Below are 53141 nucleotides of genomic sequence, written 5' to 3'. Positions count from 1 at the left end.
TAATATAATATAATATAATATAATATAATATAATATAATATTGATTCAACCACGGAAATAATGATTTTTCTCCCTGAAAATTGGCGGTCCCTGGTGCAGAATTCTCTTTAAGTGGAACGTTAAGAATAACGACTGGGTGAGGGCACTCGTTAATCTGCGAGCGAGTTTACGTAGTACTTTAGTTACGCACGGGTTTGGGAAACACTCTTTAATTAACGATCAATCTTAAGTACGAGTTACCGAAGTTCTTAGCGTTACGAAGCTTTCGGGAAATCCACCCCTGTTAAGAATGTCTATGTTTTAATAAAAATATACATATTTGACACCATGTATTGATAATATATTGGTATTGGCTGACTATTGGTAATGCAGCATTTTCTTGGCAATGCACTGGTGCATGAAACAAAATTAACTTTTCATACTTTTGTTACCTTTTATGAATTAGTTTTAATTTAGAATGAACTCAAAATAATGTTGTTGCTTTTCTATTAGCTGTTTGTATTGTTTGTCTTAGTATATGTTCTACAATAAAAGTTTGGAAAATCTGTTTTAATTAAAAGATAGTTCATAACTATTATCTGGGAGGTCTGAGTTTGAACCAGTAGAAGCAAAAGCCAAACTTACAGTTTAATGCCAGTGGACCAATATATGCTTGCTTTTTGGATAATACATCACTTTTTCTTTATATTCTGGTTTTAACTTAAAAAATATGCATTAACAAAACCAAGCTACCACTACAAAACATTGTACCAAGATCCTGAGATGAAAACAGAAAGTGTGTTTTGGGAAGGGAAAGTAAAAGTGCATACAGTCAAATTAATAGGTATTTGGGTTCAGGAATATTTGTTTATGCAACAGTGGGCGAGTTACATAACCAGAGAACATTCTCTACATGACTTTACTTGTTCCCAAAGGAAACGCATATAGAAGAAACATGCAAGAAACTTTTTTTTAACAATTTAAAATATATAGATTTTAAGTTAAAAATAACAAAATCTGAATAATTCTGTGTTAAATTAGTTTTACAGAGAGAATTCTGAGAATTTTAGCATTTAAACTAAGCTAATACTACTAAATATTGCAGTGAGCTCTGAAACAAAAACAGAAAGTGATATAAACAAGTTATAACTTGATTTATTTAATTATTACTACAAACATAGCTCTGAAAAAAATAAGAGAACACTTAAAAATAATGAGTTTCTTTGATTTTAGCAAATTGAAAACCTGTGGAATATAATCAAGAGGAAGATGGATGAACTACTTACATTTTTGCACCAGGAGTAAAGCAGCATAAAGTTATCCAAAAGCAGTGTGTAAGACTGGTGGAGGAGAACATGATGCTAAGGTGCATAAAAACTGTGATTAAAAACTAGGGCTAAACTCTTAAAATTTTATGAATATGAACTTGTTTTCTTTGTTCTATTTGAGGTCTGAAAGTTCTGCATCTTGGGTGGGTTTCCCGAAAACGATCAATCTTAGCGAATAACAAACGAACTAAGGAATGACGTGAGTAAAGAACGAGCCAGTTCTGCGAGTGTTTCCCAAAGAGCTTCGCAACGCGAAAATTAACGAATGAGGTTAAAGAACGTCTTTGTTGACTCCTCCCCCGAAACAGCGCGCTCAATCCATCCACAAATATCGATTCAACACTGCCAATATGCAGTGTTTATTCACTATTACACCCTAAAAACATAGAACTGTGTTGTAATCATCAATATACATATTCTGAAATTTAAATTACAAAAGGATGTACTTTGGCATTAATAAAATACTCCTAAAGATACATATGACTAAATAAATATTCGAAAATCTAATCTATTTAAAAAAATTAAACTTTTTTACTTTTTTAAAACTATTATTGTTAGTGTATATATATATATATATATATATATATATATATATATATATATATATATATATATATATAGGTAGATAGATAGATAGATAGATATTATACTAATATTATTAATAGTAATTTGGCGAATAATATTAATTTATTATTATAATTATTAATAATAATATAAAAATATAATATATAGAAAATATAAAAATAATATAATAATACATATATGTATGTTATATATATTATACCAACATGAGTATGCTCATCCAAATCACCGTCTCAGTTGGGTTTAAGTCAGGGGATTGTGAAGGCCATGCACCTTTTTGTTTACTAGATAATTCCATATGCGTCAATTAATAGTTTTCATGGTTTTAATATTAATCCACAATGTAAAAAAAAAAAAAAAACATTGAATGAGACGTGTCCAACTTTTGACTGGTGTTTATATATTTGTGAGCTGAAACACCCCAGAGTTTGCCCAGATGAACGGACACAGTGTTGGTTAGAAGCACCTGAATAAGGAATAATTAAATTAAATATTACCTGCACGTTCACTGATACCCTTTACAATACGTGTAGGTGTGATTAAAGACACCGCAGGCGTCCCCTGCACCGGACCTACAGTACCAGGGATTTTCCCAATAGCATGGAAATATATTGTGTTGTGCTGTAATTCCCGGTCTGGTGGGAATTGTGTATATTTGCGTGTATTCCACAGTAACAGCCTGATTACAGAATCCACGGACTTGGTGACTTTGCAGCTTTGCTTAGACCGTGAGCATCATCTGCAGGAATCTGGATTTTAATAATGGGTTTGCCCAGTTAGACTACAAGCCACAGACAAATTGGCACTATATATGGCATTATATGGGAATGTAATATAATATAATATAATATAATATAATATAATATAATATAACTCAGTCACTCACTCACTCACTCACTCATCGTCAACCGCTTTATCCGTTAAGGGTCGCGGGGTGGCTGGAGTCTATACCAGCCGGCTATACACCCTGGAAAGGCCGCCAATCCGTCGCAGGGCAGACAGACACACAGACACATCCACTCACACACTCACACCTAAGGGGCAGTAGACATCCATAGGTCTTTGGACTGTGGGAGGAAACCGGAGCACCCGCAGACACGGGGAATAATATAATATAATATAATATAATATAGTATAATAGTAACAATAACAACAACAATAATAATAATAATAATAATAATAATATATTTGATTATAATTAATAGTAATATAATATAATTGCTTCAACCACGGAAATGAACATTTTTCTCCCTCAAAATTGGCGGTCCCTGGTGTTTAAGGTGCTGAACTGCAAGTCGAGATCCCCTAAAGAAGTTCTTGGAGAATAACGACTGGGTCAGGGCACTCGTTAATCTGCGAGCGAGTTTACGCAGTACTTTAGTTACGCACGGGTTTGGGAAACACTCTTTAATTAACCATCAATCTTAAGTACGAGTTAACAAAGTTCTTAGCGTTACGAAGCTTTCGGGAAACCCACCCCTTTTTTGTTATATCAGCCATTTCTCATTTTCTGCAAATAAATGCTCTAAATGAAAATATTTTTACTTGGAATTTGGGAGAAATGTTGTCCGTAGTTTATAGAATAAAACAACAATGTTCATTTTACTCAAACATAAACCTATAAATAGGAAAATCAGAGAAACTGATTCAGAAACTGAAGTGGAGAATTTTTTCAGAGTTGTATTTACAGCACCTACTCATGCAGAGGTTTTTGCACAACAAAGAAAAGTTTTTATGTTTAGGATTGTTGCTGTTTTTCAACTAAAATAGCTGCATAAATAATATCAATGTTATTACTTATGTGTTACAGATTATATCAAGACAGAAAATATGAAATTAAAACCTACCTGTATGTTCAGGCTCTGTTTGTGATGCCGTCTTTCTCTTTCTCTGATAACAAGGAAGTGAGATAGACACTCCCTCACTGACATCTGGGTTCAGTATAAACAAAGCCTGGAGTCTGTATCTTTATTAATATTCTTATTTTTAGTGTTTACACATAATCTAAAAGTTTTACAAAGTCTGAAATTATAACTAGTGTTATTTTTAACTGCATTAAGTTAATAAACTTCAGTCTTAACAGGTTTAAACATCCTTCAGTTGATAGAGGAGGGCAGGGGACTTTTTTGTTTTTGAAGGGTCTAAAATACTTAAGAATCTATTAAATCAAAATTAAACTAAGAAACGTTTTAATAAGTACTTTAGTACTCATTACTATGGTATTTTATGTGGAGGCTAAAAACTAAATGGGTTCTGTGTGTTCTAAATGGGTACAGTAGGGGGCGCTCTCTGCCAACATCATTCCCTCAAAGAGATTTTGGTCAGCACAGGTATAATAATAAATACATTTTTATTTAAATGCATTTATTTTCAATTCATGAGAAATATCAAGCACACTTTAAACACTTGACCCAATCAGATACCAGATACACATAATTTAGAGTTCTACTCATGATAAAGATATGAAAACATTCAGCTTCACTATGTGATAAAAAGGAAAATATTTACTGATATATTTAACTATTCTACGTTGTAAAAAAAACCCAAAAAAAGTACAGTAAAAGTCAGTAGTATAGGACTCTCTGGATCAGAAAACCTTGAATTTATTGGCACCATGCATAACACCTGGTGTGGGATAGAGGGGTATTAAGCCTCCAGTATTGATCCGTGGATCAGTGTAACTGTGTTCTCTGGTATGATTTATCTAATACTTTTGAATAGTTGTGGATGAGGTGGGGTGAAGATTATCGTCTTCAATATCCTAACCACACTAATGCTGGCCTTACAACTAACGATTTTCAAGCGATTTCTCTGTCGCAGACAAATTTCCAAAGTCGGAATTAAATCACAAGAGTCTGGCCAGAGTCGAGCTGCAGTCGAGTCGTGGTCTAGACGTCTCGATGGTTCAGTGTGAGGTGGTGGTTAGGACTGAAAGTTTTAGTCAGTCGGGTTCGCGTCCTGGCGCTCCGATAAATTCAACCGTGTTTAATATTATCATAAGTCTCGAAACTCGGCTCACGCAAATAGTGACGTGAACAATGTCAACAACCAATAGGAGAAGAGTTACAGGAAGAGGCAAGAATACTTTAAAGTCATTATATTTTAAGTTATTTTATTTTGCACTACTTTTTTATTGTGCAGTGTTATTTTTAATACAAACACATTTCATAAATACACATTTTGCAAGAATGATCTTTATTAATTCTCATTTTCTTATAATTGATTGTATCTAAAACAAAGACAGATGTACAGCAGTAAAACTGTGATTATTTGCTATAAAAGGTTGTAACAAAAAAAGGAAAGCTTATAGGCAGAGTTGAACACAAAATGTATCCAATTAAAAAATATCAAGAACTAACAATGTGGCAGAAAAGTAACTGTTGATGGGGAGAAAAGTTGAGTCTCTGATAAATCACAGTATTGATAAACACATAATTTGTAATTTGATATGTAATATATATTTTATGTAAACTCCACCAGAAGCATGGGAAATAATCTCAGAAAGAATCAAGTTGCAGTCTTGCAGTTAGTGACCCTGTAAGATCCCCAGTCCTTACAAAATCTTAGCCTGTGAGTAAAAAGTCTGTGGCAAGTCTTTAGATGTGAGAGGGAGTCAGAATTCAGTCTGTTTAAAGTCTTTACAGAGTCATTTCCTTTCATAGTGTATGAACAGCTTAATGCTGCTCTCAACAATGTTCCAGAATCTAGTAGAAAGTCTTCTCTGGAAGGTAAATGTAAAAACATACTCTCGTTCATAGGCTGGGTTTCAGAAGAAACAATGAATGAGCAATACTTTTCTCCGTATTGTGTGGCGTTTTTTTATTTTTATCAGCATATCTGTGCTGGTTGAAGTTGGATTCAGAAGTCATGTGCTGAATAGGCACATTTGGGAAATAATGGCTGTTTATATTATTTGCATATGCTGTTAAGGGTCCACCTAAATCAAATTTAAAATATTTTTTATAAATTTGGCTTTTCCCAAATAGATCAGATCAAGTAAATTATAGCATTTATAACACAGAACAGCTGGAACTTTCTTCTTGCATTCTCTGTCTATGGGCCTGGTACATCTCATTAGCGTAGGGTTTTCCTTCATTCTTTTCTATCAGGGTTTCTATCTTCTCCAGCAGTTCTGTAACCTGAGTACGATCTTCTTGTTCCTCATTGTTGAATATTTGATACCCTCCTCCACAGCGGTCCACAAGATGCTGCAAGCCCCAACTGAAGTCCTCCTTTTTAACTTTTCCATGTTTGTCTCCATGAGTGATCAGGACTATGCTGCGCTTCAGAAACTCCTCCCCGAACTTATACTCTAAATCCAATGTTCTAAGTACCCTCCAAAGATCCCGTCCCACAAGGAGGAACACGTGAGGTCCAGGGGAACAGAGTTGCAAGCACTGGACAAATTCAGAATCTGAAAGCATCAAATCAAGATTATAACCTTTGAAAAGGAGAGTTAAATTGTGTCTCTTTAGCTTGGTATCAACCACAGAAACAGATTTGTTTCCCACTGTGCCATCCTGTCTTTTACACACTTTGACAGTGTTGGGAACATTAATCAAGTCCTTCCCAAAAGCTTCTCTTCCCAGGATGGTGTTTCCAGTTGCGCTCTTTCCTGATCGAGGTCTTCCAATCAAAACAATCCTCACATCAGACACTGAAACACAGGGCAAATTAACAAATCACTGCAGTACAAAAATAGACCTGATTACCCAGGGCCCAAGTAGGAAGAGGGGCCCATGAAAATCCACGTTCCTTGTGTGCTGGCATGGATAGGGGCCCACTGACATTGAGAATGTACAGGGCCCAGAATTTGCTGCTACGCACCTGATTTGTGTGTGTCTGTAGGAATTAAATTCAACACCTGAGGATTTGTTTTACTTTATTTGATCACAAATAAGATTGTGGTTCTGTTAGCTTTTTCTATTCCAAAATTGCAAAATGAATTTTATTTTGGCATATGTTTGTCCTTGAAGACACATTTCCCACAAGCATTGTTTGCTTCGTAAAACCTTGAGTAAACCTAACCTGGTCTAACCAGCTTTTATTTAGCCCAGTGTTTACCTGACACACCCAAGACAAGACAATGATATACATTTGTACCAATGGCCAACAAAGCACAGGGGAGTTAATAATGTGGACTTTTCACAAACACACTGGCAGAATAAAAAATCTTTTGGTCTAAATCTACCTCCAATGGAGTTAGGACCATATGAAGACCGTAGTATTCATACTTGTGAAACTGAATCCACAGCCCTGTCATTAACAATATATAATATATCATTATCACAATAATATAAAACCTTTTAACAGTGGTGTACATCAACATAACATCAGCAGACTCACCAGGCTCAGGATGTCCTTCAGTTGATGCCCTCTCTTTCTCCCATTTCTCTTTTTCAGTCAATCTCCGACTCTCCTGTTGTCTCTTGAGATCTTGTTTGAGTCTCTCTTTTTCGCTGTTTGCTTTAGATGGTGATCTAAATGACTCTTCTTTCCTGACATGTTTTCCCTTCATTTCATCTTCAGCTGCCTTCTCTTCCTTCATCTCTGCTTCACTGCCCTTGACAGTGTTGAAAGTAGCCATTGTTTGTTGTGTTCCTTCTCCTGTTGTTGTGTTGATGTTATCTTGGGTACGTTCTTCATCATGTCTGTCTGCTTCTTCTGCATTACGTTTTTGAATAGCTTTATATATTTTATCTGTGAAATGCTGTCCTTTGTTCTGTTTAATCACTTCTTCTATCTTCTCCAGAAGTTTGGTTTTCTGGATGGAATTAATCTCTTTCTTGCTGTTTATCACAGCATATCCCCCTCCAAATTCTTTCGTAAATTCTTGGACATTTGTTTCCTCAGAAAATGTTTTCCACTGTGAGCCGGTCATTTCCTCTCGTCCAGTGAAGAGCAGCATGGTGAATTTCAGAGCTTCTTCTCCAAAGTTCTCCTGAATCCACTCCACAGTGCTCCTCTGATCTTCTGTAAAGTTCCCGACTCTGATCAGCAGCAGGAACACATGAGGACCAGGATCAGACAGAGAGAATAATCTCCTCATTTCAGTCTTCAGCTGTTCTGAACTGAGGGTGGCGCTGTTGATTCCTGGAGTGTCGATGATGGAGACGTTCCTGTCGTCCACTCTTCCTCTCTGGAGCTCACACTCTGTAGTTTCAGTCTCTCTGAATGTCTCTCGTCCTAATATAACATTAGCTGTAGCACTCTTTCCTACTTTTGCATTACCCAGAAGGACTATCCTCAGATCATCTGATCCTGTGTGGAAAGCAGGATGGGCCTGGTCAGAAAGGTGTCTTTAAACATTCTAAAAAACTCTAAGAATACCACTATAAATGCACTGTGACTGAAGCTGCCCATGTATCACTCTGCCAAATACACAAGCAACCTAGCAACAGAAGCAGTGCCGAAAATTCCACAGCCATACATACAAATCAGCACTGTTAATGACAGCCATAAGAAATCAAGACAAAGTTAAATCTGTCAACCATTGAAGATCTCTGTCAAACACCAAACGGACAACATCTAAGAGTGGTTTGGGAAAGAAGTAAAAGACCACTCTTAGCTATGCAATTCAAGTTAACCCTTGCTATCCATGGCCTCATCTATCTGACTTGTGCCCATTTGCAGGTGTCTTTCCCTTAAATGTCAGCTTGTTTAATCACCAATCCACAGAGATTTTGGAGAGAAAACGATGCTACACAACTTGGAGTGAATTTCTTCTTATGAATGATAACTGTTCATCTTGCTCTGAGTCCAGCAAACTATTGTGCTACTGTATAATAGCCTGAGATTTATTTTTTTAGCCCCATGTTTTTACCAAATTATTTGGCAGATGTTGAACAAAACCATTGTAAAGCATAACCACACAATAAATAACTGAACCTCATGACTCAAAACGGCAAAACATAAAATCATCTTTCCCACACAGCTTGATTTTAATCCAATGACTTTGTATACAGATATTATGAGTAGTAAGTAAGTAAAACATTTGCAAGCTGTCTATCAGCACTCTTGGTCATCCTCTCTATGGAAAGAAATAGGAGCTTGAAAATATAGAAAGAGGAATCTACTGTTGATAGTTTTTTCTGGACTGCGCAAGATGGCATTAGATATTTTTGACTGAAGACATTGGCTTACATTGGGACAGTTATTATTATTATTATATACAACTTTATTATATTGACATGCTGCTCCACGACGAGCTCCCTGACTCTGACCAATAGGAAGACAGAGCGTTCGGTGGCACACAGATGTAAATACGGGAAAAGAAAGCAGGACGGTGCTCCTGAAGTTTGCTGGACCAGAGAAACAGAAGAATAATCTAATAATCATCTAATAATCTAATTCATCCATGAGATATTCTGTTTACAGGCACTGAAACCTAAGTACCATTTTTACCTCTCTGGAGTACAAAAAGTATGTAATGTCCATTTGGGTCACCCAGGAACCCAGGAGCCCACAGTCGCTTTTCCCTGTTTTTTTTTTTGTTTGTTTTTCCGAGCACAAAAGCGATTCCATCCCGCAAAGGGCTTCTGTAGCCGTGATTGTCAGATTCTATGCTCCTCCCCCGCGATGACCTACGGTCGGTGACTAACGTGTAGTGTTGCCAGTCCCCCGAGAACGACGCAAAAGGAAAATAACTGCTTAATCTGACATAGTGAACATTGTAAGGGACAAAAATGTCGTGTAGTCTGAGCTTGGCATTAGTAAATGATGTTGGGTTGATGCTGCAGTTGGTGTGCAGGTGCAGGTCATTGCACACTGTACCAAAATGTAGCAAACACAATGCCTTAACTGACACCAGCAAGCTGGAGATTTCCACAGGAATTCTCGAAAGATTCACTGGCTGGTGTCACTTGACGATTTTAAGCCCCTTGCACTCCCCATGATCAAGTTGGCTTATCATGATCTATTTTATTTGTTTATTATTATCATTTATTTGTATTTATTTGGCTTACTTGTTTCATAGATTTGCTTTTTTATGTATGGTTTTTGCTTTATGTATGGTTATGTCTTAGCTTTTTTATTATAATAAATGTATACTTATCGTGTTTGATCCACTCTGTATAAGCATGGCTACATTGAAAATGAGATTCATGTATGGTCATATCTTCTGAGTTTTAAAAAAAGGTGGATTGGTTTTTTAGGTTATTTACAAAATAATTGTACTAATATAACTAATAATAACTGTATAATATAGCTAAATGTAATTGTTAAGCTATTGCTTACCTAAAGGAATGAAAGATGCCATTTTGAAACTTCAGTTTCTCTTTTTTCTTACCACTCTTTCAGTATGGTTTCAGGAGAACTGTGCAGATCTTCCCATCTGAATCAGGTGGAAGAAAACATGTGATACAATTCAAATACTTATAACCGTGTCTGTGAATTTCAACCAAATATGCACACAGTCTACTATGTCTTTTCCTGCCCAATCTACTGTCCCTTCCCTTGCCTAGTTTCATTTTCCTGCCCTGACATCTGTTTCATAGTGTAGACGATAATGTGCAGTTACTGAACTAAACATTGCATCAGCGAGTCTTAAAGGCATTGCCAGTTGAGTATTGGTAAATATATATATATATATATATATATATATATACTCAACAAAAACTGAACTGGCACCAAACCTGCTTTGCCACTTCCACTTTTCTTTTATGAAAACAATGCTGTCACCCTGCAAAGGAACCAGTTTTGCATAAGGTTTTGGATTACAGGAAACTGGGCACTGGTTACATAGCAATCATGTCCTCAGGGTTTACAGCAGGACACGTGAATTTTAACGTGTTAAAGTATTTTACTTTATGGATCCATACTTGAATGTGTTTTATTTTGAATACAATGTAATGAAGTGTAAATAAAAATTTTAAACTGTCTCTTAGCTCATAATACGAGGTCAGTATTCTCCACCCACCTGACATAAAATAGATCATAGACAATGTTTTTGGCAACAAATGACTGATACATACACAACCCTTCTTTCATTTCTGTGATTGAAGACACCAATAATAAGTTTACTAAATTTTAAACTACTTTAAAGAGGGCAGTTCTAACAATTTCTGGACTTTTTGATGGTAAACCACTGTTTATTTCTCAGAAAAGTTATATTTTTAAATCACAATAAATGTTCAGCTCCTACTAATTACAATGTGTTATCAGTAAAGTCCAGCTTGAAAGTAACTAATTTAAAATATGAAATATAAAACCCACCTGCATGTTCAGATGCTGCTCCTGATGTTGGCTTCAACCGTATGAGGAAGTAAGATAGACACTCCCCGACTGCGTCAGTTTTTAGTGTAAACAAAACATGCGCAGTAGTCTGTGGATTTCTGTTGTATGTTTACTGTTTACATATAATGTAAAAAGCAAACAAAGTCTGAAAGTGTTACTTTAACAAAAATGTTTTATTCAAATTCCTTAATATTAACAGTAATCACTGCATAAATTAACTTTATTAAGTTGGCTTGGAAAAGCTTTATTCTTCTAGCAACACCTTAGCAACCACCTGTAATACCATAGCGACTGCCTAGTAACATTTTAGCAATGGTCAAAGATTAGCAAAACCTTTGAGGCCACATGGAGTACTGTACCAACAATTTAAAAACACCTTAACAACCACTTGGTAAACCATAGCAACATCACAGCAACCATTCTTCACACACTTCCAACAGAAACAGCTTTAGTCAACCTAGTTCTTTCACAATCTTTCCCTTTCTAGTTAAATCTTGAACTTCACTCTCTACAGGTTCTACAACTGCACAGGCAACCATTCAATTCAATTTCAATTAAACTCTTCATTTCAGAAGAAGCAATGAATAATGAGCATGTGTACCAATACTTTTGTTAATATTGTGTATTTCTGAGGCGTAATGAAGGAGAAAAAAACAAGAGTGTAGAAGAAGTTTAAAAACTCTTAATCTTTATTACATAGAACATTAAACTCCTAAAAACTCTGCAAGATCTGGTAGACAAACGAAATTAGCTTTAAATAGAAAATAATTTCTTAAAGAGATGCCTCTATAGGACGTTTAATACTGTCCAGTATAATCTAGATTTTTTATTTTGTCATAACAATGTACACTTCTGTTCCATTTTCTTTCTATGCGCCAGGTACATCTCATGACTGTAGGGCGTTCCTCCGTTGTTCTGCACCAATGTCTCTATCTCCTTCAGCAGGTTTGTCACCTGAGTGTGATTTTGTTCCTCGTTGTTGAAAATGTGAAACCGTCCTCCACAGCTGTCCACAAGCTTCTCCAAGCTTCGACCAAAATTCTTCTTTTCGACTCGTTCACGTTGGTCTCCATGAGTAATCAAGACTATGCTGTGCTTCAGAAATTCCTGCCCGAATTGACGCTTCAGTGGATAAAATGTGTTGTATACTGATACGAAATCACGTATCACAAGTAGGAACGCGTGAGGTCCAGGGGAACAGAGCTGGAGACATTGCTCAAAATCAGAAGTAGAAAATTCAAGGGGATCACTGTGAGAACAATGAGACACTGGTGTCTTCCTTTTGGTGTCAATCACTGTTACAGATTTGTCTCCCACCACACCGTCCTGTCTTTTACACACTGTGTCAGTCCCGGGTGCACTAATGAAGTCCTTTCCAAAAGCCTCTCGTCCCAGGATGGTGTTTCCAGTTGCGCTCTTTCCTGATCCAGGTCTTCCCATCAATACGATCCTCACATCAGACTCTAAAACACAGAACACAGGGAGAATTATACTGTGAAATCTAACCAATAACACTTACTTTACAGTTTAACAATAAAGTTAAAAACTAACTCATTAACTTCCTGACCATAGGTTTGGAATTGCATATCGAAATGTTCCATATTCTGCATACAACAATATGTTATTTTAAATAATAAATGATGTACTGTCCACACTGTACAGTAATAATTAAATGAATCTTTTTTTATGTAAAATTGACTATTCCCAAACATTACTTACCTATTTTAAATTAAGTAAACATTTGTGGGCATGTATACATTCAAATAGAGATCTGAGTTAAATCAGTTTAATTGGTTTAATATAATATAAAGTTTAGCCACCACTGCACTGTCAGTGTGTAGTGAACCCCCCTGGGCTACCTTAGCTAAACTTGCAGATCATATATTGATTGATGATTAACTGCCTGGCCAGGTTGTAGACTGTAAGAACAAACATCATTTTCTGAGCTGCTAACTATGTTTTGGCTGTATTCTGTACTATTCTCTATAGCATTGTCCTCTGTTGGAATCCAAAAGAAATGTAAGAAGAAATCAATATTTTTATTTACTTGGAACTCAAATACTGCGTAGAATTGTTGGACAAATGCATTGATATAACAAATAAAAAACTTAAATCAACTTCCCTTTTAGTTGTTATAACTTGATATTTTAAGTTATGCTGGCTTAAGTTTTCATTGCCCATTACCTTTTTTTAGGCAACTGGTTTCCTTACATATTTTAAGTAAACTCAACTTATCTTACAGTGTACAATATATTTGTGGTAAATCCTAGGAAGTATCTAGTCAACATTCTTGTGTGGGGCACACATGGGTGCAATGTAGACTGGGAGGGTTTCAAGTGGTCTAGGTGGGCTCTGAGTGGGTTTGTAAATGTCTTTGTACCTCTCCCAAAGCTCACATGGGTGTCATCTAAACTCCACACCATGCAGAGTACAACCAACAATCTAACCTCAAGTAAATCCTCACAGAATTGCTTGAAAATTAATTTTTTGCCTTTTATGGACAGTAAAAAAAAATGTTACTACAAAAAAGGACTTTTTTCATGCAATTTATTTCAGAACAAAACTATGAATTAATAGGTTCCCCAGAACTTCCTAAAATATTTTATTTGTGCTAAAATGAAAACCTGTGACCACAAGGCTGCATATCCATAAAACACACATCATACTGCAGAGGGAGTACACCTGTGCTTGGTGGCATCACTGTTCATGCATACACATGTATTTACAGCCATTACCTTAAGCCAGGGGTGTCAAACTCATTTTGGCCGAGGGCCACATTGGCATATTGGCTGTCCTCCGAGGGCCAGATGTAACTTATAAATGTAATAAAATGTAACCAAATGTAATATATGTAAATGAATGTAATTACTCCTTAATGTTAAATAACTCTCAATATATTATTTATTCAATCAAATATTACAGTTGCATGGAAAAAATGTTTGCTTGTTGCTCTATTAACATAAATCCTTTTAATTTGTCATGTCATGAAATCCAAAAACTCCATCAATCAAGAACCAAACTATTCAAGTGAATAGAAATGACATCAAGTTATATTAACTTTGAAATTATTAACTGAAATAAGGCTTAATAAATATAAAATCAAAAATTGTGAGCTGTTAAGAACATAGCATTTCCTCAGATTTAGCAGTTCCTCATCCAACCACTAGTGGGAGCTGCAGCAGCAGCACCACAAGTCCGCAGTCTTTACTGAGTCAGAGCTACAGCCCAGCCACGGGCTACAGGGCTCAGCTCAGCCAGTCTGGAGCGTTTTTAAAAATTTTAAGTTCTTCTGTGTATGAAATAAAGATTTTTGTAACCGAATAATACAGCTCTCTACAGTTCATCTTTCAGCCCAATCAGCTAACAGCAGCCGTTTAGAGCATGAATCACTGCTGGGATTACATTATAAACAGGTCAGTTATCGCGCTGCTAACCTCAGGATGTTTATAACTACGGAGTTTAGTGGACACACCACGGCTGCAAGGTTAGACTGTTGAAGGCTACTGAAGACTATTAAAGGCTATTGGAGGTTATTGAAAGGGTTATTGAGGGCAGAAATCAGTAAAGGCTGGTTAGATAAGTGATTCACGTCCTCGTACTTTGCTGCGGTGAAACTGCGACTAGCGCTGTCACAGTGATGTTTATTAACGTCATTAAAACAGATTTTGTCAGCTATTGTCTTATAAATATTTACACAGAACTTATATCTCTCCTAAAAAGCGTTTATTTTGGTCAGTAACACTCTTCGTAACACAAAAGGCATACCGGTCTTTCGCTTTGAAGCACAGCCGTCCGTCTGCATCAACTTCTCTTTTTCTGGACATTATGGGATAAACATTTATATGTGTCAATTCCACCCGCGAAGTTACACCTTCCCTTCGGCAGGGTTTCCACATCAATGACTACACTGCCGTGTAGTGGCAGTAAGCCGTAACTTTGCGGGTAATACAATCGACAAGCATTGTGGGAAATGTATTTTTCGGTCAAAGGACGCTTCTGACCTATTTATTATAGACACTAAGATCTTACAAGCTCTCGCGGGCCACATAAAAAGACGTGGCGGGCCACATTTGGCCCGCGGGCCTTGTGTTTGACACATGTGCCTTAAGCTGTTTATTTGGTTATTTGGTTGATGGGTTTAACATTGACTGACCCTATAATAAATCAATTCATGACCATGTCAAACATTTGGTTGGTGATGTACATTCATTTGTCATTAATAGACTCACCAGAACCTTCTTCCACTGCTGCTCGCTCCTTCTGCCATTTCCTTCTTTCCCTCTCTCTCCGACTCTCTTCTTGCCTCTTGAGATCTTCTCTGAATCTCTCATGCTCTCTGGTTGTCTTCTTTGGAAACCAAAGTGAATGTTTCCTAATAAGTTTTCTGTCCACTGCATCAGACCTCATTTTATTACCCACTGAAATCACCTCTATACTTTGACTGCGTGTTAGACAGCCTTTATGTTTTTTCTGCCCTTCCTTTATCTCTGGTATTCTACTATCTACAGGACTGCCCATTGTTAAGGGTATTCTTTGTTCTTCTAGGTTAAAGTTTTCTTTTATTCCCTTTTGATCCTCCTTCTTTCTTCCCCACTCCAGATTTTGCTTCTCTTTCTCTTGGCCCTGTCTTCTTTTGTCATCTACTTTATCTGTGTAGTAGTGTCCACTGTTTTGCTTGACCATTTTTTCAATCTTCTCCAGTAGTTTGGATATCTGGGAGGGATTTACCTCTCTCTTACTATTTATCACAGCATATCTATCTCCAAACTGTTTCTTAAAATGAACAGCCGTTTCTTCAGAAAACTTCTTCCACTGTGAGTTGGTCATTTTTTCTCTTTCTGTGAAGAGCAGCATGGTGAATTTCAGAGCTTCTTCTCCAAAGTTCTCCTGAATCCACTTGACAGTTTTTCTCACATCTTGAGTGAATTTTCCAACTCTGATCACCAGCAGGAACACATGGGGACCAGGAGAAGACAACGAGAGGCATCTTTTTATTACAGTCTTCAGCTGTTCTGAACTGAGGGTGGTGCTGTCGATTCCTGGAGTGTCGATGATGGAGACGTTCCTGTCGTCCACTCTTCCTCTCTGGAGCTCACACTCTGTAGTTTCAGTCTCTTTGAAAGTATCATTACCTAATATGGCATTGCCCATCGCTGTTTTTCCAACACCAGCATTCCCTAACAGCACCATCCTCAGGTCGTCTGACCCTGTGTGCAAAGCAAAAGCAATGAAGTCTGGATATGCCATTGTAGACGTTTGCTTACACACACCACATAATACCTTTGCCACACATAAAACCTGATCACTTTTGACATAATGTATGCTTGCATGCTCTATACTATGCTGATATAATAATACAAGATGTAAAAAATATTTTTTAGAAAGGCTTAATTGTTAAAATGTTACTTACATGATGGAAGGAATGATGCCATTTTTATCCTTCAAATCAATTTTTTTACTTGATTCTCACTAAAGGTTTAACCCTTTTTTTAAGGTGGAAAAAAGAAACATACAGGCAGATTTTATGTTCTGACTGCTTTATTACTATAGACTAGTCATCATATTTGTCTGAACTTCAGCTTATTTTCACACTTGTGCCTTGGCTCTGCAACCATACATAGACTGCCAAAATATATACTGGATGCATGGCACTGTTTAGGTAATCACCTTTATTATGGTGTTGTGAATTAATCACTCAAAGCAAGGGCAAGAAATGACTGGGTACAGTGTGCATGGTCAAAGGAAAAAGTTGCTTGGAAAATAGCTTATAAATAGGTTGGCAGAATAGTGCCCACTGAGGGTTGCTGGTTCCTTGGAAATCCTACACTACATTTATGCTCTGTCTAAGGACTGAGGTGGGAAAGGGTGAGATGGTAAGGGTGGGATGGTAAGGGTGGGTAAGGGTGGGATGGTAAGGGTGGGTAAGGGTGGGATGGTAAGGGTGGGAAAGGGTGGGGTGGTAAGGTTGGGAAAGGGTAGGAAAAGGGTGGGATATTAAGGGTGGAGTGGAAAGGGTGGAGTGGTAAGGGTGGGAAAGGGTGGGGTGGTAAGGGTGGGGTGGGGTGGTAAGGGTGGGGTGGGGTAGTGCTGGGCGATATAACGATATCGATTTGTTTCGCGATAATTTTTCCCTCGATGACGATGATAAGCCTGTGCAATAGAATTCGATAAACATTCATTTCCATTTCCCGTCTAAGTAGCGCCGCAAACGGGCGCAGCACGTGATCACGCTGAACTGCATGCTCAGCCAAGTACCACTGGGGCTGGATCTGATCCAAGTCAGCTGACCAACGAAAACACAAAACGTGTAACCAATCCAGAGGACGCTGGAGCAAATTAATAAATAGTTAAGAAAATTGTAATATCACGCAGTTATTCTCATGCATGCAACAAAAAACCCTAAAGAAAAGTGGAGTATTGACCAACACACGCAAACAACGATAGTGTTTGGACTGTGGGAATAACCGGCCGGACTGTTCAGCGCGTTTTAAATACATTTTAAGTAAATTTTAAGCACTAAATGTAATTAATTCAATTTATATTAGGACCGCGGGGCAGGTGCGGCAAAAATGTGTATGTGGCGGGCGCGGGATTAAAAGAAGAGTTTTTTTGCGGAGCGGTAACAGGACAAAAACACCTTAAGAATGATGTCTAAATTACTTTCCTCTAATCTAATATAATTTAACATGGTTTATGAATATAAAATAATTTCTAAACAAACGAACTTTTTAATATTGAGCTTATGGCCCAAGTGCAAAAACACAAAATCATTTATCATTTAGATTATCTGCCTGAACGCGAACCCGAACCCGAGCTTGAACGCCAGCCTGACTCAGGCGCTGCATGAACTCGGGCCGGTCGAGAACACCGCTTTCCTTGGGCCCTGTCAGGTTATAGGTGAAAGAAAATGGTCTGTTTTTTAATGTAACAAATCACACTGTGATTTTTGTGATATTTCCCCAATTACAGCTCAGCTGCGCGTTTAAAGCTCAACGCATGAATTAATCGGTGCGCTGCGCGCCGCGCGTGCTCTCGGGGCATTTGACGCGTCTGTCAAGCAAGTTAATGCACCGTTTTGGGGGCAGAGATTAAGAAGTACAGCAGCTACATCTCAGATTTGTAGTTTAATGCTCTACTAAATTAGTGGCTTTAAAACTGGCTCATGATATGGTCGGTTCTGGCTGGATTTTTTCCTGCCTACAGGCTGCATTTGACGGAAAGCAGCTCCTCAGTCAGACAACAGTGTCAGCATATAAATCGCGTGTATTTCCTACAGGACAAACCATTTAAAAGTGCAGATGAACTCAATAAAAATCACACAGTGTCTGTCTGGCTTAAAATACTTAGGTACAGCTTTTAAATTAATAAATCAACATTCATTAAAAATCAGTGAAAATTTATTCCCCTTTTACCTCCTTTTATCCCTATCCAATGATGTTTTACCTTTAAACTTATTTTACATTGTACTTGACTATTGTAAGTCGCTTTGGACAAAAGCGTCTGCCAAATGTAATGTAATGTAATGTAAAAAATGACAAGCTAAGCTAATAAACTATTTAATAATAACAGAAAAATAGATATGAATTCGGAAAATAACCAACTAAAGTGAGCTCAAAATGCAATAAGAAATATAATCTAACGAATTTCATAATATAAATTCGAAATATTGAACAGCAGGCAGTAAAAAAAATAAAATAATACTACAAAAAAACGCAAAGTAAATAACCGATAGAACATAACGAACAGAAAAAATAAATGTGAAATTGGAAAAAAAAAAACAAATTATCTAAGTTCAAAATGCTAAAAGAAATAAAATCTAACGAATTTCAAAATATTAAATCGAAATATTGCACTGCAGCAGTACAAAAGCCTAAGTGCTTAAACAAACTGTAAACTGGATCGTGAGATCACAATTTCGTTCCACCTCATGTACCACATAAGATGCGAATGACAATAAAATCTCCTTGAATCCTTGAAACAAACAAAAAAAAACAGCCCATCACATATCATTTTCTTGAGCCCGACCCAGCTGAGGAAAAGGTGGGAAATATATTTTTTTCAGGCCGGGTCCTGGAAAAGTTTTTGGTGAATTAAAGGGGCCGTGAGTTGCATTTTTTGTTTTACTTTAATCAGTTTTTAATCCGTCTTTTTAAAAACGAATATTCGCTGCCAATCAGTGCCGAATATTCTGAGCTCAAAAAACGCTATTCGGGCCTGCCCTACTAATCTAATATAATTTAACATGGTTTAAGAATATAAAATAATTTCTAAACAAACGAAATATTTAATATTGAGCTAATAGCCCAAGTTTTTTTTTCTGCCGTGGAAAATTTTTGCTGTGGATTAATTTGTTTTTAATCCGTCTTTTACGTGATTTGATTTATATCGTGATACATATCGATATCGACTGATATGGAAAACTATATCGTGATAAGATTTTTTTCCATATCGCCCAGCTCTAGGGTGGGGTGTTGCTAAGGGTGGGGTGGTAAGGGTGGGAAAGGGTGGTAAGGGTGGGAAAGGGTGGGGTGGTAAGGGTGGGAAAGGGTAGGAAAAGGGTGGGATGTTAAGGGTGGGAAAGGGTGGGATGGTAACTGTGGGAAAGGGTGGGATGGTAACTGTGGGAAAGGGTGGGATGGTAAGGGAGGGATGGAAACTGTGGGAAAGGGTGGGAAAGGGTTGGATATTCTGGGGACAAGGGTGGACAGGTAAAGTAAAAAACGATGGGATGTATGTAGGGAAAAGGGTGGGATGGTAAAAGAGAAGGAAAGGTTTGATGTATGGGACAGAAAAAGGGTGGCATTGGGCCAAAAAATGGAATGATACAGTAGACAAACATATTAGTAAATGTTGAAGGAAAAGAAAAGAAACAGAAAAGTGTGATGAGTGTGCATATATGATAGTGTATCAAGAAGATGTGTGTCAGTGTAGTTAAGACATCCGGTGGCAGACAGCAGTTGTGTTCACCCCAAACACCTTAGACGTTCATACAATGTTCTTTACAATAATACACTGCAAAAAAATCTATCAAATCTCAAGTAGACAATCATATAAACTCATTAATGTTTTAAAGTCTTGCCAGTCTTGCAATAAACTTATTTGCCATTGTAAACTGTTAACAGTCTGTACAGTCAGCATCAAATGCAGGGTTACAGGAAACTGTGGGCAGTGGTTACTTAGCAACCATGCTCTCAAGATCTATAGCCCGACAAATAACATTTTTGTACCGTGAGAAAAGAGTTTTGGATACAAGCCAAATAGATTTCACTGATATGAAATAATTGTAATTTAGTACAGTGATTTACGCTGATTTGCAGATTTTTGTTTTTTACAATTATTACATTTTCTCTGCAATTTCTCAAAAAGGTGCTCCTTAATGAACATATATTCTTAGTTGGAAGCATAATGAGTTTAAAAAAGAGTTTAGTAAAGGATTGTTTGCAACATAATTATGCAAGAAAAATTACATTTTTTAAATGTTTCTATATATTTGCAAAATGTGCTTTTCTTCGTTGCATTTAAAAGTAAAATACAAAGTTCAAAGATAAAAAGATATATAAAATTGGAAAGATAAATATTTGTCAAAATCACAAGTTCAGTCAGTCTTTAGTAAAATTAAAATTATGAATAAGATTATTGCTTCTGTTTTAAAATAATAAGAGCTTCAAAGTGTTACATAAAAAAATAATGTATTAAATCATTTATAAAACCTTACCTGAATGCTCAGATGCTGCTACAGACATTGTCCCCTCGCTCTTGTGATAAGGAGGAAGTGAGATAGACACTCCTACAATGCTTTATGATATTGTATGTGTTGTATATCCAATATATTTTTGTATACATATATATATATATATATATATATATATATATATATATATATATATATATATATATATTCAAATTTACTTTAAATAAACATATGATTTTATTCAATTAGACATTTCTTTGATGCAAAAAAACAATACAATGTTTTATTACAATTTCAATAGCAAGAAAATTAGAAGGGTTAAAAGTGAAAAACAATTGAATGAATGAGCTAGCTAACTCTGAATATAGATCTGCCAAGGTAAGAAGGTGAATTTCAAACCCAAAACTAGTACATGGAATGCATTAATGTTGTGAGAGACAGATCAATCCACTATCATGCACAGGATCCATCTCTGAAAGAGGGTGATCAAACAGTGGCAAACAGTTTTGAGCAGTAAACTGGGTTACAGGAAATTGTGGGCACTGGTTAGTGAGCAGCTGCATGTTGAAGAGCTTTTAAGTATGCAGTGACGCATTTCCTGCAAAACAACATGCAGAAAGAGTTGAAAAGGTTTAAATGCCAGCTGTAAATCAGAACAAATTGTAATAAACTGTTCTTCTATAACTGACTACGGTGTTTTCACCTGAACGTCTGTATTATGTTCTGTATTTAGCCCTGTTAGTTTTGGTTTCTCACTGCAGTTTAGTGACCGAGCACACTAAACAACTTTACTACATCCTCTCATCACCACCTATGGATTAATTATGTGCATTGCCTTTTCAGGAGTTGTGCCTTATTTTGCCTCCCAGCTACAATAGATACAGAATCACCAGCACCGAAATCTGAGGTACAAATACTGCTCTGTAATTAATCTACAGTTACAGTAGATACAGAATCTCCAGCACCGTAATCTGTTGTACCCATACTGCTCTGTAATTAATCTACAGTTACAGTAGATACAGAATCACCAGCACTGTAATCTGTTGTACCCATACTGCTCTTTAATTAATCTACAGTTACAGTAGATACAAAATCACCAGCACCGTAATCTGTTGTACCCATACTGCTCTGTAATTAATCTACAGTTACAGTAGATACAGAATCACCAGCACCGTAATCTGTCGTACCCATACTGCTCTATAATTAATCTACAGTTACAGTAGATACAGAATCACCAGCACTGTAATCTGTTGTACCCGTACTGCACTGTAATTAATCAACAGTTACAGTAGATACAGAATCACCAGTACCGTAATCTGTCGTACCCATACTGCTCTATAATTAATCTACAGTTACAGTAGATACAGAATCACCAGCACCGAAATCTGAGGTACCCATACTGCTCTGTAATTAATCAACAGTTACAGTAGATACAGAATCACCAGTACCGTAATCTGTTGTACCCATACTGCTCTGTAATTAATCTACAGTTGCAGTAGATACAGAATCACCAGCACTGTAATCTGTTGTACCCATACTGCTGGCTAATTAATCTACAGTTACAGTAGATACAGTATCACCAGCACTGTAATCTGTTGTACCCATACTGCTCTGTAATTAATCTACAGTAACAGTAGATACAGAATCACCAGCACTGTAATCTGTTGTACCCGTACTGCTCTGTAATTAATCTACAGTTACAGTAGATACAGAATCACCAGCACTGTAATCTGTTGTACCCGTACTGCTCTGTAATTAATCTACAGTTACAGTAGACACAGAATCACCAGCACCGAAATCTGAGGTACCCATACTGCTCTGTAATTAATCTACAGTTACAATCTACAGTTAGATACAGAATCACCAGCACCGTAATCTGTTGTACCCATACTGCTCTGTAATTAATCAACAGTTACAGTAGATACAGAATCACCAGTACCGTAATCTGTTGTACCCATACTGCTCTGTAATTAATCTACAGTTACAGTAGATACAGAATCATCAGCACTGTAATCTGTTGTACCCATACTGCTCGCTAATTAATCTACAGTTACAGTAGATACAGTATCACCAGCACTGTAATCTGTTGTACCCATACTGCTCTGTAATTAATCTACAGTTACAGTAGATACAGAATCACCAGCACTGTAATCTGTTGTACCCATACTGCTCTGTAATTAATCTACAGTTACAGTAGATACAGAATCACCAGCACCGTAATCTGTTGTACCCGTACTGCTCTGTAATGAATCTACAGTTACAATCTACAGTTAGATACAGAATCACCAGCACCGTAATCTGTTGTACCCGTACTTCTCTGTAATTAATCAACAGTTACAGTAGATACAGAATCACCAGTACCGTAATCTGTTGTACCCATACTGCTCGCTAATTAATCTACAGTTACAGTAGATACAGTATCACCAGCACTGTAATCTGTTGTACCCATACTGCTCTGTAATTAATCTACAGTAACAGTAGATACAGAATCACCAGCACTGTAATCTGTTGTACCCATACTGCTCTGTAATTAATCTACAGTAACAGTAGATACAGAATCACCAGCACTGTAATCTGTTGTACCCGTACTGCTCTGATAGATAGATAGATAGATAGATAGATAGATAGATAGATAGATAGATAGATAGATAGATAGATAGATAGATAGATAGATAGATAGATAGATAGATAGATAGATAGATACTTTATTGATCCCCGGGGGGAAATTCTTGGCATCCAGCAGCAGGTTACACAATACACAAAGTTAAAAAAGATAAAATATAAAATATAAAGATACATATAAATACAATCAAATAAGAAATAGAATATACAGTGTAAATGTACAGTCTTCGTGTGTGTGTGTGTGTAATGGAGATGGAGAATGGAGGTAGTGCAGTTGAACACAATAGACAGTGAACACCAGTTGATGTGCATAATGTGAGGATAACTGATGTCAGCCAAACAGAAAGTGCAAATACACAGTTATATAATAATTTAAATTAAATTAAGCAGTGCAAAAGATACGTAAACCGTGCAAAAGATACGTAAACAGTAGATGAATTAACTAGTGAATGAACTACTAGTGCAAAATATGGTAGAACTATAAAAAGTGTTCTAGGCATCAGCAAGTCTGAGAGTGTGTCCATAGCTGGGGGTGTGTCCATGGTGTGGCCAGAGTGGCCGGAATGAAAAAGTTTCACAGAGTCTTTAGTTTGCTGTGCTGAGAGGAGTTGAACAGTCTTATGGCCTGAGGAACAAAAGACTTTCGGAGTCTGTCTGTGGAGCAGGACTGGGACAGCAGTCTGCCGCTGAATGAGCTCCTCTGCCTGGTGATGGTGCTGTACAGAGGGTGGTGAACATTGTCCATGATGTTCAGCAGCTTACTGAGGGCTCTCCTCTCTGCCAGTGGTGTTAAGGACTCCAGCTCTAATCCCAGCACAGAACCAGCTTTCCTCACCAGCCTGTCCAGTCGTCCAGCATCCCTCTTGCTGATGCTGCCTCCCCAACACACAACAGTGTAAAAGAGGATGCTGGCTACCACAGACTGGTAGAACATCAGGAGGAGTTTCTGGCAGATGTTGAAAGCCCTGAGCCTTCTGAGGAAGTACAGTCTGCTCTGAGCCTTCCTGTAGAGGGAGTCAGTGTTCACTGACCAGTCCAGCCTGTCGTCCAGGTGCACACCAAGGTATTTGTAGGATTTGACCACCTCCACGTCGACCCCCTCGATGGAGATTGGCCGCTGAGCAGAGGGCCTGGACCTCCTGAAGTCTATGCACATCTCCTTGGTTTTGGAGATGTTCAGCTGCAGATGGTTCATCTTGCACCACATCACAAATTCCTCAACCAGGCTTCTGTACTCCCTCTCATCATCATTACGCACACACCCCACAATTGCAGTGTCGTCAGAGAACTTCTGCATGTGGCATGACTCTGAGTGGTATTTGAAGTCTGATGTGTACAGTGTGAACAGGACTGGAGAGAGAACAGTCCCCTGTGGTGCTGTATCAGAGGAGCAGTCCCTGATCCTGACATGTTGTGGTCTCCCAGTAAGGTAGTCAGTGATCCAGGTGACCAGGTGCATATCCACCTCCATCTCCATCAGCTTGTCTCTCAGTAGTAGGGGCTGGATGGTGTTGAAGGCACTGGAGAAGTCGAAGAACATGACCCTCACAGCACCTCCCCCCTTGTCCAGATGAGAGTGAGCTCTGTGCAGGAGATAGAGGATGGCATCTTCCACTCCCACCTTTTCCCGGTACGCAAACTGCAGTGGGTCCTCAGCATGGTGGACCTGAGGTCTGAGTTGGTCCAGCAGCAGTCGCTCCATGGTCTTCATCACATGAGATGTCAAAGCAACAGGCCTGTAGTCATTCAGCTCCTTCGGGTGTGCCTTCTTGGGAACAGGAATGAGACAGGTTGTCTTCCACGTGGCAGGAACTCTCCCTATACGCAGACTCAGGTTAAAAACATGTTGGAGGGGCTCACCCAGTTGAACAGCACAAGCCTTGAGCATTCCGGGGCACACTCTGTCCGGGCCAGCTGCCTTCCTGGGGTGAAGTCTCCTCAGCTGTCTCCTGACCTGGTCAGCAGTAAAGGTTGGTGGACTGGAGGAGATGATTTGTCTGCCAGTTGATAGTGTTGATGGTGGTGATGATGAAGATGGTGGAGGTGAGGGTGATGATGGTGCTGATGAAGATGGTGGAGGTGAGGGTGATTGTGCTGATGGTGATGAAGATGATGATGGAGGAGGTGAGGGTGGTGGTGGTGGTGGTGATGATGATGACGGTGATGATGTTGATGAAGATGTAGGTGAGGGTAATGGTGGTGGTGATGAAGATGGTGGAGTTGGAGTTGAAGGTGATGGAGATGGTGGTGATGATGGTAGAGATGGAGAAGATGTTGGTGATGCTGCAGGAGGGTAGGAGGAGGGGGCAGCAGGACAGTCAAACCTGTTGTAAAAGTTGTTGAACTGGTTTGCTCTGTCCACACCGCCGTCTACTGGGTTGCCGTTGTTGTTCTTGCACCCAGTGATGGTTTTCATTGCACCCCAGACTTCCTTCATGTTGTTGTCTTGCAGCTTTCTTTCCACCTTCTTCCTGTAAGACTCCTTGGCCTCTTTAAGACGTACCTTGAGTTCCCCCTGTACGCGCTTCAGCTCTACCAAGTTTCCGTCTTTGAACGCCCTCTTCTTTTGGTTGAGGAGGTCCTTGACGGAGCTGGTAATCCAGGGTTTGTTGTTTGGAAAGCAGCGTACAGTCTTTGTGGGAACAGCAACATCCATACAGAAATTCAAGTAGTCCTTAACACAGTGAGTCACCCCCTCAATGTCCTCACCATGTGGGTGCAGCAGCACGCTCCAGTCAGTGGTGTCATAGCAGTCCCTTAGGGCTTCTTCTGCTTCAGGAGACCAGACTCTGAATGAGCGTGTGGTAGTGGGCTGCCTCAGTACCAGTGGTTTGTACTGAGGCTGCAGGAACACCAGATTGTGATCTGATTTCCCCAGCGGTGGTAGTGGAATAGCCCTGTATGCATCCTTCACATTAGCATACAGCAAGTCTATGGTCCTGTTTTTCCTGGTGGGACAGTCCACAAACTGGAAAAAGGCAGGCAGGGTAGAGTCCAGCGTTACGTGATTAAAGTCACCAGTGATCACATAGAAGGCGTCAGGGTGCTGTGTCTGCAGCGCTGCGAGGGTGGAGTGGATGACGTCACACGCCGCCTGCACGTCCGCTCTCGGCTGGATGTAAACACACACGAGGATCGCGTGAGAGAGCTCCCGCGTCATGTAATAAGGTCGGAGACTCACCGCTAACAGTTCAATATCCCGACAGCAGATCACCTCCTTCACGTACACATGTCCAGGGTTGCACCATCTGTTGTTAATAAACAGCGCGATTCCTCCACCTTTCCGCTTCCCGCAAAGCACCGGGTCCCGATCCGCCCTCACTGAAGAAAAGCCGGGTAGCTGCACGTTAGCATCCGGCGTGTCGGGGGTGAGCCAGGTCTCGGTGAAACACAGCATGCTACACTCCCTGTAGAGCTTCTGATTCTTCACCAGACAGGCTAGCTCGTCGGTTTTGTTGGTCAGTGAGTTAACATTCCCCATAACCACCGACGGAACTGAGGGTTTGTACCTCCAGCGCTGCTCCGACTTCTTAGCCTTTAGCTTAGCCTTTAGCATAGCGCCGGCCCTGCAACCTCGGTACCTCCTTCTCAGATCATCCGGTATTGTGTGGACAATGCCCCCACGTCCCGCGGGTCGGAGGGCTAGCAGTTCTTCCCGGGAATAAACACGGTATTCCTCGCTGCCCCGCATATTTACACCAAAAATATCCTTAGGATATAAATAAGATGCACACTAGACGTGTGTAGTAGCACAGAGACGATAAAAAAACGTAAAAAAACTCAGAAAAACACACAAAGAGACGGAGCTACTGGAACAGGCAGCCACTCGCGTCGGCGCTGTAATTAATCTACAGTTACAGTAGATACAGAATCACCAGCACTGTAATCTGTTGTACCCGTACTGCTCTGTAATTAATCTACAGTTACAGTAGAAACAGAATCACCAGCACTGTAATCTGTTGTACCTGTACTGCTCTGTAATTAATCTACTGCTCTGTAATTAATCTACAGTTACAGTAGATACAGAATCACCAGCAATGTAATCTGCTGTACCCATACTGCTGCATGGCATGCCAGGCACAACACCTCTTCTTTTTCTTCTTCTATTGTTTAATGGGTGATGATAGCCTGCCTCAACTCCCTGTAATTTGTCTGAAACTCTGAACCATCTGGAATAGTAATTTAGTACTATGGACTACAGATAGGGAGGGTTTTTAGCTTTTTACATCTGAGTGTTCAGGAGTCCCTTGCTGCTTTATGTCCATTTCTCTGTTCACTGATCTTAACAGCAAAACAACAATGACTGACCTCCTCAAAGGTGCAGTGGGCAAAGCAGTACAGAGCAAAAACGGACGCTTGGACTTTTTCCTTCGTTTTCCTCTGGGTCTTTCACTGGAGTCTACAAAGCATTCTGACACAGGCAGACAGGAGCGCTCACAGCAATGGAGAAACAGTCAAATACAGGTGAAAATCTCTCAAGAGAAATCCGTCAACATGTTCCAATGTTTGAATTAACTGAATGATCAATCTCTAGCGCAGAAGATAGAAATATAGCTAAGCTGAAATTAGACGTTCCGTCTCCATCTTGAAGGGATCTCTCCTGCTCATTGGTCAGCTCTGGTGTTTGTCTTGCTGAAACAGTTTACAATAAATACAGTAAACAAAGAACGTAACTATTTTGTGATACTCAACCCTAAATTCTCTATAGTCTGGAAGACATAATGCTTCTGTGTTGTTCTGAAATGATTATTTTCTTGTACAATAATGAGTTACAGGGTGATATATAAGTGAGCACTCTTTTACATTTACATTAAAATGCATCTGCATTTAGTTAACATTTAGCTTAATGTCAAATAAATACATCCTAATCTCCAACCAAATATTCCAAAGTATTTCTAAGGTCTTAGCAAATCAATTTTACTGGAAAACTCTTCTCTGAAATATCTGGACCTCAATTACAATGATTTGCGAGATTCAAGTTAGCTGTTTGAATTCAGAGTTAAGCTGCTCTCTGGTGGACTGAAGAGTTCACATTGTAAACTGCAGCTTCTTGGGTCAGACTTTCTGAGAGTTCAACCAGGTTGATACAGGTTTAGCTGTGATGTTTTTGTAGATGTAGTTGCACCTAAAATACACAGTATCAGTTATTGTCCTCTGATCTTCTCTGGCTTTATCTCTAAGTTCAAACCCCTCACACCTTGAGAAATTGGATCTGACCTATAACCACCCACACAAATTTTGCATTTCAAAGCATGCAACTGGATTAACGGTCTGGTCTTACAATGACCATTTAAGAAATTGTTAGGACATTTAAATCAAATATCCATGTGTTACTTTAAACTGTAAATATGGTTTACATAGTTGTATAGTGTCTAGATAATAGATAATGTATATATAAATCAATCAATATGTTTTCAAAAACTACTAAAAAGCTCAACTAAGCTAAGTTAAATAAAGAAAACACTGACACATGGAAATGTGGTGAAGTGTTGGAGCTGCACTGAGTAGTAAAATTAAATATTCATGGACATAAATAATTCACATATATGTTTTTTTTTTTGCATTTTGGATATTGAAATACATAGTTTAGGTTGTTATATGTGTAGGTTTGTGTGAGCCAGACAGCTATTAATTAAAAAAAGGATATTAGTGTTCTGATTTGTGTGTATGTGTGCGATGCACACTTAATCAATGCACTATAGATCTCTAAAATAGGACCCCATGAATAAATATGATAGCACTTTTTTTACATTTACCTTAAAATTCAGCTGCATTTAGTCAAAACTAGTTAGAATTTTTTCATAATAAAATATTTCAAACTGTTACCAAATCTTCAGCATTTTAAGTTCTGTTCAATTTGTTTGTCATGTTACTGGAAAACTCTGACTGTAAAAAAATGAAACATCTGAACCTTAGAAACAAAGATTTGCAAGATTCAAGTGTTAAGCTGTTCCCTGGTGGACTGAAGAGTTCAAAGTGTAAACTGCGGATTCTCAGGTCAGTGTTTCTGACAGTTTAAGGAGGAATGATAAAGACACAGCTATGTCACATGTTTTCTGCCAGGGTTCTGCTTGTCACATTATCAAAGATGAACCAAGATGAGGTGTAGTTATGGCCGTGGAAACAATGATTTACCCATTGCTCTGTGGAAGCAGCAAACTGCTCTGGTGTGGAATAAACAATTGAACCCAATGGCGGTTAATGCACATGTTTTACTAAATATTTCAATATTTGACACCACATTTTGTCCCATATTTGTCCCCTAACATCAACCCTGTTAAACCTATAGTTAACTCAGTCATCAAGGAGAGGTTTGATAGCTTGTTGCAGGTGATGAGTAGAGAGAGTCTGACTGGACGATGGCTGAGTGGAGTGGGAGGAGAGCTGCTATAGCTTATATAGACTTATAAAACCAGGTAAGAAGAGGATGGAGACTGTGATTTTGGATGGAATGACAAGTCCTGGAGTCTGATCTGCTCAGGCAACAGGTACACTGTTTATCACAACTGTACCACAACTGATCTCCATTCTCCTTTTTCTCTGAACCCCTCTATGCTGGGTTTTGACTTGAATTCAATTCCTGTGTCCCTATAATAGAATAGCCTTGAGTGTACATTTTCTGAAGTTTATGGTGAGGGTGCATTTTCTGTGGGTGTGTGATATATATTTTGTACAATCGTACCACTATGAGACTCAGAAACAAAAAACAAAATTATTTTTAAGCATAACACCCAGTATCTACTTTTATGCACTGCTACAAGAACAGTTCAACCTTCACAAATAACCAACTATATCAACAACCCTGTAATGTTCATGCTGTGAAATGTCCACAAGATGGCACTACAACAATGTTTATGCTCTGTTGTGCATTTCTGTTCTATGCCATGTTATTGTCTCAGCTCAGTAATATTTTATGAGAAAATCATACACTATTCAAATAGTAAAAGTAAATACAATATCTACATTTACCAAGCTAATACGACAATTTTTGTTCTGTGATGGCTGTATTTCTGTTTCAGACATATCTGATTCAGAATGTTACAAAGGCTTATAGCCCATCTTAGGCACTAGGGAGTTTTGTGGTTGCTCCTGTTATAAACGTTTAGTTGAACTGAATACAAATGGAGGTACCCCATGAAAATATGTGTGCAAACTTTTTTGCTTTATGTTAAGTCATGTTTTGTTACCTCCAACGTTGGGTTTCTTTATAAAATACACAATTGCATCATATGATGTTCCTAAAAACTAAATCCCTGTTTGTAATGGTTTTCAAACAGAGTTGCTTCTGCAGTGAATCTGTGTAAAGAGAGTAAATCTAATATAAAAATACTACAGGTAAGTCTACTCAGCCTAAACATATACAAATATAAGAATTATATAATAAAACAAAATGCACTTTTCATACTTTTGTTATCTTTTATAAATTTGTTTATAATGTTATTGCTTTTTTTATTAGTTGTTTGTATTGATTGTCCTAGTAAATTTTCTGCAATAAAAGTTTGGTAAAACATTTAAAATCTGCATAACTATTATATGGGTGGTCTGAGATTAAACCAGTAGAAGCAAACTAGAGCTGAACTTACAGTATCAAGCCAATGGACCAATATATGCTTGCTTTTGGATAATAAATCACTTTAAATAACTCTTTTCTGTTTAAATTTAGGTTTTAAATTGCAAAAAGATGCATTAATAAAACCAAGCTACTACTACAAAACACAGTACCAAGGTCCTGAGATAAAAACAGAAAGTGTGTTTTGGGAAGGGAAAGTAAAAGTACATTCAGTCAAATTAATAGATATATGGGTTCAGACATATTTGTTAGCTAGTTATGTAACCAGAGAACATTCTCTGCATGTTTCTATTTGTTCACAAAGGGAACACATATAGGAAAAACAAGCCAAACATTCCAATAAAGCCAATTTCTATTTTTTCAGCTATTTAAAATAGAGGATTTAGTTATAAATTCACAAAATCTGAATAATTCCGTGTAAAATTACATTTACAAAGACAATTCTGAAAATTATAACATTTAAACTAAGCTAATACCACAAAAGATTGCAGCAGGGCTCTGGAATAAAAATAGAAAGTGAAATAAACAGGTTACACATTGATTTATCTCATTATTTCTGCCAATATTTACAGCACCTATTCATGCACGTGTGCTGATCCACATCACCCTAGGAGTGATGAGGGGAAAGAGCTCCATCTACTGTACTGTACCCACCCAGAGAGAGAGCAAGGTCAATTGTGCTCTCTCAGGGCTCTGGCTGATGGCAAGCTGCATGACCGGGATTCGACCCAGTGATCTCCCGATCATAGTGGCAGCACTTTAGACCGCTGGACCACTCAGAGCCCAGTACTAAGGAATTTCTCATGGATTCTAAAATATTTATAATATTACACAGTATATTGTGTTAATAAGAGAACCACAATGTAAAATGTTGCTTAAAGCCTACTTTAATGTTACCTCAATGATTAAACTGGTACAAAGAGAAAAAAAACTGCAAGAACCTCCACAATAAGCACAACTACATGACATAATGTACTTTTATTAGAATGCAAAGCTGAAAATTTGATTTAAAAAAGTTCAACAGTTTTGATAAAAAAATGCAATGCAAACACTAAATAGTACAATTTCTATTGATCAACATTAAATTACCCTTAAAGTCCCTCATACCTAAAATATACAAACTCAGAAAGTAAAGTTTTTTGTTTTTAACTGAAGTGGATTATAGAAGATTTTTCGCAATAAATCAATATCAGTAAATTTATAATAACATATATAATATAATAATGTAAAATGTATAGAAATTTTTCTGTTTGTGTCCTGTAGAGCCTGATCCACAGAAAATAAAAAAGTTGTTCTGATTTGTAATTTGTAGAGTGATTTAACCTTATCTTTAATTCTTTTTATGAGTATAAATTCAGACAGTGTTTTATTCTATGCTTTTTTATGCAATGTGACAGACTAACCTTCTTAAAAAATTTCTTCAACAGAAACAGTGTGTATTCACAGCTGTTTACACTAGAGGGTGACATTGATTGCATAAGCAGGTAAAGTATTACATAGAAACTGAAAGTAAAAAATAAAAGCTGCTGTATTTGAGGGGAGAAGAATCTAGACATCAGCCTTCTCAAGTTTTAAAAGATTTTGAAATATATAAAAACTAAAAATGCTGAATTTATTTGCATGCTTTAAAAAGAGCTCCTGGTTGATATATTTTTGATCTTTTACTTTAGTCACTTTAACCAATTTAATGCCTTTGTCCCTATAATGGCAAAAAAATGTCAGCACATCAATCAAAAGTTTATCTGTTGTTTTGTGTCAAAATAACAGCAAATTTAATGGCTAATTTATTTAATTGACACTGATGTTAAAGACATCCATGCTCTGTGTTGTGGATGTTGTGGATTGGTAAATATAGTTGCACAGAAAATACACAGTATTAGGAACACACCTCCCATTATCTCTTTCTATTCTCTTTAAAAAAATAATAACTCATGGATTTGTGGAGGACAAAACCTAGCACGACATTGGGACAGTAGGTACGGAAAGTATTTAGACCCCTTTAAATTTTTCTCTCTCTTTGTTTCTTTGAAGCCATTTGCTAAAATCAAAAATGTTCCATTTATTTCTCATTAATGTACACTCCGCACAGAGTTAGAATTGTGGCAAGGCACAGATCTGGTCATGGTTGCAAAAGAATATCTGTAGCACTCAAGGTTCCTAATTGCTAATCACCTGCCTAATACGACTCCAACAGTGAAACATGGTGGTGGCAGCATCATGCTATGGCTGTGTTTTAGCTGCAGGGACAGGAAGACTGGTTAAAATTGAAGGAAAGATGAATGCGGCCAAGTGCAGAGATATCCTGAAAAAAAAACTTTTCTGGACCTCAGAGTGGGCAAAAGTTTCACCTTCCAACAAGACGATGATCCTAAACACACAGCTAACATAACAACAGAGTGGCTTCAGAAAAACTCTGTGACCATTCTCGACTGCTCCATTCAGAGCCCTGACCTAAACCCAACTGAGCATCTCTGGAGAAACCTGAAAACGGCTCTTTGAGGACAAATGGCGGCGGATCCCCAAATTCAGGTGTGAAAACTTTTTGCATCATTCCTAAAAAGACTCTGGCTGTACAGATCAAAAGGGAGATTATACTTAATATTGAGCAAAGGGTCTGAATACTTATGACCTTTATCTTTTTTAATAAATTTGCAAACATTTCTACATTTCTGTTGTTTTTTTGTTTGCTTAGGGGTCTGAATACTTTTTCGTACTCACTGTATACAACTAGGTCAAAAGATTACAGTATCAATTATTCTGATTCCTTAATTGATTGTTCCTTTTCTTGCTCTTATATTTACCATAAGCCAGCTTTGCCCCTGTTCCCACAGCAAGTGCTCCTCCAGCTGTAATTCCCAATGCAGGCAGCACTAGAAAACCTGTGACTCCAAGAGCTACTCCACCTGCCAAAACTCCTCCAACTCCTGCTGCTGTTGCTGCTCCCAGTGCAACCTCTTTTCTCTTCTCTACTTTTTCCTTTTTTTGACGCCTCTTCTCCTCTGCATGCCTTTTCTTCTCCTCTTTACGCCTCTTTTCCTCCTCTTTACGGCTCTTTTCCTCCTCTTCATGCCTCTTTTCCTCCTCTTTACGCCTCTTTTCCTCCTCTTCACGCTTCTTTTCCTCCTCTTCACGCCTCTTTTCCTCTTTTTCCCTCTGAATGATCTCATGTTGTGCTTTTCGAAACATCTCATTAGTGTAACATTTTTCTTCTTTCCTCTCCACCATCTCATCTATCTTCTTCAGCATCTTTCTGACCTGATCGTTGTCTGGTTGAGCATTGTTAAAGCCAAGATATCTATTACCATATCGTTCAATAAACCTCAAAAGCTCTTTGCTTTCCTGTACATAGGTCTTTAAAGGTTTGCCATTCAGCTGATCAGTGTGTGTGAACAGAATGATGGTGTAGAGAGAAGCATATTCTCCAAAGTTTTCACAGATCCACTCCACTGCATTCTTCTCCTCTTTTGTGAATCTCCCCACTTTAATCACCACCAGGAATGCATGAGGACCAGGAAGGGACAGGCGGACACAGTCCTTGATTAGTTTTTCCTCGATGTTTTGATCTGATGAGCCAAACAGTCCTGGTGTATCAATCACACAGATTTTTCTGCCTCCAATATGTGTAAAATCAGATGCACATTCTTTTGTAATTGATTCGGGTGAAGCTCCTTCTTGAAAGAATTTCTTTTCACCCAGGATAGTGTTTCCTGTTGCACTCTTCCCTGCTCCAGTTTTACCCACCAGGATAATCCTTATATCAGAGTCTGTGAACCAACAAAAATCTTATAGCTTCTACACCCTCAGAAAATGTTAACATTTTAAACAGTTAAAAAAAACTTATATAAAACACTTGTTGATTATGTGTCCATTTATGAATTTTGAGTGGGGTCCAAAATTCTGAGAACATCACTGAAAATTATTGGAATGAAAATGTTTTTTTAATATATTTTTAATTATGCGTTATGTTATACAAAAGGCAGAATATTGAAAGAAAAAAAAAGTGTTGTCCATGTAGTCTATGGTTACCTGCTACTTGGACTCGGATAAAGAAATGTATTAGTATTTTGGTAATTAGAATGTTATTGATCTGTTTCCTTACATCAACACCATGTTTAAATGTCTGAAACATATATTTTGTTGTGAGGTGCAAACTTTCTATTCAGAGGCAAAACTGATCAATGTAAACAGGAGTGCATGCTGTTTTCTGTCTACCTAAAAGTACTGCACTTTTATTTATCTTGATGTCTCAAAACACCTGAATTCATCAGTGATTTTTCTGTCCTTCTGTTTATATGCCTATTTACTCTGCACTATGTCCTTTGCTGCTGCACCCAGCACTTTATTATATATACTATTGTGCACATGTAAGTTTACAGGTGTGTGTGTGTATCTAGATGGGGTACCTGTCAATTTGTAATGTTGTCATGTGTTACTGTGCACTTTGAACTACTGTAACCAAACACAAATTCCTTGTATGAATGAGCATAATTGGCGAATAAAGCCTGATTCTGATACTATTTATGATCACTGATGAATCTAAAGATTAATTATATTTTTATCAGAAGAAAGATTACTCACCAGAAGACTTATCAGGACTGTTGTTTTCTTCAGAGGGCCCTGCAAAGAAACCAAATCAAGATTATTTAAAAACATTTCCTAGTAAAGACAAATGAAATAAAAAAGCATTTAGTTCCTTCACATTATATTCAGAAAGGAAGTAAGCTGTGATAGTGGTAGTGGAGGCTTGGATGCTCCGGGTATCTTCTGCCGGACAGCATTAGAGCGAAGAGTCCAGGTAAGGGGTGGGTGGGGTCGTCCACAATGCTTGAAGTTGATGAACAGCATTTGAATGTAGCAGTCTTTGTTGTCCAGGTGGGTAAGAGCCAGGTGGAGAGCAGTTGAGATGGCATCGTCTGTTGATCTGTTTGGATGATACGCAAACTGCAGAGGATCCAGTGAGGAGGGGAGCTGGTTTTTGATTTGCCTTATAACCAGCCTCTTAAAGCATTTCATGGCGAAGCACATTGGTATGACCACACTGCTCAGAGAAATGTTGAACGTGTCCGTGAGAACATCCGTGAGTTGTTCTGCACATCCTCTGAGCACTCTGCCAGGTATGCTGTCTGGTCCTGGGGCTTTCCGTGGGTTGACTCTGAGTAGAGTTTTCCGCACATCAGCTGAGGACAGGCACAGTACCTGATCGTTTGGAGGAGGTGTAGTCTTCCATGCTGTCGTGTAGTTCTGTGCTTCGAACCTTGCGTAGAAGGAGTTCAGTGCATCTGGAAGGGAGGCATCACTGTTACAAGCAGGGGGGGGGTGACTTGTAGTTGGTGATGGTCTGGATGCCCTGCCACATGCGCCGAGTGTCAGTAGTGTCCTGGAAGTGGGCGTGGATTTTCTTTGTGTAGGTGCGCTTTGCCTCTCTGATCCCCCGGGAGAGCTTGGCTCTAGCTGTTCGGAGGCCAGCCCTGTCCCCTGACTTAAAGGCCTTGTCTCGGGATCTCAGCAGCACACGCACCTCTGCAGTCATCCACGGCTTCTGGTTGGGGCGGGATGTGATGGTTTTGGAGACAGTAACATCCTCAATGCACTTGCTGATGTAGCCAGTCACTGAGTCTGTGTACTCCTCCAGGTTGATGGAGTCATCAGATGTTACGAAATTAACTTCATAAACTATATGCTGATTTATATTGATCATTACTTATTCTCAAGAGAGAAGCTGTCTGTGTATTTAGTTTGTTAACATTATAATACCTCACAAAAATACTTTATGGAGTTAATTTTGTGCCAAAAGGTAAAAAAACATCTAAATACATATAGAAGCAAAAAGCAGAAGCAAACTAGAGATGTTATATACAACATTCTTTAGCAGCAAAATGTGTTCATCCTTTATTAAATTTACTGTATACAGTATTGTGCAAATGTTTTAGAAACCTGTGGGAATTTCAGTAAGGAAAAATCTTCTTATCTGTGCCGTAAGTGTTTATTAGCTCAGTAAAACACGTTACAGCATTACAATAAATACAAACAGCAATTTTACAAAAAGCAGAGCTTTTACAGCCCTGTTTTCCTTAAAACATCTCCTAATCTCTCCTCCTCATCTGAGTTTAATAGAGTTATTTCTAGTTCTCATTATTTTAATCAACATCTGGTTTGGTAAATCAGAGCTTACTGATGTTAAATCAGGAGAAATCTGAAATCTCTACACTTTGTTCTACAGCTCAGCTCACAGGAAATAACATACTTAGTTAAAAACGAGAAATTATTCTTACTATTTTACTGTATGTGTGTGTATTTACATCTGTTCAAATTATATGTGGTGCTTTTTCAGGTAAAAACACCCGTATTGCTGAGTTAAATGAATTAGTGTAATTTGCTTAGGTGCCTAAAACTTTTGCACTGTACTGTATGTAAATAAGGACCACCACATTTTTTTTATATAAAATAGCATGTAATTGAAGTAAATGATAAGACCTGTGAGCTTTAAACGTAAACATGCTAAAAGGAGTGTTTTTCGAGTTACTGCTGAAATGCTGACATGAATGTAACAGACAGAGGGTCTTGTGGTTAAGCTTGAGATGCACCTTAGAACCCCCATAAAAGGCTATGCACAGATGCACAGACTCTGATTGGTCAAGAACAAACAGAAAGGAACCAGGGCTACATGACTTTGAGCAAAATTTACAAAAAACACAAAAATAAAATCAAGGAATCAAAGAATCCAAACGGAAATTATTTCCAAATAACTACAAATAATAAATTAGTAACTTTTATTTATTTATTTTTTTAAATACATATTTTTCTGTTTTAAATTTAGATCATACACTTTTTCCTTTTGATTCCTAAAACTCTGCTTAAAAGTCCAGCTCATGACAAGCACACCCTATGCTGGAGAAGTGCTAATTATTGAGCTAATCCCCCAGCATAGAGTATTTTTTTTCTGGATTAAGTTTTCAGCAGACAATTTTGATTTAGAGTTTTTTTTTTTTTTGTTAATAAATCCATATATTTCACTGTGTAGGATTTGTAAATTTACATTTATATATAATTAATCATACTTGGCCCCTCTGTATATATTTTGCTTGCCCTTTTTTAAGAACTTTAAGAAGTGACTGTTAAGTTGCTTCCTAATATATCCACCTCTCAACAGGTACCACCAAAACCAGATCATCAGCATTATTCACTGTCAGTGCTTTTAATAGTATCAGTAATTAGTACTTATTAAAACCTTTATAACACAAGTGTTATCGTACACCTTTCACATTTTATATTAAATTAATTATTATTTGTTTAATATATATTATTTGGAGTGGGCAACAGCTGGATTCCACAGCGCTAAAGTGACAACAATTCTTTTTTGTACTGATGTCATAAATTATGTTAAAACTTAAAACTATAATTTTAACCCCTCATGTCTTTTGTTTATATAAAACTTGTGAACACACCTGTCATATCATATATAAAATAAATAAAATATAAAATAAAAACCCATCATGCTCACCTTCTGCACTCATTTTCCTTTTCTTCTTCTTCTTCTTAATTAAAGTGATGAGTGGCTGCAGCCTGGGTTAATACCCTGTGTTTGAAATCTTTCTCAGATGTCTGAGCAGTAATGATTTATGGAGATATATAAGGATGTATATGAAGAAAGCATCCTCATATAAAGTCTCAGAGCACAGCTGTTTCCAAAACCACCATCGGTTCACACGTCAGAAATGACTTTATGACCCTTCAGCTAACCTCAAACTTCCTTTTCACAAGTTCAAACACAGCTATAGTGTTATAGTGTACACACACACACAGACATATATATACACATAAACACTACAGAATGAGCTGCTTTTTTTTGTTTGCCTTAAATTATTCAAACTGAATCATATTTTTAGGATTATTTTTCATTTTAAACACCTTTTTAAGATCTTTACATTTTGCTTAGAAATTGATGTTGTGTGTTCATCCTTTAATATATTTACTGTTTATATACTATACGTAAATAAAAATAAAAAACAAGATGTAAACATGCTAAAAGGTGCTTTTTAGGTCACTGCTGAAATGCTGACATGAATGTAACAGACAGAGGGTCTTGTGGTTAAGCTTGAGATGCACCTTAGAACCTCCATAAAAGGACAACCAATAAAGCACAGGCTCTGATTGGTCAGGAACACACAGACAGGAACCTGTGCTACGTGACTTTGAGGTAGACTGTGAAGAAGAGGTGTGAAAATGAAAGTATTCACAGATGGAGGACTGCAGGGGATTTTTATCAGCATGAACTGTTTACAGTTCTGCAATAAAATAAACTAACTGTCTTTACAATACAAGTAAAACATAAGTGACAATGGACCCTATCAATGGATCCTATCAATGGACCCTATCTTACACCCTGCACAAGGTCCATCGTGATACTCATTGCTATCTTACACCCCACCAACAGTATATTTTCACTCCTTTCACTTGTATAGTTTAAACAGCAGCAGATCTTCTGAATATATCTACACTGATGGGCGTGGTGTTCTGGAAATGAGGTGTGTTCAGGTACATTTCTAGAGTTTTTCTTGGTAACAGAAAACACAGGAGCTCCACTGACTGAATACAACCTAGACAGACGCCAACAGTCAGACGTTCATCGCTATCTCGGCAACCCAACTTTAACATCAACAATAAACAGAAACTACTAAATAGTAAATAAAGTATCATTGCTGTTCCCGTAAATGAGCTGCTGGAGCTCCTTCACAGCGTCAACCAGCAGCTCAGTTTCCTCTGCTGAGAAGAGTTTGTTGAACACGTCCAGGTAGCTGCACCGTTACAATAGCAATCCACCAAAGTCAGAGCTCACCTGGTTCTACTCTTAAAGAGAATGATGAGCAAGAGACGCTCTGATTGGTTTATTTCACGTTACGCCCAAAATTAATCACACCCATGATTAATTAAGGGAATTAGTACATGCATTTTTGTGTGTTTCGAACTAATCAAGGTGTAATTTTTTCCGTCGTTACAATAGCAAAGACACACTGACAGTCCCTAAATCAAGCCGCACAGTGCACGGTTTCCAAGTCTACAGTAAGCAGTTTACTGTTCTACAGTGGTTCTTAAAAGTTTGTGAAACCTTTAGATTTGTTTCTATTTCTGCATGAATATGACATCATGAGCTAAAACATCATCAATTTTTTTAAAAAACAAGTCTTAATAGTAGATAAAGAGAACCCAGTTAAACAAATGAAAGAAAATGATTATATGAGGTCATTCATTTATTGGGAAAAATGATCAAATATTACATCTGAGAATTTGTGGTAAAGTTGATGAATGTTGGGTTTAACATCAATTCATTACCAATTAACAATGAACGTCCAACTGATGACTGTTGTCAGGGTTTTAATCTGTCAGTGGCGTACCTGTCTTATGTTGTTCTGTTGCCAAGATAGCAATACTCCAGAAATGTACCTGAACACACAGACCACCATGCCCATCAGTGTAGATATATATTCAGAAGCTCTGCTGCTATGTTCTCCTCCACCAGTCTTACACACTGCTTTTGGATAACTTTATGCTGCTTTACTCCTGGTGCAAAAATTCAAGCAGTTCAGTTTGGTTTGATGGCTTTTGATCATCTTGATTATATTCCAGAGGCTTTTTATTTGGTAAAATCAAAGAAACTCTTCATTTTTAAAGTGTTCTCTTATTTTTTTTTTCCAGAGCTGTATAATTAGTGTGTAGTTAAAAAGCTTAAATGCCCTCTTGTGTGAACTGAATAAGATATTTAATAGAAAAACTTAAAAAAATAACAACAATTATCCTCAATTCAACACATCATTTAATTCACTTTAGAGTCAATCACATAAATTGAAAAAATAATATTCACATCTTTAAACTGAGCATTACATTTGTTACATTATGATATTAAAAGCACAAATATGTAGATATAAAAGAAGAAATAAAATCTGTTTTTTGAAGATTTCCTGTGATCAGCAGTTACAGGTTCTTCACAGTTTTCTGGGCTTTTTTAAAGAACCTGTTAACAGAACCCGCAGCATCTTCTACACCTTTAGTAACGACTCCAGTTATCTCCTCAGAACCCTCCGCTATCACCTTTGCCGCTTTCGCTGTTCCACTGGTGACGTTCACCACGTCCGACGCTGCTTTCTTCACTTTCTTTATAAAATCCATTTTTATTAGAATACTGTGGAGAAAAAACACAGTTTTAATTATTTTATTAAGGTAAGAACTAAACCTGTAACATATAGCAGCAGCATCAACTCAAATACATATTTTTACAACATTTAATAATATGAGAAAAATTTGAAAATTACAACTTTAATGTAGTTACTTATTTAGTTCAGGTTTTTTCTAAGCAGTAATGGGCATATCACTGTTCAGCTGCCAATTAAAACAGTTAAACTCTAATATTATACAAAAATTAAACCATCAAATGACAACTAATGTTCATCTAACTCAAAATAGTAGTAATAATTAATATGACAAAATGCTTATGTACAGACAGAGCTTAAAATCACAGCTTAACCCGCTCTAAATATCAAACTTCATTGAATTAACTTGAAAAAACTTAAAAAAAAAATGGAATGCTGAAAACTGAAAATGTTTCTGTTTTATGTATTTACAGTGTTAAGCGCATTTTTTAGACATAAAAAATAAGTAATTATCAAATTACAATCCACAAATATCTACCATGAACACAAAGGCCTTCAAACTGACGTTTAAAATTTTACTTTCACTTTCGTTTTGGTTCAAAAGACATAAAACATTTGCTAAAGAGCGCCCTCTAGTGATGCTCATAAACACTGCAATAATAAACACTCTGGTATAAACTGTTCATAAACTCTTCCGGCTAAAAGCTGTTTAAGCTGTTCTGGTTTGAGCTTTTAACCAGATTAAACCTTTTATTTGAAACCACAAGCTACCTGCAAAAGCTGGTCTTAATCTGGATTATTCAGCAGTTTTTAAATATATTTAAATAGTGTATTATGTTAAATATGTTCTACATTCATGTAAATCTTAAATGAAATGTAAGAATCTTCTGGATTCTGCTTACAGAAATTTGCAGTTTTCCTCCTGAACTGTGGATCTGATATCACTCGCTCTGTGGATCGTGGTGCTGGTCTCTCCTGATCTTCTCCTGTAGAGTAAAGTGTTTAAATATGTAGAATTTAATGGGTTTATGTATCAAAGTTAGTATCAAAATAAGTTATTGTCAAATACATGTAGAAAATAAAGATATAAGAACATCAATAGAACAATTCTAAAGCAATTATAAACTAAACTTCATTACCATAATGACTAAAAATAGTGAAAACTTGTGGTATATTTAAAAATAAATTATTATTTTTTATTTATTAAGATTTGCGCAATCAGTCTTTTATTGATTTTCTGTTTCTTATGTTGTAATCCAATCTAGAATCTAAGATTTGAGAACTGAATAAAATATAGATTTGTTCTATTTTCCCTGAAGTTTCCCATTGTGCAGGGTAGAAATTGACAAATAATAAGAAAAAAGGGGAAAAAAACATATAAAACCCATTTCTTTTTTACTAAACCCAATTGAAAATAATTTAAATTCATGCCCAAATCAATTTAATGATTTTTCATATTAATAAGACATTAGCATTTTAAAAATATATCTTGAAATAAGACATTTTATTCATTAAATGTATTAAAAGTTAACATTCAGGGGTGGATTTTTACATTTTTAAAAAATAACTCATTATTCAAAGTGAGGATCATCTTAGTTTTAAGAGCCAAATATGAAAAATTAGACAATTGAGTAGAGATTTTTTAATTTCCATCTTAAATTCAAAATGCAAGGGGTGGAAAATAAAAATTAGAAAATACAGACAAAAAACAACAACAACAAAAAAAAAACAATTTCTTCTTCACTACACCAAATAAAAATAAAGAGTGAAGTACATCCCCAATGTTCTATTTTGCTTTTAGTCCCAAATAAGCAGAAAATTTGACGGATGAATTTTACACTGACTAAAGGCAATCTCTGACTAGAATCTATATGTTATACAGATGTTACTACACTGTTATAAGTAGATAAATAGATAAAAGTATAAATTATAAGTAAAAAAGTAAGTTCCTTGAGGAACTTTTAGATGTTCTTCTATTTAAAATTGTAGAGGAACCCTAAACGTGCATTGATTTTATCTGGGTTTTTAGAAAATTAAACTAAAAGTGGTTCTTCTCTACACTGTAACCCATACGTTGTTTGGACTCAAATAAATTAAGTCTGTTTTACATAAATTTGATATTTCTAAACAATAATCAACTATTTTGAGTTAGTTGAACTGAATTTGTGGGCACATAAACTGTACTATTCAAACTGAGATCTTTGAGTTGAACCGACTTATATATAACAATATCAGAGTTTAGTCTGTTGCCATTAACAGCTTCTTTTCTATTGGCTTCTGTCACAATCTATTTGCATACTGGGCGTGTCCAACAGTTTCTGACTAACACTCACCATCAGTGTGTAGTGATTCCCCCCCTGGGCTCCCTTACAAATAAATCAACTTCCCCTTTAGTTGTAATAACTTGATGTGTTAATTTATATTAATGCTAACTCACGTTTTCATTCCCCATTACTTAAAATAATTGAGCAAACCGGCTGCCTTAAAAAAGTTAACTCAACTTATCTGTTCTTACAGTATAACTAAGATAAAAAAGTTAAATCAACTTCCCCTTTAGTTGTAATAACTTGATGTTCTAAGTTATGCGTACTTAAGTTTTTATTACCCATTACTTAACTTTTATACTCATTTTTTTAGTAAGTAAATTCAACATATCCAGGCTTACATTGTAGCATATTATTTTTAAAATAGTTTTTGCTTCAGTTTTAAGAGTATTTTTTTACTGTTTAAATTGGTTTAAACTTAAAATTTGTAAAGAATTAAATTCATTCGAAGGTTAAAAACTCATAAATACCTGATGGATTGAGCTGCTGTGTTCAGCTGGTCAGTGATGATGATGGTGATGATGATGGTGATGGTGATGATGGTGAGCTGTGTTCTGATGCTGCTCTCCTGCCTGTATTTATATATATATAAGCTGGATATATAAGATTTGGGGGGGTTTGAGGGGTTTTTGGAGATAAAGATCCTCCTCACCTACAGAAAAACAGCAGAGAAACTTCCAGAGAATCCTGATTCTCCTGATTATTTCCTCCTCATGAAGATAAAATTCTCAGGAGTAAAATCAGATAAATGATACTAAAATATCAGATACTTCTCCTCAAATCCTCACATGTTCCAACAGAAACTCACAACAAACACCAGAGCTTCCAGAACTTTCCTCACATTATAGATACTGTATAAAATAATATTTTTTTTTATCTAAAAGCCTCTAAAACAGGGTTCCTCAAATATTCTCTCCTCTCATAAAGGTGGGATGTGGGGTGGATTTTAACATAAAAAAGCTAAACTATTTAAATTTAAAATAGATAAAAGTATGTTATAATCACTGTTGGGATTTTTCAAGGTAAGCATTTTTTAAATTAGAAGTTTAATTTAATATTTATTGTTTCTCCATTTTTGCATATTTAATTTAGTTTTCCATTATGAATGGACCAATAGAATGTTTAAGAATTGTTAAAACATGGACTGAGAAACATTTGCGTGTCCTATAGTTTTTTTAGTTTTTATTTTTTCATAATTTTTGTATTTCTTACAGTGCGTTTCAAAAACGAAGCCTTTGATGCAACTGGTGAGCACCACATAAGTTATACTAATTTGGAAAGCCCAAAAAAATTGGACTAAAATCTTTAAATTTAAAATAATTAAAATGATGTTATAATCACTGTAAGGATTTTTCAAATTAAGCATTTTTTAACAAGAATTTAAAAGATTTAAACATAAAAAATTACTAAAATCTTTCAATTTAAAATCATTCGAATTGTGGTAAAATCACTGTTTCCAATTAAAATCATCTCACAATCATGTAATTATTGTATTTAACCAGATTTTTAAAGTTTCAAGAAATATCTTAAAAACACAAATTTAATTTGTTAAATGTGTAAATTTGTAAAACATGTAGGAAAACGTTTAGGGGTAGATATTTATAATCGATAAAACAAAGCCATAAATAATGAGTCAGTGAAAATGTATTATTATTATTTTATCCCATTATTATTTATATGTAAATGTATATTTAAGTGTATATATTTCAGCAGGTGTCTGGGATGTGTACGTGGAGTTGTTCTCATTCTCTGGTTGATTTTGCTGATCTATCAGTTTTAGTTCTGTATTGAGGAAGACGATAATCAGCAATATTTACTTTCACTTTTACATCCAGTGAAATTCAGTTCTGTGTTTTGGGTCACGACCTGTAATTCTGCTGACCTCTGTAGAAATGACCTTCCCACGGCCGCTCTGATTGGTCAGAGACATATCAGCAGTTTCAGCTTCCTTATTAAAAACAGCTAAATTCATCCTGATAAATCAAATCTTATCTAAACTGGTTTGAATGAAGTGCTTTTTACTTCTTAACAACATTATCCCACATAATCAGAGATTAAAGCTCTAAATCAGCGGCAGAAAAATGGGGGACTATGGTGAGTGTTTAATATTACATTTAATATTTTTAAACTGTAATATAATTATAAGTATTAGTTTAGAACGCATTAAATTTTGTTTAAATTGAATGTGATTGATGCATGTTTAATTATTTGTTTTTTATCTTTATTGGTTTCATCTAATTTAAATATCATCTAAACACAAAACCCCATAAGGGGAAAAAAACAATAGAAAAGGATGAAAGAAAGAAAAAAATGCTTTAATTCTTGTTTTATGGTTCTCATTTCTTGCATTATTACTATTATACTCTGAGCATTAAGAGGGGAAAATGATTTATTTTTTTATTAAAATCTTTGCAGAGGGTTATTGTATATTATATGATCTCATGTTCTTGCAACACATGAGTTAAATCTGTTTTCTCTAGAAAATCAGTGATTGAGCACTAAGCTTTACATTTCGTCACTTTTGGACAAACTTTTTGCTTCAATATCCCCTTCTGAATGGACTAATAATATGTTTAATAATTATTAAAACATGGACTTTTCCACAAATGTTTTTTTTTGTTTTTCTTGCAGTGCATTTCGACAATGGAGCCTGTGATGAATCTGGTGAGCACCAAATAAGTTTTACTTGTTGGAAAGCCAATTTAGCTCAAATATTGTCACAATTGTAAAAAAAAAACCTTGTATCTCCCAAATTTAGGAAAACATTAGGGAAAAGGAAAAGAGACTCACTTAACATATTTTAGAGTATTTTGTAATGTTGGCACATTTTTATTGGTACATTCATTTGGAAATTCTGTTGGAAAATCTTGGGTTTTGTGCTACAATAAAGCACTGGAAAAACATAAGAAAGCACTTAAAATTATAAGTTTCTGAACTGCTTGAATTTTTGCACCAGGAGTATCCAAAAGTTATCCAAAAGCAGTGTGTAAGACTGGTGGAGGAGAACATGATGCCAAGATGCATGAAAAAAAACTGTGATTAAAAACCAGGATTATTCCACCAAATATTGATTTCTGAACTCTTAAAACTTTATGAATATGAACTTGTTTTATTTGCATTATTTGAGGTCTGAAAGCTCTGCATCTTTTTTGTTATTTCAGACATTTCTCATTTTCTGTAAATAAATACTCTAAATGACTAAAATATTTTTATTTGTAATTTAGGAGAAATGTTGTCTGTAGTTTATAGAATAAAACAACAATGTTCATTTTACTCAAACATAAACCTATAAATAGCTAAATCAGAGAAACTGATTCAGAAACTGAAGTGATCTCTTATTTTTTTACAGAGCTGAATGTTTTAGCTTATGAATTACTTTCAATCTCTAAAGAACATATTTATGTCTTTATAAAATGTATAAAATGTCCATTTAAAAGTGCATTCCTTTGCGTGAAACTGCTATAAATGCTATAAATAAACTGCTCTTCTCTGGATGGAACTGGATACGGACTGATCAGGAAGATCTGCATTTAGCCGGAAAACTGTTCTAGTTGATGGTAATCAGGAATTTAGAAATTCCATCAGTTACTACAGTTTAATCATGTTATTTAGAATTAATTTTAGTAGAATAGAAATGTATTTGCTGTTGTTTCTCAATACATCAATGAAAGTGTAACCAGATTGAATCTTTTATTATATTTTCAACATAATAAAATATAATAGCTTTTTTTTTACCCTTTTCTGATATTTTGATACTTATTGTTTATTGGTGCGCCATCATGATATCCGCTGAAGCGTTTGTGCAGCAGTGCTTTATCTCGTTTTTTAAGATCTGTTATCTGTAATGTTGTGGCTAAGAAAGAATGTCTCAGTGTTTATCAGTTTTACCAAGAAAGTTTATGTTTAGAAAGTATGTTTTTATTTCTGTTTACTCTGTTTTTTTACTTGTGCTGTTGTTTTATGCATTTTCAGAAAGTGCTTTCTGAAACCAAATTTATGATCATAATTTTGCTTTTATTTCAGATTGCTTGCTTTTATGTGACAAACAAGATGATTCAACACGTGAGTATGAAACAATATATGTTTTAATTTTCATAATCACAATAAGCATGCTAGGATCTTTTTAGCGATATATATGTAGGTCATTCTTAATTAAGGATGATGTTTTAGTTCATTTTTATGCGTAAAATTACAAAATTCTAAAGATTTTACAAATGTTTAAACACCTCTTTGGACTAAGTCATTATAGGTTTAAAATTTAATTTAGTTTTTAAAAAGTTTAAGGCTTTTTATTAAATGTTCTTAAACACAGCAATGTAAACTCAAAAATGATGATGATACCTCCCAATTTAGACTTTATATAACTTTATATAATCTACGACCTTAAAGAGCTTAAAACTCATCTTTTTTTTTTTTTTAGCTTTGATGTCGAAGGTTATACTCTATTTAGTAAATTCCTATATTATATACTTTATTACAGTGGAAAAAAGCCCAATTATATATTTGATTAGCGAAATTTCCTATTATATTTAATTAGTAAGAACTCTTAATTGTCTCTTTCCGCTAACATCCTCTTTTTCTTGTTGTTTGTGAAATACAGTCGGTCTCTGAGTTGTTTATGATGCTGCACATAAAACTCTTCCTCATTCTCTGCAGCAGCTAGTAAAAGAAAATATTCAGAAAACGAGTCGATCAAGAAAAGCACCGTGTTTACATCAACCCGTCAATTCATGACGGGTATTCATGACCACACCCACCTCGGCTCAGGACCACCCACTGTCTCTTGTCAGATAAAGAGTTTACAGCTTCTGTTTACAAAGTAACTGTAGGTTTAAACTGGATCTCCAGTGAATTCTGCATTTTAGTATTAAATATACACTACACACTATGAAAAGTAAGTACAGATTTGTACCTAAAATTGTATAAAGTCCTTTTTTGTACCCATGTTTTTTGTGCCAGTAAAAATTATAAAAATGATCAACTAAATATGGCTCAAAAACTTGATGATCCAAATTTGTCTGGCTTTCAAATTAAAATATATATAGTTTATTAGTACAGTGATACAGAATACTGAATGTACCCTTTGGCTGGTTAAATGGTACAAATCTGTACTTATTTCTGTTAGAAATGACTTTGTACATCAGAGGGAACAAATCTGACCCTGTAAAGAACAATATTGTACCTTTGAGGGTACAATTATGAAGAGTGTACCTTTGAGTACAAAAAAGTACTCATATCATACCTCTGTTTTTTAGAGTGTAGGGAAGCACTACATTTTGATTGACAAGGTAGTTCTGGCCATTTTGGATTCCTATCAGCCCACTTTGGACCTACCCAGAATCTCAGAGAATGGGACTATTATAGACTCTTTTATAAACAGCTTACCATGATTTTATTGAATGATATTAATTATGATGAACTTCTGTCTGATTTTATAATATTTCTGCTTCTCAGACTCTGAGCTGAGGATTGTTCTCCTGGGTAAAAGTGGAGCTGGAAAGAGTGCCACTGGAAACACCATCCTGGGTAAAAACGTCTTTACGTTTGGGTGTTCGTCTTCAGCGATCACGGAAAAGTGCAGGAAAGGGAGTCAGGACCACGGAGGAAGAACCGTTACCGTGATAGACACCCCCGGAGTCTTCGGAACTCCAAAAGCCCCAAACGCTAAAAAAGCCCCAAACGCTAAAAAAGAATCGACCAAAGACAACTCCAACAAAGAGACCGGCCTGCAAATTAAAGACTGCATCCGCAAGTCTCTTCCTGGACCTCACGCGTTCCTGCTGGTGATCAGCCTCGGCGTGAGATTCACCCCAGAGGAGAAGAACGCTGTGAGGTGGATTCAGGAGAACTTTGGAGAAGAAGCTTCGCTTTACACTGTCGTTCTCTTTACTCACGCCGATCAGCTGAAGGGGAAACCTCTGGATGAGTACGTGGGTGAAAGCACGGATCTCCTGCAGTGCGTGGACGGCTGCGGGGGTCGATACCACGGACTCAACAACGAGGACCCTGCTGACCGAGCTCAGGTCACGGGGCTGCTGGAGAAGATCGACGCAATGGTGAAGAGGAACAAAGGAAAGCACTACACGAACGAGATGTTTCAGAAGATCCAGAGGAAGATTCAGAGGAAGAAAGTGCTTAAAGACGCCACTCTGGGAACAGCGATGGTTGTAGGAGGAGCTGGAGCCCTGGCTGGAGGTGTGTTACTTGCTACCGAAGCTGCGATTCTGCTGCCAGCTGCAGCCGTGGCCGCCGGTACCGCGACGGCTATAGGAACAGGGGCTAAGATGATTTACGATAAATGTAACAAGTATAAAATTAGAGAATTTTACCTGCTGTCCATTCTGTCCATGGAAGGTTTTTGGCTCAATTTTGTAGCATTGCTTTAAAAATTTGATTAATGTAATTTACGAGCTTTGAACACTGTGGCTTATTTAACTTAACTTAACTTAACAAATTTCATGCTCCTAAAACATTTAACTTTGTCACATCTCACCAGTTCAATAATATTCAAAATATTGGGAACCTACAGGGGTTGGACAATGAAACTGAAACACCTGGTTTTAGAGCACAATCATTTATTGTGGTGACGGAGAGTTCTGGTGGAAACAGGAGAGTTGAGGTTCACATTGGATACAATCCGGGTTAGCACCCGAACATCCCTTTCAGACAGCTTCCTCTTACAGCGTCCACAGTTAATCCTGTTGGATGTGGTTGGTTCTTCTTGGTGGTATTGGCTGACATTACCCTGGATACCGTGGCTCTTGATGCATCACAAAGACTTGCTGTCTTGGTCACAGATGCTCCAGGAAGACGTGCACCAACAATTTGTCCTCTTTTGAACTCTGGTATGTCTCCCATAATGTTGTGTGCATTGTAATATTTAGAGCAGAACTGTGCTCTTACCCTGCTAATTGAACCTTCACACTCTGCTCTTACTGGTGCAATAATGTGCAATTAATGAAGATTGAACACCAGGCTGCTCCAATTCATCCATGAAACCTCCCACACTAAAATGATGACAGGTGTTTCAGTTTCATTGTCCATCCCCTGTAAGCATACTGCACATAAAGCGCTTTACTCACCCAAATAAACTGTTTTTAGGAGAGATAATTGTGTAGATCAGGGGTCGGCAGTTAAGTTTGGCCACAGGCCAGATATCTTCCAAGCCATTACATGGTAGGCCACACACATTTTGTAAAATGAAGTGTAATGGGATGAAGTGCTGCTACAGACTAGTAGCTCTCCAGCCCAGAGGGTTGTTGAACCCAATTGCAGAACAGTTTATCTCAAAGCAGGTACACCCAAGAAGAAAGGAATAAATACGCTAAAATCGAGACACAGAATTACAAAATTTTTAAATGATAGTAAAATACTCTGTCATGAGGTGATTTTTCTTTTGCTAGAATAAGGTTTATGTGTTCATCCAAGGCAAGATATAGAGTGTTATTTTCCTTAATGCGATTGGCTATAAGATAGACAACTGCGGCTTATAGTCAAGTGTGGTCTCTATGTGAACAAACTCTTTTTTTTCTTTTTCAAATTAGTTGGTGTAGCTTGTTTCTTTTTTAGTCTGGAAATTATGGTACATTCAGCAACAAGAGCGTTAACAAGTTTCTCACCTCGTTAATCAAGACTTTCAAACTAATTCCATGCAATTCCATGTATTGGATTCAGTTCCATTCCATTCTATTCCATTCCAGAGAACACAGTTCCACTGCTCTACAGCTCAATACCTGTGGCTTTATACCCCTTATTATTATTGGCATGTTCTGTCTGGGTTGGTGCAGTAGAGGGCGCTCTCCTCTCATCACTACCATTGTGATGTTGGGTGGTACTGTAAGGTGTCTGTTGGGGGATCTATCAGAGCTGGGGATCTGGCACTTTCCTCTGAGGTCAATGGTATTGATTGGCGCCAATTGGAAAATTGATTGATTTTACATTTTATTGGAGCAAGCATGCACTCGTTCTTACCTTTCAAGTGTTTGAGGGAGTTTTTACTGTATAAATGGGAAATTGGGTGATTGGCCTTCCAAAATCCCATCTCTCAATCTGATTTTCTGTAGGTACATGTTCTCCAGTGGATGAACCATGTCCCTCTGATGTGAGGATCATCCTCCTTGGAAAAACTGGATCAGGAAAGAGTTCTACAGGAAACACCATCCTCTGCAAAGAGGCGTTTGAAGACGGCATTTCCCCCGAATCCATGACAGTAGATTTTAAACAGGAAGTTGTGAACAGAGGAGGAACCAATCTCACAGTGATCGACACTCCTGGTATCTTCGATACATCACAAACTAACGAAGAACTCAAGATTAAGTTTGAGAAATGCGTCAAAACCAGTGGTTCTGGACCCTGTGTCTTCTTACTGGTCATCAGTTTGGCCTCAAGATTCTCAAAGGAAGACCAAGAAGTCTTGAAGTGGATTCTGGAGAACTTTGGCGCTAAAATTTCGCTCTTTACCATCGTTCTGTTCACCCACGCCGATCAGCTGAAGGATAAAACCGTGGAGGATTACATCGCAGAAAGTTTAGACCTTCGCAAAGTTCTAGATAAGTGTGGAGGGAGATTTCACACGTTGGATAATAAAACCAAAACCAGCAACTCTCAACTCCCAGAGCTGATGAAGAAGATCTATCTGCTGGTGAACAGGAATGGGAAACATGTCTATAACCTAGAGCTCTTCCAGGAGGCTCAACATGAATCCAGAGAGAAGGACGAGAAACAGAGGAGAGAGGAGGAAGAAAGATCTGGTATCGTTGGATGGATTAGAAGAGCAATGGAGAATCCAAGGCAGTTGGTTGAAGATCGAGTCGGTTCATCTCTTTCTAGAGTCGGGTTAGGAACTGCAGCAGCAGGAGTTGGAGGCGTCGTCTTAATGGGAACTTTAGGATATACTCTGTTTTTGGGAGTATTGGCAGTATTTTCTGTGAAACTCTATAAATTTATAAGACGGATTTGAAGGTTAAGTAAACAGAAGGAATTCGGTATATATAGGCAAAATTACTGAGAAAATTTATTCACTGTTTCTTCTGAAATCATGGGTTTGAAAAATAGTTTATCCTAAGATTTGCTGTGAAGATTTGATTGCTTTCAGCAACAAAAATGTTCCAAATCCAAATAAATATAGACCACTTCAGTTTCTGAATCAGTTTCTCTGATTTTGCTATTTATAGGTTTATGTTTGAGTAAAATGAACATTGTTGTTTTATTCTATAAACTACCGACAACATTTCTCCCAAATTACAAATATAAATATTCTCATTTAGAGCATTTATTTGCTGAAAATGAGAAAAGATGCAGATATTTCAGACCTCAAATAATGCCAAGATGATTTTTAATCATAGTTTTTATGCATCTTGGCATCATGTTCTCCTCCACCAGTCTTACACACTGCTTTTGGATAACTTTATGCTGCTTTACTCCTGGTGTAAAAATTCAAGCAGTTCAGTTTGGTGGTTTGATGGCTTGTGATCATCCATCTTCCTCTTGATTATATTCCAGAGGTTTTCAATTTGGCAAAATCAAAGAAACTCATCATTTTAAAGTGCTCTCTTTTTTTTCTAGAGCTGTATTGTTGATTTCACTTTTTTAAACTATTGTTCCTAGATCTTTAAACTTAACAGAAAATAACAGGAGGATTAAAGGGTTAATCTTCAGATTTAAGCA

General features: G+C 36.9%; 4 protein-coding genes and 1 long non-coding RNA gene across 5 annotated transcripts; 1 reads left to right on the top strand and 4 right to left on the bottom strand.

Moving 5' to 3' along the window:
• Window positions 1–5287: 5287 nt before the first annotated feature.
• On the bottom strand, window positions 5288–8782 carry LOC103026139 (uncharacterized). Its single transcript, XM_049469499.1, has 3 exons — window positions 8778–8782; window positions 7081–8188; window positions 5288–6556 (listed from the first exon to the last, which is right to left on the bottom strand). The coding sequence occupies exons 1-3, from the start codon at window positions 8780–8782 to the stop codon at window positions 5900–5902; spliced, it is 1770 nt and encodes a 589-aa protein (XP_049325456.1). The 3' UTR covers window positions 5288–5899.
• Window positions 8783–11842: 3060 nt separating this feature from the next.
• Window positions 11843–16434, bottom strand: LOC111197063 (uncharacterized). Its single transcript, XM_049469736.1, has 2 exons — window positions 15353–16434; window positions 11843–12586 (listed from the first exon to the last, which is right to left on the bottom strand). The coding sequence occupies exons 1-2, from the start codon at window positions 16368–16370 to the stop codon at window positions 11958–11960; spliced, it is 1647 nt and encodes a 548-aa protein (XP_049325693.1). The 5' UTR covers window positions 16371–16434; the 3' UTR covers window positions 11843–11957.
• A 17320-nt stretch (window positions 16435–33754) lies between these two features.
• On the bottom strand, window positions 33755–38520 carry LOC111189737 (GTPase IMAP family member 4-like). The gene is made up of 3 exons (XM_049469497.1): window positions 38508–38520; window positions 35585–35623; window positions 33755–34770 (listed from the first exon to the last, which is right to left on the bottom strand). Exons 1-3 carry the CDS (start codon window positions 38518–38520, stop codon window positions 33755–33757), a joined length of 1068 nt encoding a protein of 355 aa, XP_049325454.1.
• Window positions 38521–40852: 2332 nt separating this feature from the next.
• On the bottom strand, window positions 40853–44011 carry LOC125785690 (uncharacterized). Its single transcript, XR_007428014.1, has 3 exons — window positions 43946–44011; window positions 42054–42137; window positions 40853–41183 (listed from the first exon to the last, which is right to left on the bottom strand). It is a non-coding gene; the product is annotated as an uncharacterized LOC125785690 (long non-coding RNA).
• A 1545-nt stretch (window positions 44012–45556) lies between these two features.
• Window positions 45557–52468, top strand: LOC111189595 (uncharacterized). The gene is made up of 4 exons (XM_049469496.1): window positions 45557–45569; window positions 46107–46139; window positions 48930–49829; window positions 51530–52468. Exons 1-4 carry the CDS (start codon window positions 45557–45559, stop codon window positions 52432–52434), a joined length of 1851 nt encoding a protein of 616 aa, XP_049325453.1. The 3' UTR covers window positions 52435–52468.
• The last annotated feature ends 673 nt before the right edge of the window (window positions 52469–53141 follow it).

This window comes from Astyanax mexicanus, chromosome 21 (assembly GCF_023375975.1).
Source record: "Astyanax mexicanus isolate ESR-SI-001 chromosome 21, AstMex3_surface, whole genome shotgun sequence".
Taxonomy (NCBI): domain Eukaryota; kingdom Metazoa; phylum Chordata; class Actinopteri; order Characiformes; family Acestrorhamphidae; genus Astyanax; species Astyanax mexicanus.
This window is presented reverse-complemented; position numbering and strand designations above follow the sequence as displayed.

Coding starts and splice junctions, on each gene's coding strand:
- LOC111197063 (XM_049469736.1), bottom strand. CDS start 16,370: ATGGCATATCCAGACTTCATTGCTTTTGCTTTGCACACAGGGTCAGAC. Junction 12,587..15,352: donor AGCAGTGGAAGAAGGTTCTG/GTGAGTCTATTA, acceptor TCTGTGTTTTAG/AGTCTGATGTGAGGATCGTA.
- LOC103026139 (XM_049469499.1), bottom strand. Junction 6,557..7,080: donor TGGTCCTAACTCCATTGGAG/GTAGATTTAGAC, acceptor GTTAATTTGCCC/TGTGTTTCAGTGTCTGATGT.
- LOC111189595 (XM_049469496.1), top strand. Junction 46,140..48,929: donor TGGAGCCTGTGATGAATCTG/GTGAGCACCAAA, acceptor TCTGCTTCTCAG/ACTCTGAGCTGAGGATTGTT. Junction 49,830..51,529: donor GTCCATTCTGTCCATGGAAG/GTTTTTGGCTCA, acceptor TCTCAATCTGAT/TTTCTGTAGGTACATGTTCT.
- LOC111189737 (XM_049469497.1), bottom strand. Junction 34,771..35,584: donor CAGTCCTGATAAGTCTTCTG/GTGAGTAATCTT, acceptor GTTGGTTCACAG/ACTCTGATATAAGGATTATC.